The following is a 72,089-nucleotide window of genomic DNA, read 5'->3' on the forward strand; positions in this document are numbered from 1 at the left end:
GCAGCTCGCCGCAGTAGCAGCGCAGGCCTCTAGTAAATTCGGCATGTCTTCTGCCACGGCTCTGAGGTAGAATTCAAACGAAGAATTTAGCTAGAAACATCCTGTTTCCTCGGTCTGCATGTGAGGAACGAGCATAATGCCATTTCACATACATACTTTGGACTGCCGATCGTTCTGCACGGCTAGGTGTGTGTGTGTTGTGCCGGCGCTAGATCTTCGGAGGTCGATGCAGGACCTAAGACAGCGTAAATGCTAGGAGTAGCTCGCTTACATTACGGGCAGATCGAGGTAATAGTTTAGTGCGAAGCGAAAGCCAGCTGGTGGAGCGGGTGCAGTACGTAGCATCGCCTGCAGCTATGTGCGTGACAGCGATGCTTGCCGTACACAACCCTGAGTGAAGACCGTGATCTATGTTAGAACGGATGCACTCTTCGTAGCACCTCATCGAGAGTCGCGGCTAGCTGATATCATAGAGGATAAGATTCATTCACGCGTAGCAAGCGGAATCGTGAGCGGAATGTGGCCGCGTTCGACGTGCGTATAGCCATGAGCCTGTATATCGACGTCCGCCGTATCTTTACGAGAATCGAATGGATACGTCGGACGTACCTTTAGACACTTCGTTTTTCTAAACATCTCTTGAGAACATATGCTGAACGTCACCTGCCATTTCTCGGCATGAACACCGAACACTGCCGGCTTTTGTAGCATGAGCTAAACTGGCCGCACTCTCGCTGGCTTCGCGTGGTTTTGGGGCGACCGTATTGCGCTTGCTCGAGGAGCGAGTGACATCACTGCTTGCAGCTGGCGATCTTCGCCGTCGCCGCCGCCGCGTCCGCTCGTTGCAGCTGCGAGGTACTGCGAGGAGCCGGGTGAGTCGGGTGACGTCACTCCATCGGCGAGGAGGATGGCGCTGCGAGGAGGCGGTGAGAGCGCAGCCTAGCTCGGAGTTCTCCATGGAGAGCGATGTTAAAGTTAAAGTCAGGCCGCTGCCAAGCGGCGTAAGAGATTGGAAAATCTCAACTTGTTCGGACGCCGAGGTTGTCGCCTGGCAGTTGGCCGTTGAACGTAGGAAAAACGAACAGAAAAAAGGCTAAGCCTGCGGCGGAGACACCGGAGCAAAGAGAGGAACGCCTAGCCAAGAGACGTCGTCAGGAAGCGGAGCGGCGTGTCCTGGCCTCGTAGCGGGTCGAAGATGATATGAGCCGGGAGAACGTGAAGAAACACCAACAGAAGAACGCCTTGCAAGCGGTGACACCACTGCAACAACAACAACAATAATAATAACAATAAATTGGTTCAGAGGAAAGGAAAGGCGCAGTATCTCGCACGCTCTGAGGACACCTGACCCGCGCTGTGGGGGGAAGGTGGGTGTCACATCGCAGAGTGCGTTGTGGAGAAAGCCGAGGGAGAAAAATAGTGTACGCCGGTCAAATGTGGACGGAAAGGCAGAGCGGGCTGGACCCACGAAAGGCGCTGCGGGGACGCAAGGAGAGAGGGGCTTGAGCTCGAGAGGGCACTGTAGCTTGTCCCACAAAACGGCGTCGCACTTCCCAGCAAAACGGGAGTTTGGCGCTCCCGAGGGTGCCGAGGCTCGAGTTTTGGCGTGTTGTCTTTCGGAGACGCTCTGCGCGCGAGGCGACGATAGAAATGGCCAGCACCGTGCATATCTGTATGTTTTCTTTTTGGCATAGCTGGCCAGGGCGGCGAGCAGCTTCACTTATGTGTGATGTTGTGTTTTGTTTTTATTTTCGATATGAGGTGTTTAATTTGGGAGAAAGTGGCGGGAAAATTGATCATTGGTTGTGGTGTTGCGAGGGGGTTGTCATTGGCTAAACAGACAAATTTGGCGGGAATTACTTGAGATCGAGGTGCGGGAGTGAGAGAGCGGGTCTTTTGGTGGACGGCAGCCGTGAAGACCAGTCGTGTACGTGTGACTGGTGGTGGCCCAGGGCCGTAGATCAGAGAAGAGGTTACTGGAGTAGAGAGGAACTTCTTGGCGGTGGCCGGTAGTAGGATTGGCGCAGTGTAATTTGAATGTAATGTAAAGTGTGTTAGTTCTGCTTATTTTACTTTGATTTAATAAATGCTTAGTCAACTATGGAAAAGCATCGAACGGAGGTAACTCTTTGACGGACGACATGCGCTCGAACCTGCAGCCGTCAGTCGCAAAGTAACTCCACCAGGGTCCGGCACGAGGTCCTCCTCTCGCACCCATCACAGTCCGCCGAGAGGGAAGCTCTTCCGCCGACTCAACCATCAGTCGAGGTGGAGGGCGTTCGCGTTTGTATGTTTTTAACTGTGGGAGAGAAAGTGGAAAGAGAGAAAGAAGAGCCATAGTGCAGGGCTATGGGATATTTTGAACCACCTGGGGATCTTTAACATGCACTGACATCGCATATCGCACGGACGTCTCTCCGTTTCGCCTCCAACGAAACGCAGCCGCCGGCAGACCGTAAAAACTGGTGCATATGAGCAGCAAAGCGAGAGTGAGAGTAAGAATGCGAAGAGAGCAGCGAAAACGCCCAGAGAGGAACGGGTTGCCAAACAGTGATGCCAGACTGCCGAGCGTAATAGACGAAGCATAACCGCTGAGATGGGGCCGATGTAAGAGTTCAGTCATCGGACCAACAGAAAAGGATCTGACTGTCATTGCTAAACATAGATGAGCACAACAAGGTCATCCAGATAAATGTACCTCTCGCTACGTACATCCTGGCATAGCTGTGCTAAGCCACTACCAATGTTGTTGTTTTTCTTTCATAATGGGTCATATATAATGCTTCCATATTGTTACGAGATGAAGTCTTTTCCTCCATTTCCTCGCGGAAGGGACAAGGAGATGACAAAGAAGTGGGACTGTTTCCGTGGTGCTGTTTGCTGCTATGCCAGTTGCAGCTGTGCTGTAGCTATACTATAAATACATTGAATTTTCACGTAAAATCTTGGTGGAGGTGCGGCCGTCCCGGCGTCCGCACGCAGCGGTCACCTGATTTCCTACCCGAATATATCTCAGGATACCGTCCTCGCACCAACGGGGGCCTTGCCATCGATCATTCTCACCCACCCGCACGATTCTGATTACTTTACTGGTATGGACGTGAAAAAATGTATACCCAAGTACGCATGTGTCAGCACATATGATCGCCCACACTCATGCTAGCCAATGTTGGTTTTTACCTCGAAGGCACGGCGCTAACGAGACTCATGAAGACCAATTGACAAGCTTGACAACTTACAGCTCTGCGAACTTCTTGGAAAACCCGAAAGCTTTCCGCAAGGAGAACCCTTGAGACCCGTGCCCAGACGGCCTACGTTCAGATGTGCTCGCCCTATTGCCACAAAGTTGATCACAAAATTTCGGAGTCCTAAAAAGTTGGCCACGCAGACGATGCATTCAATTTACTTGTCTACAAAGACTGCCACACATTTGATAACATCACAAAAGAATGCCGTCGTTTTGAAGACGCAAAAAGCCGTCCCATAGCACCGTCATGCCGTCTTTCTTGCTCCGACATCTTCGTGTCAATATTTACTACCCCAGCACCAGCCAACATCGACCGAAAATGTGACCCGTTTCGTCCGCCGCGAGCTCGAGGCCATCTCTCCCGCTTCCTTGCCGCCACATTTTGCCGCCGGCCACCACGCGGACGTTTCCCTATAATTCAGGCCGTTTGCCGCCAAGAGCTCGCCAACTTGGGTCTTAACCCATCAGCCCGCCCACTGTCTCCAATGTTGCCCCTCGTCGACGTAATCTAGACGACTGACGCACATCTGATAATAGACCTATTTGTTTTGATTGCTCCTGCGTCGGCCATATCACTCGTTATTGCCGAAACCGATGGTTTCAGCCAGGTCCCGTCTTCCACCCTCTTCTACCTGCGATGACCACTCCCGTCCCTTCTCGCCGCGTCACGACCCTTCCCGCGTCAACCGATCGGCCTCCCCCCATCACCGTCAGTGCCGTCGCCCACGCCGTCACTTGTCATCTCCAAGTCCCTATGACCGCTCCCCGACGGAAAACTAGGTGCTGCAGCGTCTAGAGGGGATGCCCGCAGTAGGGGCCACGATCTCAAATCCTTGTAGCTAGCTCTTCGCGCGCGCCTTAATTTGCTCATTGTACTCGTCGATGGAGTAGCCGCTCGAGCCCTGATAGATACCGATGCGCATGTTTCTGTAATGAGCTCTGAACTTCGCTGCCCTTAACGATAAGTGTTGGCCCCTACAGGTTGTGCGTGTCGCAGATGGCGCAACGTCAAAGGTCTTTATGGCTTGTGCTCTGCCCGGCCGCCATTCTACCGTCTTGTTCAAAATTCTACAGCATTGCCCTCACGACGTTATTCTTGGGCTCGACTTTGTGACCATAGACTGCTACAAGCGTCGTTGAACTTAACCTTCCCTCTCCTTTCGACCCGCCCTCTCCTGTTGTGCACCGTCTTTGTGTAGATTTTGTCCGCCTGCCACCTGAAGCCGCAACTTACGTCACGTTCTGCTTTGTACCTGCCAGCCTCTAATCCGCGGGCGCACGACTTCCCGTCTATCCCTGGCCTGCGTGCCGGGGGCGGGGAAGAGGACGCCCTTTTCCGATGGAAATAAAAGTTGTCCAACCAACCAACCAATGTACCGCTTATTCCCGATGGGCACTATATCGTTACACCAACCTTTCATGCACCCCTCACACTAAGTGTTGCCCTTGCTCATACCGTCGTCACTATGTATGTTCGCGAGCTAAACATGTCCCTGTTCTGAACTTTGCGTCGCAAGTCCAACCCTAGCTCCACCTCGCTCGATCGACACTCTGTGTCCTATAAATTAATGCGATCTCTTGGCTGTGAGTACCTGTTTACCGCCCTCTTCTAACTGCTCTCTCTCTCTCTCTCTCTCTCTTTCTATCTCTCTCTGAAGTTTCCAGTCTTCAAGACTACGCCAAAATGATCGCCACGGATCTTTCTCCTCCACAAGCTCGCGCACTTTGCCGTCTGCTGACACCTTATTTCAGACTGTTTTTTTTTTCTTTTTAATGGACGCCCTTTGACTAGAACCGCTCTTTGCGTAGCATCGCATACACACCGGCTACGCCGCTCCTATTCCTCGCCCTCCTTATAGCGTATCCGCGGTACTGAACACCAGATAATCCAAAAGGAGGTTGACAAGATGCTCCCTCAAAATATTACTGAACCCTCGATGAGCCCGTGGACGTCCCAAGTCGTTCTGGTAAAAAAGAACGACGGCATGCAGCTGGCGCTTCTGCGTCGATTATCGCCATATGAACAATAAAAAAGACGTGTACCCTCTTCCCAGAATCGATGATGCCCTTGACTGCCTTCACGGAGGTAAATACTTTTCTTCCATCGATCTACAATCCGGGTATTGGCAGATCGCTGTTGATGAGCAGGACCGTGAAAAAACAAATTGTCACACCTGACAGCTTGTACCAGTTTAAAGTCAAGCCGCTCGGACTCTGCTCCAGTGATCTTTGAACGAAGGATGGACTCCCTTCTTTGCGCATTTATACTTCGTCTCACAAGATATCAACAGCACTGCGAAAGGCAGAAGTGCCTCTCGCCCCTGTGCACTATAATAGAGAATTGTGCTCTTACTGTCACCGCCGCCAATTTGTGGGACACGAGGTGCATAGGCGCACAATTGCCTATTGTAGTGCGCGTGATCGTGATTGGACCAGGGTGCCTCTGCCTTTCGCAGTGCTGCAAACATCTTGTGAGACAAAGTATAAGTGGACAACCTGTCTGTGCTACCTCGACTACATCGTCGTTTTCTCGCCGACCTTTTCTTCACACCAGTACAGGGGCTTTATTCTCACCGTGTTCCGTACAGCCGGCCTCCAGCTCAATTCATCAAAATGCTAGTTTGGTTGCCGCCAACTCGCCATTCTTGGGCATATGGATGATGCCGCCGGAGTGCGACCTGATCCAGACAAAATTCAAGTGGCTAAAGACTTTCCGTGGCCCCAGTCTTCAAAGGATGTGCGCAGCTTTGTTGGCCTCCTCTCTTACTTTCGCCGCTTTTTGCCCGCATCGCTCGTCTTCTAACCGACCTTCTTAAGACCGACACCTCTTTCACATGAGGTCCTGCCCAGCAAAGGTGCGTTTTCAACGCTTATAAGCTTACTGACGTCTCTCTCTGCCTTGGTTGTGTCTTTAATCAAGCCTAAATTATTACGCAATGTCCTGCGATTTGCAATGAATCTTTGGCACGAGCTGTTACCAAATGTTCGAAATCGTCACACACATTTACAGCACAGAGGGCTGCTGGCTATACCGATTTTATGTAAGAAGTAGTTTGTGTACGACACATTCAAGTGAATTCGGTGCAGGCAGTTACGATGGCATCTGCTTAAATTTTTTGGAATTCGAAAGGCGTTAGTCTGCGCCTTAGGACCATAGACACCAAAATTTGGTGGCATTTTTCTTCTCGTTAATGATGTGTAAGTCATTCTGTATATCAATCCTTACGCAGTTTTTGTTTACGACCGCTAATTAATTTATAATTGAATTTTCTTTTCTCGCAAGTTTCAGTTTCAGCAGACGAGAGATGGCTGTGACGTCACAATCATGTCTTGATATGCGGCATGAAAAAAACAGCGATATAATTGCTCATTCTTCACTTGCAGTGATTCCTGTTCTTGAGGCAGGCTGGCTTTATCATTGTGGTGAATTCAAATGGCACAACTATTATTATTTTCATCCCTCGCGTGACCTAGACTTGACGGTGACGTCATAGCCATCTCTCGACTGTTGAAATCGAAACAGGTGAGAAAAGAAATTCGATTATAAATTATTCAGCAGTCGTAGGCGAATGTGACATGGTGATCCGTGCACAGTAATGTCCTAGGCACCATTACAAATAATAAAACACGAACCCAGAAATTAGGTGTCTAACACGTCCACGGTCCTTGATGTGATGGGTCTTCGGCTGCACGAGCTACAAAGAACTAGAGACCCTTTGAAACTCATCTGTGTGTGATTATGTGTGTGTGAAAGTGTGTCACAATTTTTTTCTTTTTTCATTCATTTTTCCCGTCCCCTTCCCCTCTTTGTCACCTCATCAGGAGATGCTAGGTTCAGCACCAGACAGACGCATCTGCTACCATTAACATTGTGTGTGTGTGTGTGTGTGTGTGTGTGTGTGTGTGTGTGTGTGTGTGTGTGTGTGTGTGTGTGTGTGTGTGTGTGTGTGTGTGTGTGTGTGTGTGTGTGCGCGCGTGTGTGTGTGTGTGTGTGTGCGTGTGTGTGTGTGTACGTGTGTGTGTGTGTGTGTGTGTGTGTGTGTGTGTGTGTGTGTGTGTGTGTGTGTGTGTGTGTGTGTGTGTGTGTGTGTGTGTGTGTGTGTGTGTGTGTGTGTGTGTGTGTGTGTGTGTGTGTGTGTGTGTGTGTGTGTGTGTGTGTGTGTGTGTGTGTGTGTGTGTGTGTGTGTGTGTGTGTCGCACCTGACGGCTTGTACCGGCTTAACGCGGTATATATTTATATATACCGCATGCCCCAGCTAATTACTTGAACCAAGGGTTAAAATATCAAATATCTAAGGTAGGCCAGGGAAACCAGTTGCATACAACTGTCAGCCGCCTTGCGCACCACAGGCAGTTTTTGTTTTGCAATTACTTTCTTAGCGAATTATATCAATTTTTCCAATTTTCTAAATAGTGACTTCAGGCCATAAATGTAAATTGGGAAGTTGAAAAGCACCTTCAGAAACCCCCATTCCAATCATTGCGATAAAAAAAAGCGTCACACGTTTTTTTTTTTGTTTTTGTTTTTTTCAGGCTCAAAAGAAAGCCCGTGAAATATAAATAAAACCACGTGACAAGCGCATTCGCGCGCCACGGTTGTGTTGCTTTCAGTCGTGGTTTAAGTGAACGAAATCAGCTGCGGCCGTGTCTCTTCGGCCCCTTATAGCGGCAGGCCGATATGACTGCGGTGGTTTCTTCGCCCGCGTCAGCCTGCCGGCGCACGTGACGGTGCAAGTAGCAAGCAGCGAGAGCGGAGAGCTCGCTCCAACTCTCCGTAAAATATACAAGCGTGCCCTCGACCTCCCGGTCAACACCTCCAATGAGCGCCTATTTGGCCTGGGGATGGTGAACACCTTTAATAAACTGCGAGAGGCACACTTGATGAACCAATACACAAGACTGTCTAAAACGCTGTCGGGTCGCCGTCTCCTTGCCCTTACCACACATCCACCACTCAATACATTCGGAAGAACGCGTTAATATCCCAACAGAGTGGAGATATGCTTTGCACGTGCGCCCTCTTCCGGCCAACATGACACGAGATGACCATAGTGGCAGAAGTCTCGTGCGGACGGAAGCCTTGGCTCGCCATTACGGACACAAACATGGAGTCTTCTACGTGGACACTTCCGGCCCGCACGATGGTGGTTGGTACACGGCCGCAGTCGTTCATCAAAACACTGTAATAAATGGACTCACTTTCCGTGCACACAACATAACACACGCGGAAGAGGTTGCCATCGCGCTAGCCGCCGCAGATCAGGACTCACGGGTCATCATGACCGGCTCGAGGGGCACCTGCCGCAATATCGAGCAGAGGTACAGCCTTTATCAAAAATGTAGAACCCAGGGGGTCTGCTTCTGAGCCGCGTAGTGGCGCTGATTTATCATTAGTGGAGGTCCTTCACACTGGACAGGGTAGGACAAAAGGTCTTCTTGTCATCAAGAAATTCGGGACACTGGAAATTCATTACGAGGCGCACGAAGTGGTTCAGAAGCAGATCCCCTGGGTTCTAAACTTTTGACAAAGACTGTACATACCCTACTTCGCCAGCAAAATTTTACAAAACAGCGATTATCTCGGTGCCCCTGCGCATCGAACGATTATCTGGACTCCGGCTCACACTGGCCTCGAGGGAAACGAAACGGCCGATGCCGCCGCCCGCGCGCTCACTTGAGCACCACAAAACGCGCTAGTCACATGATTTTATTTGCATTTCATGGGCTTTTTTGAGCATGGAAAGAAGTATGGACGTGAGACTTTCTTGCTCGCAATTAATGGAATGAGGGTTTCTGCAGGTGCTCTCCAACTTTCCAATTCACATTTGCGGTCTAAAGTCAATATTAACTAAATTAGAAAAATCATAATTAGCTAATTAAGTAATTTTAAAATACAAAATTGCCTGTGGTGTGCAAGGCAGCTTGGTTTCCCTGGTCTACCTCTAATATATTATTTTTTTACCCTTAGTGCGAGTTAGCTGGGAAGTGGTCGAAGTAAAGGAATATAGATTTTTTGGTTCCTAAACGTAAGGCAAGATTAAGTGCAAACAGTATTAATTGTCACAGCTAGGTGGCATGCACCGCAACCTCCCGATTCAAAGGATTCTGCTCTATCCGTAGCTCCATATGCCCGTGCGAACACTTTTTGCGTCCCTGTCGTGCCCTGTAAAAGGGGCGCGAGAGTGGGTTGATTATGAGCAACATCATTCTGTATTGCTTCGGGTACTGTCTCCACACTTTTAAACAATGTCGGTAACTACTTCGCGCTAGTGGCGCAAGCGCTTGTGTATCAAACTACAAGAGGCATGCGAGAAACCGAAACCAAACATTGCGGCCTCTTCACTATCAGGTTTAGCAGGCAGCAGTTGTGGCAACCCTGTATTGTGGAGACGCCATAATTAGGCACCCTACCATAATGTTGGGTGGTTCGAATCTAAAAGCACACAGCTCAGATTTCACCGACACCGTGTCATGATTCGCCGTAGGCCCTCTCTCTCTTTTTCTTTCCCTCTCTCCGATGTTGCGTTGTGCGTGCCATGGTGGCCAGTAAAGCTACCGCCGACTCCGCTGTGCGCTGAAAGTGGGCCGCTGGGGCCCTATGGGAGTGTCCTCTCTTTATACAGGGTCTTGAATATTTGGGGGCCGGGTTTTAAAAATTTTCTATGCAAAATCTACCATCCCATTCGAGCTGAAATAACGTTCACAAAGTAGCAAAATATGAAGGAAAAACTGCTCTCGGCGAGAATCGAAAAGCTGTTTTGACATGGTGCGTCATCTGTCGGGCAGCGAGGCAAGCGTGCCCGGCCGTTCTCGAGGGAGGGAGAGCGCGGAAGACCGGTCGTGGGCCGGGATGGCGCTTGCCTCACTGCTCACCCCACCCCTCCCAACATCCCACTTCCCCATCCCCCGGACAGTGCCGCCGCGACATTAGGCCGGCATAACCTGTGTCCGGTTCCCCCCCCCCCCCCCCCCCCCAAAGTTCCCAACCAACCAACCAACTGCTCGTCAGATGACGCACCATGTCAAAGCAGCTTTCGACTCTCTTCTGCGATAATTGTACACGCCGCCGAGAGCAGTTTTTTCTCGATTTCGAAAAATCTAGGCAAGTAACGATCTTGAATCACTTATCAGATAACGTAGACCATATTTCGCTACTTTGTGAATGTTATTTCAGCTCGAATGGGACAGTAGATTTTGCATAGGAATTATTTAAATCCCGGCCCCCAAATATTCAAAACCCTGTATATATGTTACTCTTTGGCCTGCGGACCACCACCAAGGCGAAGACCGCGACATCGCCTACGCTAGCCGCCTTCTCTACGACGCCGAATGCAATTATTCTATTACTGAGCGCGAGTGTATGGGCTGTCGCTAAATTCCGACCTTATTCCCGGCTGTCTTGGTCACTGGACACTGCGCCTTCAAGAATATGCTTACAACGAGGTGTACAAGTCGGGGGCGCCTTCGTCAAGACGCCGGCTGTCTGTCTTGCTACCTTGTCGAGCCACGTGATCGTGGTGACACAAAGCCATCCCCTGCATATTCGCCCTCTCCAATCTCGTCAACATCGGAGCCGAACAGCTCAATGACCCATCTTCAACCCCCATCTTTGAAGGCTGACATCTAGATCGGGTTCTTCTCTACAGCTTTTTGTTGCGCAAGATGGTGTCCTCTACCGCCATAGCCTACCCTCCCCTTCTGTTGGCGATTCCTATAGTGAACTAGAATATAGCGATTCCCAATGCAGCTCCGCTGGGCCACCTCGGTGTTTCACACTAACGACCGGATGCGGCGTCGTTTTTTGTTTAGCTTGCGACACGTGTCAGTGTAAGAAAAACCATCGACCTGGAGCCGTTTTATCGCGTTGTGCTTGACCAACACGGCTCGACCTTGGCCCGTTCCCGGCATCACGTTCAGGGCCCGTATTCCGAGTTTGCGTCGTTATCGTGAGTGTCCTGTCTCCCCGACCTCGAGTCTGATTGGTGGAAACACACGAAAATGATGTTTCACCCTCTTCCGGTTCCGCAGTGGCAACACACAGTTCCGAGGTTTCAACCAATCAGATGACTCGTTGTCACGTCAGATAGCGACACTTCGATAACGACGCAAACTCGGAATACGGGCCCAGATCACAAATGAATTGCAGTGGCAACCGATTATGAGACACTCTACGCCATCACACAAGCTTTACCCACGAGCTGCACTACGGATGTCGCCGATTTTCTTTTACACAGCGTCATTTTTCATCACGGCACTCCCCGCCAATTAATCACAAACCGCGGTCGCTACTTTTTGTCCCGAGCTATTGAAGATATTCTGCGTTCATGTTCTACAAAGCGAACGCGTATCATCCCCAAACCAACGGCCTTACCGAGCACTTCAACCGAACACTAACGGACATGCTATCCATATGTGTATCACCTAGACTGGGACCTCGCGTTGCCATATGTGACCTTCGCCTACAATTCTTCGAAGCACGACACGACAGGCTGGTCCCGAACACCTACGCACGTCACGCCATTGCTCAAGCCACTGAAGCGTGCCAAGTAGCCTGTCGACGGCTCCTCGCCTCTCAGACTTCCCAGAAAGTCTGCCTACGATAAGTGCCAATGCCATGTATCTTATGATATTGGTCTCTTGGCAAAACTTTTGCCCCCCTGCAGTGGCCATCATGTGGTGCGCCATGCCACTAATGTGACGTATATGACTTGCCCCTCCAGCACCCGCATTCTCCTCCTCTCGCCCCGTACTGACATTGTACATGTTTCCCGCCTTAAGCCATACGAACTCACGCCTTCTTTGCCTTTTTAACTCCTGAATGGCGCTCACATCGCCGGGGGTCATGCTTCGAGAAGATGAAGTCTTTTCCTCCTTTGCTTCGAGGAAGGGACAAGGAGATGACGACGAAGTGGGACTGTTTCCGTGGTGCTGTTCGCTGCTATGCCATTTGCGGCTATAAATACCTTGAGTCTTCACGTAACAATATTAAGAGGATGCAGCCTACTTTTACCGTACAAGTGATTTCATAATTTCTGATAGCATGCAGAAATTATAAAATTATTAATTGCACAATTGCAGGCACAAGTCCATGTTTTGAATCAATTTGTGCCAGTGGCAAATGAAATACGAAAAATCATGTTGCTGCCAAAATTACCAAAAATTTAATCAATGGCTCTTCAATGAAAATAAACCAGTGTTAACTAGGCAGAAAATGACTACTTGCCATGCTGGCCTATTATGAAGAAAATATTATGAAGTTTTGCATAACATGGTTACTGTTACAATATAAACTGCAACCAATACTGTGCTATGTTTTAGTAATTAAGATATTGCATTTCTTCAATGGTTTTTGATGTTTGTTCATAGCTTGCTCCACTTAGTCATCTCAAGGTCAATGAAGCTAGAGCTTACATGCACCAGTCTGCACAAACTTTGCAGAAATAAAAGTTCCGCTTCTTCATTTGATAGCCATTTCAAATTGTTATAGCAAATTCTAAAGGTAGCAGCATTCAGCAGCCCTTAACACTAAAAGCATTCTTTTGCAGGTTGCACCTCAGTACCATCTATGGCGTACAATTTTCCTGGTTTGGTGCTTCTGTCCGTACAAGTGGAATGGTTGCAAGCTGATTCGGGAGAGCCTCTACACAAGTAGGAATATGCGGATCTTGAGAATTATTGCTTATGTTTTCTACGAAGGAGCAAGGATGCTGACAGTTCAGTAATGACACATAGAAAACAAGCAGCCAGGAAGTTGATTGCCAAGAGGACATCAGAAGTTTTGGTTTTTCCAGCAGCCAAAAATAAAAGACTCGCACTCAAGCGCATTGTATGTATAATTTGCATGGACGTCTCTGGACATCAAAGGCAGTAAAACTGCTTGACAGGTAGCAGTACAGGGTGTCTAGAAACTTGTTGACACCTTGCTACTTACAAAGCTTCATTTCATTGTGCTTAGTGCAGTAAAAGCATATAACAGCAAAACAAATAAGAGATACAGTGATACAACAACACAGGAATAACTTAAAAACAATGTTACAAATGGCCACAAAAACAGTGTAAAGACAAGTGTATAAGAGATACAGGGATAATCCACTAAGTAATAGGATTGCTAAACTGTAAAGTACATACGTGCATAATTTAATCATTTTGAGCATATAAGATCAACCAATAATACATTTCTGCAGTAAACCATTGAGTTGGCCCAGTAAACCATTAATTTACCCCACTCAGCTAAATTATTCATGCTTCAACATTTTGAGTATTTCACCATTAAGTGTTTTTACAGAATAGTCTGCAGTGAATGCTGCTCGACAGCTTGAAATTTCCAGGTTTGAATTCCTGACTATATCTTTTTCATGGTACTTGGCACCTGATGATTTAAAGGGCATATACACTAATATGTATGTTACAGGCTTGCCACAGTTCACCACAAGACATAAAAACATAAAATATAGTCATCATTTGAGAGCTCCAGTAAAATGAGCTGAATGAATGACTAAAGTAATCGCACTTAAAGCTTCCACAAAATAAAGGAAGTATGTGCTCAGTAATGCTGTGCTGTTTTCCTCATGCTTTTGTGTCACATTGCTCGCAATGGCTGCGAAAATAAAAACGCAGATAAACAAGATTATATTAAAACCATAGAAACACTGCTCTCTCTCACGGGTTTATTTTTCTTGGGCCAGTAAACGGGAAAAGCCACAATATGTACGTGCTCCATACAGAGCTTCCTTGAAGTGGAAATGCAGTATGGCATGGAGTAGACACTGTCAGGATGCACTACTGTAAGGAAGTTTAATGGTATGTTGTTTTTTTTTAGCAGCTTGCACGAGATGTACACGATTAGAAAGTGCTAATGTTTAAAACCAAAAAGAAATGCCTCATGTGGATGAATGCCAGAGTAAAAAATACCCTCCAAATTCACAGTACTGCACCACTTTCCTCATGATCTCTACAACTTAACAGTGCAGTGATCGTTCAGCATCGTTCATTGCTGCAATAGACAGCAACACAGCTCAGAGCTGGAGAGTACATAGTGGAGACAAACACCTGCATGACATACATTACACCTCTGTGACAAAAGTTCACAAGTCATGCAGAAAACATGGCATTCTTGACAGCTGTCTGCGCGTGCAACACACAATGCATGAGATGCTTCTAACGACTGATGGAGAAATAAAAATGGCTTCACAGTAACATGAGTGAATAAGTATCACTTTCCAGGTGTGGGATCTGCTGCATTTCAAATAAATCCCGCTGCTGCTGCTGTGTTTGTGGCCGAGGTGGCTGCAGGTGCTGTGGGTGCATCTGTGACGGCTGTAGCTGCAGCTGCTGCAAGTGCAGCTGCTGCAGCTGTGCCTGTTGCTGTAACTCTGGCCGCTCCACTGCAAGCTGCTGCGGTCGTGGTGGCTGCAGCTGTGGCCGCTGCGCAGTGGTGTCCACCTGGGTCGGTGCAGCCACCAGAGGAGGAGGATGGGTAGCTGCTATGGGGGCAGGGGCTGTTGCAGGAGCCTTTGCAGTCTGGTGGCGAGGCCTCCTGGCCTGTGGCACAAGGGTGGAACGGTCAAGCTTGGCTGGCATGGGGATTATAACAGGTGGCTTATGTACTGTCACTGCACGTGCCGGAGGGTGCTGCGCTGCGGTAGGGGCATCAGTTAAACGCCTGCGTTTCCCAGGACCTGACATTACAGCTTTGTGTGCACTTTTAAGGTGAACCTTTAGGTATGACCTGGACACAAATCCTTTGTTGCATAGTGGACAGAAGAGCTTGAAGTCCTTTGTGTGACTTGTGACCACATGACGCTTGAGACTGTTCCAGACGCGGAAAGTTTTCCCGCAATAGCTGCAGCGCATAGGCCGCTCACGAGTGTGCATGCGTATGTGCATTGACAGGGTCAGCCTGCTGTTGAACTTCTTATCACAATAAGGGCAAGTAGTAGTGGGGCCGTTTCCGTGCACACACACACGATGGGCCACCAGGCTGGAGCCATACTTGTAAAAGACGTTGCAAAGTTCACAGTAATACTCCCAACTGCGGTTGCCACTGTAAGGTCGTGGTCGGGGTGTCCTTTGCTTGTCATGAGACAGGCGATGGAGATTAAGAGACCGTGTCAGGGCAAAACGCTTGTGGCAAGTGGGGCACTCGTACGGCAGGTCTTTGGAATGTGCCTGCATGTGCTGCTCATAGTGGCCTTGGGTCTCATACATGTTGCCACATTCGGTACATGTGAAACCAAGACCACGGTCATGATGCTCCTTGTGAATCTGCACAAGGTAAAAACAGCAGAGACAACACAAAATAAGAGAAGACACAAAAGGACAACTTAGTGCACTTCCCTTGTTTCAATGACAGACACATTACTTAATTTACAATGGAGTGCATTATGTCACAATATTAGCCGCATAGCCGCAACACATAGGAACACAAATGTTCCTATATGTTGCCCTGTGAAAAAAAATGGAGAAAAGAAATATGTGTGCCCGTTTATTTAGGCATGCAATCAGCTATTGCATTCTGTTGGTGAATTCCAATCGCAGAGCAGGAGCACTTCCAGAGCAACGTTTTCTGCTCCTTTCAGAGCAATTGTCTTCCAAACGCAGATCCGGAACACGGATCGTGTCTTCCAAACGCAGAACGGGAGCGATTGCCGAGCAAGGGTCGCTCCACGGAGCAGTCAAAACTGCTCCGCCGAAATCGGGGAAACCAACTGGAAGTTTGCGGGACGTGACTTTCCGAGCGACGCTTGCGCATGCGCTAGCTAGCGCATCCATTTCCGGTGGCTCGCCGCGTTGGCTTCTGGTCTCTGCAACGCGCCGCTCCATAGCAGACGATCAGTATTTGCCGCCGCCATGGATGGTGATTCGCGTCGCACTCTTGCGCTCACTTTGCTTGAGGACAGCAAGTCGGAGAGCAGCAGTTCCGAATAATCTGTCGAAGAATCAAGCTCAGACAGCGACTGTGACATGGTCACCTGCAAGTTCACTTTTCAGCACTTGTTTCACATACCGGAACGACGACCAAAAGTTGTAGGATTTGTCGAAGGAGTGGTCCACAACTACACAGAAGAAGAGGTAAGCCAAATGCCGCAGAATGATGCCGCGCAGATTTAAAAAAATGGCATGCATAATTGCATCATTTCTGCGTGTGATATTACAGTTCCGAAGGCACTTCAGGTTGCCGCGAGCTGTTGTTTACTGGCTGGTCGACGGTTTTGCCGCTTCCGACAGAGGGAAGAAAGGCTGCAGGCTTGCAAAGCAGACGACGCGAGCGCACGAAAAGCGCGGGCAAGTGCAAGGAATGATGGGTACTTCCTCCGTCTCCGTTTGCTTGCGAGCGCCACCTACTTGCTCCGGCCGGAGCAAGAGTATTCGAAACGCAGAGTCTGGGAGCGTGCTCTCCGCCGGATTGAGGCGTCCTGTCGTGGAGCTTGCGCGCTGCTCCAGTTCTGCGATTGGAATTCGCCATGTTATTCTCATTGCACAGGCAGAGCTGATGTAAAGGACAGGAAATGGTAGAAAGGAAAACACCATGCTAGGATTCTATTGGGCAAAGCCTGCTGATCTGCTTGGAATTGAAATCAAAGAGGCAATGTGGTGGAAGGAGGGGACAGCACAAAAAGCTACTATCATTAATGGAATGCAGATGCGGAACTATAGGCCTTAGGTACGGATAACAGAGATGGTTCACAAGGGGCTCCAATTATTGTTCTAATAATGATAATATTACTTACAACTTGCTTTTTTTTTTGCCTTGGTTCTAGTCCATCTCATGAGTGAAAAAAGTAGCCCTTTTATTACTAATCCTCTGGTCAGGATGTGTATATATGAGATGTGAGGGGTCAAACTGACTTTATTTTTCCATAAAGATGTCGATACCAAATTCTTTAACCAATTTCTACCAGCAGCAAAAAGTCAAAGTAGCATATAGTAGCAATATATTTACGACCACAATAGTTAATCTGCAAAACAGAGACTTCCCTTTGTGATGTCGCTAACCAGTATTTTGCCAGCCACAGCTGTCAAAATTTTGTAACCTTCTGATAGCTCCTGCTACGCCCACCCCACTTGCCTGGTAGATGCTCGGTCACACAATTATATGGCAAGTTACTGGACCTATGCACAGTACACCTGCCTGAGCTCACTTCTTCTTCTTCTTAATTTCAGCTAGAATGTCCTCAGCTAGCACATGTTCATGAATATATGTTGCACTCTCTTAATGCTACACCTACTTCGTTGTCCTTGGTCACCTTTCAAGCTAGCCTTAGAGCAATGTCCCCAATTGCGAGAACTCAAAATGCACTGCTCATAGAATTTTCCCTTGACGTATATCTGCAAGCAAACTTAACTCATTATTTGAGTGTCTGCAAAATACACTCCAGTCCCCATTATTGTTCAGAAAATTTATCACTCACAATCCAAGTCAGCAGTGACCACCTGGCCGAGATGAATGTATGGTGCTCCACACATTTGTCTAAAGCGCTCGAATCATCATCATCATCATCAGCCTGATTATACCCACTGCAGGGCGAAGGCCTCTCCCATATCTCTCCACTTAACCCGGTTCTGTGCTAGCTGCATCCACTTGACCCCTGCGAACTTCTTAATCTCATCCGCCCACCTAACTTTCTGCCGCCCCCTGCTACGCTTTCCTTCCCTTGGAATCCAGTTTGTTACCCTCAGCGACCATCGGTTATCCTCTCTTCGCACTACATGTCCTGCCCATGTCCATTTCTTCTTCTTAATTTCCACAAGAATGTCGTTAACTTCGCTCGAATGGCACGCTTCAATGTTTATGACGATTGCTAACCCCCTCTAAGCTGATACCCTCTAAGATGAGCAAATTAGCCCAGACAAAAGTCCCAACACTTGAATACTTTAGCAATCCCTCACCTGTTCCTAAATGACACCAAAGCACACCACAGTGCACTGTGACAAGATTTTTTTGTCTACTACCTGATAGCCTACCATAACTTCATTTGTTTACCTGATGACAGGAACTGCAGTTGCTGCCACAATACTTTCCAAGCCTGCTATAATACTCTGTTCACTCAGGTCCTCAATCAATCACTATGTCATTTTCCAAGTTACATATCAGGGCAATGTCATCAGCAAAGTGGTGGATCCTGAGGCATTTCCTCTTATCTCTATTTTCAGTTCCTTCAAATCCAACATTCTGAGCATTTCCTCTAGGCATAGGTAACAGTAAAGCAATCATGTCTCCTTGCATGAAATCTTTCATGATTTCATTTTTCTCATTTCTATTATGAAGAAATGACGGCCACTGTGGAGCCACAGATATTTAATAATGTATTTATATATTTTTTTCTTAATGTCTTGATGATGCAAAGCCTACAAATACCAAAAGTGGCAACTGCTGCTTCCACAGAACCAAAGTGCCATTTCATGACCAAGAGAAGCCATGCACAACGGCCTGTAATCTGACAGGTGTGTGCATGGCAGGTGGTGGAGATGGTACACGGGACTCAGCGGGCAAATATATGTTGGCCTACATCGCCAGACTACTGCTCTTTAATGACATAGATGTTATGTTTACTGAAAATGGAACTTTTACAGGCTACAAAAAGACAAAAAGAAAAAAAAAAAATGAATGCATGTATACTCGCTGCTACATTTTTTCACAAAAGCACAACTGGAAAGTTAGGCTGCTAACTGGAGAGGCCTGCAAGCCTCCCAATGTTCAGACCCTCAATACACTTGCTAATGACGCATTTTACCAGGTGTCCCAACTAAACGTAAACAGCCTTATAGAACATGAAGTGCCCTAGCCCAGTGAAGTCAATGAAGGCTATTGAGAATAACATGCCGTACCCTGCAGTACTTTTCTTCTTGACTGCTCACTATTCAGGAAGAAATAAACAGCCAACATTTTAATCATTGGCTTGAGGAACAATGTGTTAAATGAGAAGTTGTACATAATTTTGTTTGCTCCTATATTAGTTAACTTGCAATTAGTGTAACATGAAAATGCTAAAAATTGGGCTAATTTATTCATGACTGAGCACTAGGAGGAAAGCAAAGATTTGTACAAAAATACATTGTAACACAGATAAATTTTATCACTTATAAAAGCACTATACCTTCACTCAAGCATGCAGTCGTAGCCTCCCTCGCATGTGCTCTTAGCCACACTACCATTTGCTAGTATGTTCTTTTCGTGCGAGATACGTTTATAGTGCAAAAGCATTCATCTAGCTATGCCTCCCCTCAAGGTCGTCTTGTGTGTGACCGGCACTCAGCCGGCGGAGTCTCGCCTAGCAATAGACAGTAAGCAAATGTGATGCCAGCTGCCTCACTGGTTGCCTTAGCAACTATGATGACAGCCGTCGTTGAAATTACCAAAGTAGCGAGTGGAACAATGGCACGCACAACAGATAACAATGTGACAGGTTCCCCTCCCTAATGCTTCTTGGGTGCCAATTGCTTGTACAGCACCACTAACGGACCTTCGTGTGGCGCATAATTTCCTCTTTGATATCAACACTGTAATGCATTGTGATGTAATACCTCTAATTGTATGCCGTGAAATAGACATTCAATACTTTGCCAAACTCTGTGTCAGTCTCTCAATGCTAAACCACAAAGAAAAAATCCACCAAGCGGAGTTTATGGATCTTGAAGATGTGACCAAGCGACATGAAGAACTGAAGAGAAAATGGGAGAGAGAGAAGATTGCATGAGAGGCTGTAATACCAGAAGAATCGGCTACGAGATCCAGATGGTGGCTGAGAGCAATCAAAAGTGTGCTAAACGTGCTGTCCAACTGAATTGTTGAACCACTTTCGCACAACCATTGGTTTAACAATGCTTCCACCTGCCTAATTTTTATGTGTCTGGTTAGCTACCTGCACAGCTGCTAGCATCCTCATTCCCTCCATCTGCCAGACTGACCACACCTGGTACGCATGACACTTTAGAAAGGTAAATGAAATTCAAAACAAATGTTTACGCAGAGGTAATAACAGGCAAGATTCGTAAGTAGGAATGTTGTATATGTTATTGTCACTGCTGCTGCCGCGTGGATGCTTACAAGTGACATAACGAAAAGAATGCACAGTGACAACCTTCCTTGTGCACATTAGATCAAAACATTGAACGAGTCCTGCCGTAGTGGTGCAGCAGTTAGAGCGTTCAGCTACTGTGCTCAAGGATGCAGGATCGAAACCCGGCCCATGGTGGCCACTTTTCGATGGAGGCGAAAAGCAAGGTGCCTGTGTGCTGTGCGATGTCAGTGCATGTTAAAGAACCGCAGATGGTCGAAATATCTAGAGCCCTCTACTATGGCGTCTCTCATAGCCTGTCGCTTTGGGACATTAAACCCCAATGGACCCAACAAAATACCCACTGCACAACAAATACCAACAATAGACCCACTGCACAGCACACACATATTCCTGAACTGGAATAATCTCGGAGCAGTACAAATTTTTTTACCACAATAAGCTAACAGCTACAACGCCAAGGGCAAATTTCATAAATGTCCTACACGGACATGAAAGAGACATGCCAAGTACTTTGTCTAACGGCCAAATGGTCGTGCATGAGACATAAGCAGGATCGTTTTCGTTATTCCCAGGGGCACCTGATTACTTGCCCAGGTTAAGGTACATCTTAGCAAACAGGCCCATAACATAGCAACACTGCACATAGTTATGCAAACTTCTTCCTCTCAAGAACCTTACTGCAATTTGAGCAAACAATGAATCTGAAAAACTTGAAAATGTCACTTGCTTTTTTCTTAACTCACCTTGTACGTTTCCTCAGCTGTGAAGGTGCGCTTGCAGCTCTCACAGCGATAGAACTGAGCCTGGTGTACACAGCGCACGTGCTTGGTCAACTCAAATCGGAATGTGAAGCCTTTGTTGCATTCGCTGCATGTGTGCGGATACTTTCCAGTATGGGTAACTTCATGCTGTCGAAAGCTCTTGCTGCTGTATGTCACATAAGAGCACTGGCTGCAGTGCAACTTTTTCACTAGAGTCATAGCCGCATAGTCATCTTCAGTGAGCATGCTGGCATGCATGAGCACCATGTGTTGTTGAAATCGCTTCTTCTCCAGAAACTTTTTCGGGCAGTGGCTACAAAAAAAAAAAAAAAAATTGTAAAATAAAGCATAAGCCAAATAATTACATTGCAAATTACATCAGCTTAATTCTATGTTGCAGCATCTAGTCAAAATAAGGAAGAGCATGCCAACAAGTGAAACATGCATATAACTTTTACGCCGACTTCTGTCTTATTTACTAGCAAACAAAACCAGTTTTACAAGGCATTATAAGAAATTATAAATCTAACCATTTCATTTTTTTAACACAGCTGAACGATCAAATCATTACAATGCATTCACAACTTGTCTAGCAAAGAAAACTGCTTTTACAGCTGCAAAACTTGTAAGTAACGAAATCGTAGTTGAATCCATGACGCTAAGCACGATGCCACAAAATTGCATGCCACAATCCATTTTTGGTGCCATAGAATGCGTTTTGTACCCTGAATGCTAATAATCAAAAACACTTATAAAAAAGCTGCTTCACACAAGAAGTATCTGCAATTTTTATGCACTGAATGTCATTTCCTGGGAACCATTTACGTGATGCTGCCATAGCGAAATTGTCTCAAAATCATCCTTGCTTGAAAACAGATAAATCTATCACCTACTCCTATACACACTTCATGTGTCTGCTAATTTCTCATGTGTCTGCTAATCATCTTCTCTTTGTTAAAATATTCATATCTAAAATTAAAAAAAAACAATGGTTCAAGTAGACTTAATTTATTTCAGGGCTCACAGCCCACTGCAAAGTGCGAAGTGAGTCGACGTCTATCTGAGATGCAACGAGCACTATCGTAGTTACAGAACACCACTATTCATTTCCCAAAACCTGCAAAACTTAATTTACATGTAAAACAAAACTTCCATTCTACTGGAACTCTATCACCTACACAACTTAATCTGCGACTGTTGAAGTCTATTGCTTGATAAAAATGCGCTTCTAAACACAACAAAAGTCCCCAAATATTAACATCGCAACATAAAACCTACCAAGGTTGTATGTCACTTCAGTATCAGCTGTACCTGACGGTTCCTCCCAAAATTAATGCATCAGCCTTCATGGAAGACATAAACTACACTCTTGTAAATTGCAATATTTGTTGTAGGTGGCATTACAATAATCCATATAAGCAGACATCCTGCCGTAGTGGCTGAGCGGTTAGAGTGCTCATCCGCTGATCCTGAAGACGAGCTCAATAATGGCCGCGATCCTGAAGACGAGTTCAATCATGGCCGCGGCAGTCACATTTCGATGGAGGTGAAACGCAAGGAATTCATGTACTGTGCAATGTCATTGTACACAAAATAACAGCTTGAGGGGCAAGTTGGTGCTGCATAATACCGAGAAATGTGGCGCAACAAACACACATGCCTGTGCGTTAATGTGCGCCTGTGTTGTGTTTTTCAACTCATGTGATTGTTTGTTGCGCCACATTTCTGGGTCAGTGTACACTTTGACTGTTTTTGCCGTATGGGTACTGCAGCCGCATTCCGTCCCGCGGCACTTTTGCCGTACAGGGACTGCGCTAAGCGCATAGCATTTAAAAATATTCAACACTGGAGGTAATTTTTTTTCGGAATATTTGACAGTCAAAGGGTTACAGAACTGAAATTACTTGAGCCCTCCACTACGACATCCCTCATAGCTGATGTCGCTTTGGGACTCTAAACATCATATACCATACTATACATACAAGCAATCGAAGGCACCACAGTAACTTGCCACTTATACATCAAGACTTGGTATTTCATGACAAGATTCAACAGCACAAAAACGAGAAAAGAAAGATATGGCAAGCACTGTGGTGTCTATGGTGTCCACTCTTTCACTTGTCTTTGCTGCCTGTACAACTGAATCACATCCTGCCCATAATTTGTAGTTCAATATCTTAAGAGCCTTTAAAGGTAAGATGTTGCTTGCACACCAGAACTTTTTTCTGGAACTTAAAAGGGAAACATACTGTGCTTCTGCCCATCCATAAAGTGTAATAGACAGCCATCACAAATGTGCATACCTATTTTTTTTTCATTCCATTAAAACTTTAGCATGACTCTTTTACATGTCTTTTGTAAAAAAAAAAGTTATATGCAATTCTGGTTAACAGCTGTGAACAGCCTGGCATAGTTAGACATTAAAACCTACTCTTGAAACACATATGATGAGGACACACTCAATCATATCTGTACCTATGCTATTAATGCAAGCAACGAACCTGCAGCCATACTGGAAGTCTCTTGTATGCACACGCTTGACATGCTTTAGCTTGTAGTTATTGGTAGTGAATTCTTTCGGACAATGGGGGCACTTGTACATCCGTGTTGTGTTATGGATCTTTCGATGCTTTCGTAGATTGCTGGCTGTCGTATACTTTTCTTGGCAAATGTCACACTTGAATGACCGGACCTGTATAAAAAGAAAAACAAGATTTTCTATGTACAATGCAATAAGTGGGCTGAACGTTTTGCATTAAAGTGCTTTAAATGTTCCCACACTTATAAAAACTGCAATGAAACAGGCATGAAAATGTTTTGCTTTTTCTCTTTCCTTGCTGAGAAACCAACAATCACAAGCCTGGAGAGGGGTGGTCAGTTGTTTGAAGGGCTACACACTTCTTAAATATAAAACACAGGGGCTGGTGACGATAGCCTTCTGTTCTACTCATGAAAAACAGGGCAACTGTTTTCAATAAAATGTTACAAAATCAGAAAATCTGACACCATTACCCTCTTCACTTTACCAGTGATGATGCCCATTGCAGACAATACCAAATGTTATTCAAGTGCACAATTCACAGTGCGAAGGAAGATAAAAGGCAGCAATAGCCAACTATCCTGTTAACTGGCTGATAAAGTTCCTTTCTTGACTAATGCATAAACAAAGTGCATATTTATTGATTCTCATAAGGTTCAGAGGGTAGGAGTGCTGAAACACTATGTGTTATTCACAAATATGCCTAGGATAACTCACTATCAACTAAATTTTATGCGGTACTATACGCTTCAATTTCTGCACATCATGGCGTTGGTAACATGTTGCAACAGTGGAGCAAAACAATGCTGCCTTTCCCCCACGTGTACTGCACAACGCTGTCACCTACTGTATGTTTTGTCAGCCATGCAGTCACATGCACACAGGACAGCAAAGGCAGGTTTAAAAAGCCTACTTCTTCATGCAATGCCATCTGTAATTCAAGACTGGTAGTGCAACTTTAGAACCAAAATAATTTATGCATTGCTTGCTTCTGACCGCCTCCTTGTATATGAAAAGGCCTTTCACGACCTTTAAAAAATATCTGTATTAACAGCCTTGAATTATCTAAAAGTCAGATGTTCATTTTTCGAATGATATTCCTCATTGTTCAGAGGTTCTTGGGCCCCTGTCAAGCTGTTTCTAGCAGCTTTTGCCCTTGAACCTCTCAAAGATGTATTTTTGTTCAGGAAAAATAGAGGAAATTAGAAATTGAAACTGTCATTTACCCCAATGCGACTTGCTCACATTAAATGCAGTGCTAATACCACTTGTACCTCTGGAAGCAAAGAGAAGGTTTATCTGTCGCCATTTCGAGGGTGCCAGTTCAGTGCTACAGAGTTGATGAATTTGCGATCTTCCTGCCTTTGTTTCCTCAGCAGTAGTCACAAATACATAAGACAGCATCTATCCTGTTTTGTTTTTGTTTTTAGGTTAAGCTGCATGTACAATGAAAGCCAGAAGGTTGACAACACACCCAGCTCTTTTTATAGCCCACACAAGCACGCTTCAACCACTGGGTATCAGTGGATCAAAGTCAGCAACAGCTAGAGGGATGTTTGACCTGCCTCAGGTTAGCCTGTTTCAGTTGACAAAGTGGCATTGCAAAAAAGAAAAGGTATGCGCAGTTGTATATGCATCTTTGACAGCTGCATATAATGGATTATAATGAATTATAATTTCATCTTACATACAAAACCCTTATATAATTAACATTAGTGCAATGGAACTTGTCTTTTGTCTGTAATAGTTTTGCCTATTTTGCCACTCATCAAACACATCTTCTCCAAAAAGTGGACTTCACACTTGAATTGCAGTATATATCAGCGAGTAACAGGTTTGTTTACACATAAAAGGGGAAGGGGGGGAGGAGCCTCTGCAACACAGGGTCAGCTAAAGAGTGCAAGCAAATATGTATTGATTTCTGATTGTGTTCATACAACCATTTTTGCACTACCTAAAAAGAATACTCATAATATTGACTCATCTAACGCATAGTTTGCACCGACATCACAGCAGTTGTCATGGTGGAAAATCAGGAGCAATGTGAAAGTGCGTTGCTATAAACCACTGATAGAAACCTGTTCTGGCTTGCACTGCCAAAGCTATGCGTGGTTCATCGTCATAGCGCATATGGTGTCAGGCGCAAGCTGACTGTCCTCTTGCCTTACATGTACCGGTAAACGTATGTACCGCTGTGCATTAAGCAATAACACCCCATATATTTGATAGAAAGCAACTAAAAGCCAGAAATCAAACAATATCTTCTGTTCAGCCTTTTGAAGCAGAAGCAAATGATTCACAATTTGACAATCTTTTATGGTAGCTGTACTTCCAGCCCTAAAAGGCAATTGATTTCTTTTGGATTACTTATAAAGTACATATACATGACCCTTTTTGCAGCAGCCATATTTTGAGAGAGGCAAACCGCAGGCACACCTGTGTGTAATGTCTATGCACATTAAACAGCACCAGGTGGTCTGTGGTCTAAATTAATCAGCAGCCCTCCACTATGTCATCTCTCATATCCCATACAAAATTTTGGGACTTTAAGCCACAGACAACTGATTAATGGTTTATGTTGCAATACAATAATGAAATGCCACAAAACCAGGGGATTAGTTGTTCTGCTAAATCTTCCAAGTTTAATAACATACAGCAAATACAATGCTGCTGCTGGCAATCATGATGATAAGAAGCTGCTACCAACAATTGCGATGCCAGCTGCAGGTACAAAAATGCAGAACTAACGATCAAATATCTGCAAATAAAGCACGATCCAACAAATCCACAGACAAGATACACCACGTAAATGATGCCTTATGTACACAGCCCGGCACAGAAAAGCCCTGTTCTGCTGAGAAATAATGGCACATTCTTCGTGGGCCTGATTATATGCATTCCAATAAGACAACTTTTCATCCCATTAGTAGTGCAGACTGTTGGGCAAGTTGGTGAAACGACATGTTCAAGAAAACTTGTGAAAAACACGATGGGACACAAGGAAGAATTTTCTTTTTCTAATTGTAGATGACATCACCCTAAGTCTGCACAAAATTGATCTGTTTACACAAATGCACATTAAATAATACAACTTATACGTGGATATCAAAACGATAGAAGCACTTCAAGACAACAGTACCAACCTTGTTGTGTGACTGCACATGGACGCGGAGAGTTGACAGGGACTTGAGCTCCTTGTCACAGATGTTACAGAGGTAAGTCTGCTCACTCGAGTTTTCCCCTGTTTTAATCTGCATGTGTTTGCGCAAATGTGTCTGAAGCATGTCGCGATCTGTGAACACTTTGCGGCAAGTTTCACAGGGAAAGACTTGCTGATCTGGATGAACTTCCATATAATGTGCTGCTAATGCTTCTTCACTGTCACACCCAAGATCACATTTTGCACACTTATGTTCCTTCTGGCTGGCACTGTTCCCACCTTCGCCTTGTTTACCCAATGTCCCATCTTCTGTTGCATTGCCGCTGCTTTGTTGTTTAAGCAGTATTTCATTTTTATGGAACTGTGTGTAATGTTTTCGAAGCCCTCGATAACTCAAGTAGAGCTGGGAACAGCATTCACATCGATAATCCTTATGAGTCTCCTCATGCTTAGCCAGATCCTCAGGTGTTGCAAACCCTTTTCTGCACTTCTCACAGCAATTGGGCATGCCTTTGCAGTGAGCAGCCTGATGTCGCTCCAGAGTGAATGCAGTAGCAAATAGCTTGTCACATACGTCACATCTATGAGGATGTTCACTTTTTGGCTTGTGAGTCCAAGAATGCTTCTTGTATTTTAATCGCGAGCTGAACGTTTGGCCACATTCCTCACATGTGTATGTTTCATCTGATTTTGCTTTGTTGCTTGCTTTTAAGGCTTGCCTCTCTCTAGACTGCTGTTTCAGTGCCTTTATGTTGAGAGGTGCAACTTTAGGAGGTGTAGTTTCTGTTGCTGAGCTCGAAACCTTTGCAACGGCAAATGATTTTTTTAATGAGGCTGTAGTTCTCCGGGAAGGCATTGCTGATTTTTTTGCAGGGGTTGACAATTTTTTGGCGGGTAAGGATTTTCGCAAAGTCGTTGCTTTCCTCCCAGCAGTAGATGCTCTTCTGATTGGAGCAGATGTTCTTCTGGTCCGTTTGATTTTTGGGGCTTTTTCATACGATTTATCTGAGCCGCTCCAATCAGAGTCCGCACTGTCACGGTTAAAATCATCGTCTGAACTACTACTGCTGCTTACGTAACGAACGGTGGCTGCATTGCGTGTCCGACTCGACCTTCGTGCGGTGTCGGGCAACGGCGCAATGGACAATGCTTTTAACCTTATTTTCATTGGATTCTTTTGCTTCCGGCGATCGCTGGAAAGCTCGTTCGCCGGTGTAGCACTTGATTGAAGTTCAGCTGGTTCACTCGGCTCCTCCACATCAAGTTCCTGAGGTGGGTTTTCATCATATACCTCTTTTGTTTCCTCCTCCTCCTCCGTCACCGCAGTAGGGCCATCATTCAAGTCGTCCGGCAACGCCGCCGATTTCAGTGTGCATAATGGTTCGCCGTCGATAGATGGTGACCGCACGAATACTTTGTCATTGACAGCTGTCGATGCGTCACTTTCGCTGCTCGCCGCACCTTCATTTGCAGCTCTGTACTTCGAGCAAGTTTTTGCGAAATCTCCAAAAATAATGCGAACATATCCAGCTGCTGGGACACCAGCGGGGAAAATAAGCTTTGTACAAAAAGGCTCAACATCGATGTTTATGAATACGCGGGTTTCCATGACCGCTCTTGCGCAGTACAAAGAGATGCTGTAAGCCAGATGATGGCGCTAGGGAACCGCGCGCTTTGCGCTGGCTTCTCACATCGTATCAAACCAGTGCGGTCTACAAACGCTGCGAAAATGGTCACTTCTGAACCGATCATGCAGGCGACTCAGCCAGTACTGTCGCATGCACTAAGAAACACATCCGTCCTAAGAGCCATCAGTGATCGTTTTTCATCACCATTGTTTTCCCAGCGAAGAACTGCAGAGTTGATGTCAATCGGCGACGTCAAATTCTACCTTGCCATGCTTACAGAAGCGACAGCACAATTCCGGTAGTCGCTGGGGAAAAAAAATCTGGCCACAGGTCAAAGTATGGCATTCCAAACGATTATAAAGGCAGCACTGTTTATGCCCACGTTCACACCGCGATCGGCATATTCACAAACAGCCACAAGCTTCGCCAAGCTGCCAAGCTTCCCGCAGTGGTCGTGGTGCCGCTGGTGGTAAGCGCATCCTAGCAACGCTGTGTTGAGCATTTAGTGAAAATTTGTTCCTGTTGTCTCCTTCAGATGGCGACACCACCATGCAGAAGGCTCAGCCCGGAAAGTGGGGAGATGTTGAGTTTTTGTGGCGGGAAAGAGGCCCCTAGACACCGCTCTCGGGTGCCTGCAAGGAACAGTCTGGCTATATCCATGCAGTGCCAGTAATGGCATGCGTGACGTACCTAGGCGTCTCCCCTAATCAACGTGACGAAAACTAACATCCTGCACTGCATAAGGCACGACATCGAACGTTGGGGCCCCAACCGGGAAGTTATGATATTGGGTGACTTTAATGGCCACATTGAAGAACTCGATGGCTACTCCGACCATAACGGGACTCTCCTGCTTGATCTGGCCCGGGAGATATCGCTCGAAATAGTAAACCTACGAGCCGATTGTGAGGGAACAGTTACATGGTGTGCCCGAGGCCAGAGTTCATCCATTGACTATGGGTTCGTGTTGCGGAAACTCTGCTGCGCACTCCAGAGCATTCACATCGATGAGGAAGGCCAACACAGCTTGGAGAGTGATCACAATCGTCTCATGCTGCGGTTCAAAGCATCGCCGCGGCACCGACAACCTAAACGACGTGAAGGCCCAACACAGTTTCTCCATACTACAGCCTGAACGATTTTGAGCTTAGCCCCCACCGAGAAGAGGCAGCCTCGTATGAAGAGCACATCAATGAACTTCGCCGTATCATGCAGAAGCACGTGAAGGTGACCAATGCGCGTCGAGGAGTCTGTAGAAAAAATTAATGCGATGGGGAGGTTAGAGTAGCGCTGTGTGCCCGTCGTCTTGCCAACCGACAACACCGTCGGGCGGTTAAAAATCCTGACGGCGTAGATGTCCAGGGTAGTTGGCAAGAATATTTGCTTCGAAAGCGGGAAATGCAGGCCATTACGCAGCGGAAAATAGCCGAAGCCAACCATAAGACGCTCCAGGACATCAAGAGCGCTGGGAAGGGAGCGGCGTCCAAAATGGATGTATGTGGCACGACAAGATGGCAGGCCGGCACAGGCAGAAATCCGCGACGAGTCAAGTGGGGCAAAGACGGCTCTCCATCATGCCTTGACCGAGCATATACGCAAGGTATACGCGGCACCACCAGCACCTGAGGAGCCGCGCATGAGTTCCCCAACCTGTGAGCAGCCAAGGAGGGCTACTAGGGAAGAAGAAATTTGGTCAGTGTCGTTGGGAGTCATGGATAGAGGAATCGCCAGGATTAGCGCGCGCACAGCTCAAGGGCTGGATGGCATCCCTGCGGGGCTCGTGAAAAGCCTGGGCAATGAGGCGCGGGCACAGCTTGCCGGTATCTCCACAGATATGCTGGCAGGCAGCCATCTGCCAGAAGACGCGCCATGGCAGAGTGATCCTGCTGCCAAAGAAGGGCGGTGATGCCGGCCTCTTACGCGAGTATCGGCCTCTCACTATCACCAGCGTGTTGTACAAGGTGTTCGCGCAAGTCCTGAAGGTTTGGATGACCGGGTGGGCCGAAGAGGGCAACCACTTGACTGAGTTGCAGAATAGGTTCCGACGTGGCCGCCGCCTTGAAGACAATCTGTATGTCTTAAGCCAATGCATAGAGATCGCGCGAAAAGAGGCAAGAGGGCTGGTGAGCTGTTTCCTGGACGTAGCGAAGGCTTATGACAGCGTCCCCCAGGAACTACTGCTGCAACATCTGCATACAGTTGGAATGCCCAAAACCTGGACAGAGATGCTCCGACGTCTCTATGCCAACAACACGGTGATAGCCACCCTCAATGGCATCTGGTCGGGCGAGGTGGTAGTGGGTAGGGGTCTGAAACAGGGCTGCCTACTCTCACCCTTGTTATATATGCTATACACGGCGAGTGTTGAGCAGCGGCTACTGGCGTCGGGTATTGGCTTCATAGTGGAGCGGATGAACGAAGGCATCAAGGAACGGCAAGTGTTGCCAGCGTTGGTGCTCGCCGATGACATTTTGCTGCTGGCAGGTGACGCGGAAGACCTGCAAGCCCTCATTACTGACTGTGCTGAAGCGCTAGCGCCTCTTGGGTTGCAGTTCAATGCCAAAAAATCGGCCGTACTTGCTTTTTCTAGACCTGAGCCCCCCTGCCCCCAGATGTTGCAAAAGGTGTGCCGTGTCCTCAAGCTACATATTACCGCTACCTCGGTGTGACCTTCGGGATTGAGTCTGACTATACTGCTGGTCATGAGTTACATTTAAGAAGATCATCCCAGCGGGCTGGCAAGATTCTTCGCAGGAGATGCTTGTGGGGCTTTAACCGATTTCTCATGGTGCGGGAGCTGTGGAAGGCGATGCACGTCCCTGCCCTGTCCTTTGCCAATGCGGTGGTATGTTCTACAGCACCAACCCGCGAATGGCTGGAACGCAGTCAACGCACTGTTGGAAGGCATGGCTCCAGGATGCCATGGGAACTTGCAAACGAGGCAATTCAAGGCGACCTTGGTTGGTCCAGTTTTGAGGCGCGAGAGGCGCGAAGCAAGACATCGTATGATGGCAGGCTGAGACTCATGCAGCCACACCGATTAGCGCGACAAGTGTTCAATTACGTGCACCGTAATGGGGTCCGCACCAAATGGACGAAGCGACTGCAGCAACTCTGCAGGAAGTACGGCTTTTTTTCTCAGCCCGTACAAGAGGAGACGGAGCGAAGGTGGGCGAGAGCTGTTGAGGCTCAGGTGCTTTTTTTTTATTGCGCAAGTTCGCCCTTCGGCATAAGGGTTTTAATATAGTGATACAGGCCTGTGGTAGGAATGAATGCCAACAGTTCTCGGCGGTGTGGGCCATGTGTCCATACCCCTGTGTCGGGCGGTCTGGTAGGGTGGTAAGAGTGGCTTCTAAGGTGTGCTTTGCGAGCCACGCGAAGACCAGGACAAGTTGTTAGGAAGTGGTCTAGTGTGGCCTCCATAGCAGGGGCTGGGCAGAAAGGGCAGTTCATGGGAGCAGTCTGGCTGGTCCAGGAAGATTTTACAGCAGGCGTTAACGCAGCACCCACGCAGATTCTTCTCAGCGCCACCTCCTCACGGCGAGTTAAATCCAGCCTGGATCCAGCCCGGATCCACACTTAACGAATGAGGAACATTATTGATATTGTTACGAGGCATGTCGAGATGTTAGGAGGCGATGGTACGTCGTAGCCGCAACAGTTCACCGTCAGGGACACACTCACAGGAGAACCAGACGTAGCTGCAGCGTCGTCTTTCTCCACTAGCCCAGCACTTCGTCATCGTCTCTTTCACTGCGTACCGTAACAATCCCCCCCCCCCCCCCCCCCCGCGGAAGAAGCACAGTCCCGGTGCGTAGACTACACAGGTGAGCGCGAAATATAAGGTTTGAGACGGGCGACATGCACGACTTCTGGATGATGGTTTGCAGGAGAGTGGCGGTTCACAGGGATAATCTCGTACGTCACGTCGGTAAGTTGCCGCAAGACCTGGTAAGGGCCCACGTAGCGGGGCAGAAGTTTCTCGCACATGCCTACACGTCGAGCAGGGAGCCAGAGGAGTACGAGGGAGCCAGAAGGGTAGTAGACGTCACGGTGCTGGAGATCGTAACGGTGCTTTTGAGAATGCTGGGACGCACGAAGCCTGTCTCGAGCAATATGACGGGCGGCATCAGCGCGGGCGATGGCATCAGAAGCGTAACTGCAGGAGGAATCGTCAAGAGGCAGTAAGGTGTCGAAGGGAAGTAGAGGGTCGCGGCCGAAGAGTAGATAAAAGGGAGAGTATCCGGCGGTATCATGCCGTGAGGAGTTATAAGTGAATGTTATGAAAGGTAAAGAGATGTCCCAGTCACGGTGATGGTCAGAAACATACATTGACATCATATCAGTCAGGGTAAAATTAAGGCGCTCAGTAAGACCGTTCGTTTGTGGATGGTAGGCCGTTGTGAAGTTGTGGCGCGTAGCGCATGAGCGCAGAAGGTCATTAACAACTTTAGAAAGGAAGCAGCGACCGCGATCGGTGAGCAGTTGACGAGGAGCACCATGAAGCAAGATGACGTCATGCAAAAGAAAGTCTGCAACGTCGGAGGCACAGCTGGTGGGGATAGCTCTGGTTACGGCATACCGGGTGGCGTAATCGGTCGCTACGGCAATCCATTTGTTCCCTGAAGTGGATGTGGGAAATGGCCCAAGCAGGTCGAGACCAACTCGAGAAAAGGGCTCAGTTGGAACTGCGAGTGGTTGCAGGGGCCCACTAGGGTGAAGAGACGGGGTCTTCCTGCGCTGGCACAGCTCACAGGCGGCGACGTAGCGACGAACAGAGCGGTAGAGGCCAGGCCAGTAGAATCGCCGTCGAACATTGTCGTATGTACGGGACATTCCTAGGTGCCCTGCTGCAAGAGCATCATGAAGGTGCGCAAGAACAGCAGAGCGTAGATGTGTCGGGACAACAAGCAAAAGGTCTACACCATCTGGGCGCATATTGTGTCGATATAATGTGTTATTAAGCAGCACAAACATACTGATGGGCGGATCGGTGCTGTCGTTGCGCAGGTGATCAATAATGGGGCGCAGGGAAGGATCACGACTCTGTTCGAGGCCGATGTGGAGAAAGTTCGAAATGGACAAAACGCAGTCGTCAGCAGTATTGTCAAGAAATTCAGGAGGGTCAACGGGGTGGCGGGACAAGCAGTCGGCGTCTTCATGTAGGCGGCCTGACTTGTACACAACAGTAAACGTGTATTCTTGTAATCGCAAGGACCAGCAACCTAAGCGGCCAGTAGGGTCCTTAAGTGATGACAACCAACACAAGGCATGATGGTCCGTCACTACGCTGAAGGGCCGCCCAAACAAATAAGGGCGGAATTTGGTCAACGCCCAAACAAGTGCAAGGCATTCGCTCTCCGTAATGGAATAATTGCGCTCGGACTGAGATAGAAGGCGGCTGGCATAGGCAATCACACGAGAGTGGCCGTGCTGGTACTGGGCAAGGATGGCGCCAATACCATGTCCGCTAGCGTCGGTGCGCAGTTCTGTAGGCGCAGACGGGTCGAAGTGCGCCAGTACAGGAGGAGCGGTGAGCGCGGAAATGAGCGTTGTGAAGGCCTGAGCTTGTTCACGGCTCCACGAGAAATTCACGTTTTTCTGCAAAAGGGAGGTAAGGGGACGTGCTAGGTCAGTGAAGTTCCGATTGAAGCGACGGAAGTAGGAGCAGAGCCCGAGAAAACTTCGCACATCACTTGTATTACGTGGTGTAGGGAACTCGCGGACTGCACGAACTTTATCAGGGTCGGGCTGCACACCATTTTTGTCAACCAAATGTCGCAGGATTTTGATCTGGCGGCGGCCGAAGCTGCATTTTTTTGCGTTGAGTTGAAGACCGGCGCGGCGAAAGACTGCCAGTATCGTAGAAAGCCGTTCAAGGTGACTTGTGAACGTGGGAGAGAAAACGACAACGTCATCTAAGTAGCATAAGCACGTTGTCCACTTGAAGCCACGGAGAAGCGAGTCCATCATGCGCTCGAAGGTCGCAGGAGCGTTACAGAGGCCAAATGGCATGACCTTGAATTGGTATAGTCCGTCAGGGGTGACAAATGGGGTTTTCTATCGATCCCGTTCGTCGACAGCTATTTGCCAGTAGCCGGAACGCATGTCGATCGAGGAAAAATAGCTGGCACCATGCAAGCAGTCGAGGGCGTCGTCAATTCTCGGGAGCGGATAAACGTCTTTTTTAGTGATCTGATTGAGGTGGCGGTAATCTACACAGAATCTCCAAGCTTGGTCTTTCTTTTTGACTAAAACGACAGGAGACGCCCAGGGACTGCAGGAAGGCTCAATAATATTATTTGTCAACATCTTGTCGACCTCCTTCTGTATCACGTGGCGCTCAGCAAGAGAGACTCGATAAGGCCTTCTGTGAATAGGGCTGGCATCACCAGTATTGATGCGATGGGTAACGACAGATGTCTGGGCCAAAGGTCGATCGCCTAAATCAAAAATGTCGCTGTAGGAAAACAAAAAGGTCGGAGAGAGCACTGGCTTGCTGAGGTGTCAAATCCGGTGCTATCATGGGAGTAAAAAGGGTCGAATGAGAAGCTGATACGGGGGGTTCAGACAGAGGCACAGGCTTGAGGGCAGAAACTTCGCAGTCAGCCAACGGAAGCAAGTCAGCGAGTGCAATGCCATGGGGCAAAACTTGGACAGAGCGGCTAAAGTTAAGGACGGGAAGATAGGTTCTGTTATCCGTTGTCGTGACGCTGGGGCTAAGTCGACCCGGCCTTCACTTGGTAGCGTGCAGAGACTCGGGGTTGATGAAGGATTGAATCTTCGAAGTTGGTAAAATATATACAAGCAGGTTTAATGGCACTTTGAGAAAACTTATTTACATGATTATTTACATGAAAAAGAAGGGTATATTAACAAAATGGCAAGCGTAAAGAGTTCATAGCGAGAAGCGTCTGGATGAGCCGTTTACCCAGGGCTCAGAGCGTCATTTCGTGCTCTGCAATGTCCTTAAAACCCCCTATGTCCAGCCCCTCTCTGAAGATGCTGACCAACCAGTTCAAGGGCACACCCCTCAGATATTGGCATCCAATCGAACACATCACTGCACTGATGGTCTGATGCACTGACTGGTCCGGCATTGTTTCGTTGGGCGTGGTCACTTGTTGGCGGGAAGAGCTTGGGAACGGCGAGGAGGTACATTTCTATTCTTCAGCAAAGATCCGGTAGGCTGGTTCCGGTAAGTGGGTTTCCTTCTCAGAAACCCAAGTGCACGTGCGCGCCACATACTGCTCCCAGCATTGTCCCTTTCCAGCAATTGCAAATCTTTCCTGCATTCCCGGGAAATCCTCTAATGGCCGTAATCACCTTGCTCCTTTCTTGTCCTGTACGTCAGCGGACGTGTCACTCTGTCATCTCCTTTGGACGGTAGGCATTCCTCACTGGACAACAGCGCTTCTCGACGAGAAGGGCGAACAATTCAACGAAAGCACTTCCAGCTATTTCCCGCAGGGGGACATTTCTTGGTATTTTTCTAGACGTTCCCTTGACAGGGCCAATTTGGCATTTGCAGGGTCTCAACATAGCAAAACAGGCTTACAAAAAAAGGATTCATGGAAACAGGCTCACTTAGAGCCATTGTACCAACAGCACATATCCACAACACTTATCCATGCCCACAGGCGAACAATAGAGCGCGCAAGTGCGGATGATGCACGGTCGTAACAGCCTCCTCCCCCGCCAGAAGAGCCTCGGAGGGCAACAGTCGCAGCTGCTGCATGAAGAGACGACTTAATGGCCTGCACATGAACGCTTGAAGCTCGCTGTTGCTTGTCGCGTTGTCTTGATTGTCGTAGGCCAAATTGCTTGAGCTGTCTGAAACTCAACCACATGTCCAAGCAAGCACTCGGCTCCCGTCTGAAGAGACCAGGTTAAAAGAAAACTGCCATCGTTGTTCGAGAAACGCCCACACTCAAGACGCTCAGGACCCACGTATGCATAGAAAACCAAACGTGCTGCTTTACATAGTCACACATATACAAGCGCACGAGAAAAAAAAACCTGATTATCAATTTGGATACATGGTGAGGAACACCTCGGACCGCTTAGAAACAGCGGCTACGCGCGTCCGCATTCCCATTTAACTTCCCCTTTTTGTATCTTATTTCAAAATTGTACTGCTGTAAAATCAAGCTCCACCTAAGAAGGCGACTGTTCTTCGATGTCGCAGTTTGCAGCCAAGCCAGGGGACAATGGTCCGTCTCTACGGTGAATTTGGCCCCTCCAAGATAGCACTGCAATTTTTGAATGGCCCACACAATGCAAGCGCACTCTTTCTCTGACGCGCAATAAGCCCTCTCTCTAGAACTCAGTTTTCTGCTCAGGTAGAGCACGAGGTGCTCATTACCGTCGTCATCTCTCTGGCAGAGAACAGCACCTAGCCGTCGATCACTGGCATCACACTGGACCGTGAATTCTCGGTCATAGTCTGGAGCTCGCAATACCGGACGGCTAATCAGCACAGCCTTCAGGTTTACGAAGGAGGCTTCCTTTTGTTCGCCCCAGACTACATTTGTCGGTTCTGTCTTGCGGAGAGCGTCGGTCAGAGGGCTCGCCAAAGCTGAATAGTTAGGGATGTAGTGATTGTAGTATCCAGTCAGACCCAGGAATGCTCGAATTTCCGTCTTCGTGCTCGGCCGCGGGTAGTCTGCTACCGCAGAAATCGTAATCTCGCTGGGTTTCCTGAAACCTTGACCTACATTGTGACCCAAGTAGTCCACGGTCGCCCTTGCCAGGCAGGTATCCCATTCGCGCTTGTTTTCATAGCACAGTCCCCTCAGGACGCGTTTGAGAACAGAATGCCATCTTTCTACGCTGTTGCTCTGCGGATGGTGGATCGAGCTATGCACTACCTTAATGCCACATCGCTCGAGAAATGAGGGGGTGAGGACACTTGTGAAAATGCTACCCTGATCACTTTGGACCTCGGAAGGGAATCCAACTCGTGCAAACACTGACAGCAGCGAATCCACTAAACTCTCGGACGTCACCTCGCGCAGCGGAACAGCTTCTGGAAACTTTGTGGCTGGGCATAACATAGTGAGGATATAACGGTACCCTGACTCTGTCACAGGAAATGGCCCAACTACATCTATTACTAACCGGTGAAACGGCTCGGTAATGATTGGTACTAACACCATCGGAGCTTTCCACTTATCTTGCGCCTTTCCAACCCGCTGGCACGTGTCGCATGACCGTACAAAATTTTCCGTGTCCTTAAAACATCCAGGCCAATAGTATTCTTGCAACAGTCTCTGCTTTGTTTTCCTTATTCCAAGGTGACATGACCACGAGCTGCCATAGGAAAGTCGCAGTAAGTCTTCGCGGTACTTTTGGGGAACGACTAATCGGTCCCGCTCTACTCCGCGCTTATCCTTGAATAAGCGATACAGCACTCCCTTTCTCATCTCGAAAGAAATATTCTTTGCTGTCTTAGTGGCGCGGTGGCGCTGCCTTATCTCCTGTATCTTGGGATCATTGGCTTGCTCCGTAGCTAAGTCCTCTCGGGTTCCACTTAAAAGTCTCGTGAGATTACTAGACACTGGCGGCAAGAGGTTACTCTCAAGAACGTCCTCATTCCGCGTCTCATCAAGCTCACTTTCAAGTTGACTTATCTGAGATGTCTCGCTCTCAAAGTTTTCTGACCCGCTATCTTCCGCATCGACCACTGTTTTAACTGCCGTTTCCTCCGCTGTGGATTTTTCTGGAATGAGCAGTGTAGCTAGTTCTCGCGCCTTTGAACGTGTTAAGGCCTGCACAACTCTGTCTCCGAAAATCAGAAGGCAAGCCTTGACCTTCTCGTAGTTGTCCGCGTCCTCCTTGCTTAGCCGCGCGACAACCTCCGCTGCCTCGCAGGGCAGAACCGTCAATAATCTCTGAGACCAGGTGTCTCGCTGGAAGGACAGTTTTTCGCAGGTTCGCTCAAAGTTAGCCAAATACAGACCGATATCCCCTGATATCACATATGGCTGCATGTACTTTGACATCTTCAAATCTGCCTCCTTGTTGAGAAGAGGTACCGCTAGCTGGGGACAATTGCCCGACCTCTTGCTTAACTCTAGTTCTAATTTCCGGAGCTCAATTTCTAGCTCCAGCCTTTTTGCTTCTCTTTCAATTTCACGCTCACGCCTCTTTTCCTCTTTTTCCCGCTCTTTCTTTTTTTGTCCGATGAGGTTCCATGCTTCACTGAGCTCCTCATCATCGGTTCCCAAATCAGTGATTGCCTTTAAAATCAAGGGTTTTCGTGCCAAACCACTTGTATCAATTCCCAATTCCTCACACAGTAGCAACAGTTCCGGTTTCCGCAGCTTTTGTAGGTCCATGATCGCTCCGAGTGTCGGCTACTTCCAAAACAACTGTGCAAACTACCAAACCTAAAGGCGTTTCCACACTCTTTACCAGTTCTAAAATCTAACCCTGTTCTAGAACCTGGTCCACATCAGAAGAAAAGCCAAGCACTCACCCACACATGCGATCGATGTTCCGAGCTGCTTTCTTGTTGACCGATTGTTGCTCCTGCTTGTTGCTTGAGATGCCACCTCCGATCACCGGATGTTGTGGCTTGTAGCTTCAGATGCCACCTCCGATCACCAGATGTTGTGGCTTGTAGATTCAGATCCACCTCCAATCACCAGATGTTGTGGCTTGTAGATTCAGATCCCAACGCTGGTCACCAGTTGTCGTGACGCGGGGGCTAAGTCGACCCGGCCTTCACTTCGTAGCGTGCAGAGACTCCGGGTTCATGAAGGATTGAATCTTCGAAGTTGGTAAAATATATACAAGCAGGTTTAATGGCACTTTGAGAAAACTTATTTACATGATTATTTACATGAAAAAGAAGGGTATATTAACAAAATGGCAAGCGTAAAGAGTTCATAGCGAGAAGCGTCTGGATGAGCCGTTTACCCAGGGCTCAGAGCGTCATTTCGTGCTCTGCAATGTCCTTAAAACCCCCTATGTCCAGCCCCTCTCTGAAGATGCTGGCCAACCAGTTCCAGGGCACGCCCCTCAGATATTGGCATCCAATCGAACACATCACTGCACTGATGGTCTGATGCACTGACTGGTCCGGCATTGTTTCGTTGGGCGTGGTCACTTGTTGGCGGGAAGAGCTTGGGAACGGCGAGGAGGTACATTTCTATTCTTCAGCAAAGATCCGGTAGGCTGGTTCCGGTAAGTGGATTTCCTTCTCAGAAACCCAAGTGCACGTGCGCGCCACATACTGCTCCCAGCATTGCCCCTTTCCAGCAATTGCAAATCTTTCCTGCATTCCCGGGAAATCCTCTAATGGCCGTAATCACATTGCTCCTTTCTTGTCCTGTACGTCAGCGGACGTGTCACTCTGTCGTCTCCTTTGGACAGTAGGCATTCCTCACTGGACAATAGCGCTTCTCGACGAGAAGGGCGAACAATTGAACGAAAGCACTTCCAGCTATTTCCCGCAGGGGGACATTTCTTGGTATTTTTCTAGACGTTCCCTTGACAGGGCCAATTTGGCATTTGCAGGGTCTCAACATAGCAAAACAGGCTTACAAAAAAAGGATTCATGGAAACAGGCTCACTTAGAGCCATTGTACCAACAGCACATATCCACAGCACTTATCCATGCCCACAGGCGAACAATAGAGCGCGCAAGTGCGGATGATGCACGGTCGTAACACCGTGACGGTCAGGACAGTGTGAGGGAGTATGACGTTACGGTGGAGAACAACATCGGTGATTGGACAAGTGACGTATGTACCATCAGGAATAGCAGGAAACGGGGCCAAAGGAACATACATGGCAGCTTCGGGCGGTAGGCGAACAAACTGTACGGAGCAGAGGCGTGGCTTGATATCTGTGCGGTCGGAGCAGAAAGGCAGGTCTAAGCGAAGGAGGCCACTTGAACAATCAATCAGGGCAGGTGCGCCGTTAAAAAGTCGATGCCGAGGATCACATCGTGAGTGGAGCGGTCGATTACAGTGAAGAGCACAGGGGTAGTTCGACCACAAATGCTCACGCACGCAGTGCAAAGTCCCACGACGGCAGCGACGCCTCCATCGGCGACACAAACGGCTGATGAAGAGGCGGGTGTGACAACTTTTTTGAGTCGGCGGCGAAACGAAGAGCTGAGGACGGAATTTGGGCACCAGTGTCAATGAGGGCGGTAACAGGCACACCATCTACACAGATATAGAAGATTGCGGCGATGAGCGAGGGTCAGCAGAGGATTTTCGGGCCGGATCGTCAATGCAGCTTCACCTCCGGGCGCTGCATTGATCAGTTTTCCGGGAGCGGGCCAGAGGAGTGAGGGGACGAGGAACGGTGAGGTAGGTGCGAGCGGGAACGGCGGGTCTAGGGAGACGGCGACCAGCTGGTCATGTGCGGGGATGGCGGGTTAAAGTCACGAGAGGGCGTATCACGGAGAGAGGTTGGGTGTGGTCCATAGGTGGTGCTGCGGTCATGATAGTAGCGAGGTCGAGGTGGCGGAACCCAACGGCTGCGGCAATTGCGAGAAATGTGGCCGGCACGTGAGCAGTTGAAGCAGATGGGTCGGTTGTCCAAGGTCCGCCATTCTTCTGGGTTGCGGTAGCGTCGGGTAGATTCGGGGTATCGCGTCGGTAAGGGCGCAGTCGGAGCCGCAGCAGCTACCACCGGAACGGTGGGCTGGACAGATGACTGTGCGGTCAGCTGACCAGAGCTGAGGCTTACGCTCGCATTAAGGCCCACATTCGCGAATTCTTGGCGAACGACAGCTTGGATCAGTGCTATAGTAGCAACCGCCGGCTGAGGTGTGAATGCGACGGGGGCCATTGCCTCCAGCTCTCTGCGAACGATCCTGGTCAAGTTTGGCTCATAGGACGGCTGCTGCAGTGTTGGTAGATCTTCGCACGAAGACGTAGCAACTGTGTTTGGCAAGCGGTCGAAGCGGGGAGCAATTACGACGATGTTTAGCTTGCTCAAACCGCCGGCATACCTCGAGGACGGAGTCGACCGTCGTACAATCTTTGCAAAATAGAAGGTTAAAAGCGTCGTCAGCAATGCCCTTAAGATGTGGCCCACCTTGTCACACTCGGGCATGGCACTGTTCACTTTACGGCATAGAGCTAGTACGTCTTGTATGTACGACAGATATGATTCGGTCGACGACTGTGCTCGCGATGCCAGATCCTTTTTAGCGCCGAGCTTGCGTCCGATCGGCTTGCCAAAGAGATCCCGAAGCTTCTCTTTGCACATGTCCCAGGATGTTAGATCTTCTTCGTGCATCTCGAGCCAGACGCGCGCCGTACCAGCCAGGTAGAAAATGACATTTGCAAGCATCAACGTTGCGTCCCATCGGTTGTGCTTACTGACTCGCTCGTACATAGCGAGCCAGTCTTCGACGTCGATGTCATCGGTGCCGCAAAAGGTTCCCGGATCACGAGGCTGCGCAACGACGACAGTGGGCGCTGGTTGTGCCGCTGTAGAGGTAGCTGCGTCGGACTGCATAGTGATAGCACCAAGTTGGCGGCCACTAAGGAGATCCAGCTTGTGGTATTGGTGTCTTACCCAGCAGCTCCACCGAGATGTTACGAGGCACGTCGAGATGTTAGGAGGTGATGGTACGTCGTAGCCGCAACAGTTCACCGTCAGGGACACACTCACAGGAGAACCAGACGTAGCTGCAGCTTCGTCTTTCTCCACTAGCCCAGCACTTCGTCATCGTCTCTTTCACTGCGTACCGTAACAATATTTTACTAAGGGTGGATCCGGACTGGAATTTACTGTTGAAGAACCAGTTGACAATCGAGAACAGTATTTAGATTTATTGATTCAGTTCGGTGAGGATCACATTTGTTGGGAATACTACCAGATATCGGTGAAGCCCTTGCTAAGCTCCAATTCGGGGCATTCCGAATTAGTGAAGAATGGGATGATCAACGCATGCTTATTAAATGCGTTGAAAAAATCTTGGTACCACGGCATGGGGCAAGAGTTTTGAAAGACAATTGACAAGAATTGCAAAGGCCGGTTATCGGGAGTCGGTTATTAATGAGGCCAGTTGCCGGGTACTGAAGAGCCTTAAAGGAATGCACAGACAGAAATCCCTGCCCAGCATGGGTGAGAAGAAGAGGAAGGTTGCGGTGGTACCGTATGTGCACAGAATTTCACATGGCCTCAAAAATGTAGGCAAGAGGTATAGTGTTAGTAATTTTATGTTCGTTCGTTGCCAATCTTCGGAGGGGCTGAAGCCTCTCCAAATGTGGTCATTCGGCAGTGAAGAAGCAGTAGACGATGATCAGATGATGGTCAAAAGGAGAATTATATTTACAGAAGAAAAATAGTATACATGGGCAAACTGTAAATTACAGTAACAAGAGTCACACAGACAACTGTAACTTAAAACAAAATAGACTCTCACACAGAGAAGTCACTCTACAAGCCCTTACTTTTCTACCGAGCATTTCGGTTAAAGCCTAGGGACTGTAAATACGTGCTAAGCACGGAGCCTCAATCTTGACTGCCAAACATGGTCCGAAGACCGCTTTTTGATGACAAACATCAACAAAGACCCGAGGGCGGTCACCTTCGGTGAACCGCCCCGAAAATAAAGCAGCCAATCAAATTATTGAAAAACATGCCACAACCCCCGTGAGTTGGGAATAATCTTGGACCCAGGTCCTTAATTACGCCAAATAAAAATACAACATTCAAAACACATACTCTCTCCACTCGTCGGTCCCCAAACCCTCTCACACGGCGCCTGTCTTTCCCTCTCCTCCCCGGCGTGTTTGCGACGCGCCTTTGCAGCTGACGCCTTTATGAAAGAAACGCCGCGGGGGATCTGGAGACTAGGCCACCCAGCCGTCCCGTTCGAAGAAAAAGGGGGGGGGGGTGGCGCTGTCCCAGAGCAGTGTACAGTCGCCGTTGCTCGCATCCGATGTCTGGCGACACAGCGGGAGGCCGCTGGGCTGATTCCCTTCTTGGGAGGGCCAAGGGTCGCGCCTATTGTCGCCTTCTGCAGGACATTTAGTGAGCGCTTGTGGCAGTGCAAAAAGCTTCATTAACGGCGTCTCCCTGCACCCATGCTTGGCGCCACGGCGGGACATCGCTGGACGAGCTGGCCGTAAAGTGGTTCGCCGAAGCATGCCGCTGTTGTTCCCGGCTGATAAGGATGCGTCTGCCGTTCGCTTCTTGGCGAAGCCTTGGGGCGAAGGGACGAAACAAACCAAGCCTCGCGCGCGCCCGCGCCCAAGAGGAGGGGAGAAAAGGAGAAAAAAACAACAGCGCTCGCTCCTTGGCCTCGGCGCGTGGGGGGTTCGACCGCCAGCTCGACTCCACGTGCGAGTCGCTTTTCACTGCGGCCTTACACGTCCCTCCTAAGAGGGTAAATGAGCTTGGAATCCGGTCATTTACACACACACAAAAAAACACACAGGCCGCCACATTCTTCTTCAGGCGACCATTTCGCCAGGCTACAGCGCACCTAAATCCGTCCCCACCGAGGAAATCCGTGCACTCGAAGTCGGGAAATAAAACCAATACAAAACAACGGCACTGAAAACACGAAATTTCTTCATGACAGCATGCCAAATCTTGCATTGCGCACAGCACTGTGCCCTATAATTTGCTATACATGAGGCACATGTAAAGACATACAAAAAAAATGCACTACAAGAGCGCGTGTTGGCTACGCAGAGTTCGCCATAGTCCGAGTTTCAGCACAAATCACCCACCCGCGGCGCACAGTTGTAGCACGCGTCACCGTTCACATCACAAAACACGGCGGGTGGCGGGAACATTCACGCCACTGAGGGGCCATGGCTCAATCATCTCGTTACTCTTTTCCCCACCCGGAGTTGGGGATGCGAGATAGCGCATCTGCATTACCATGGCAGGCGCCTTTACGATGTGTAACTACCACATTGTAGCGCTGTAATGCCAGCGCCCGCGTCTGCCGTTCGCTTCTTGGCGACGCCTCGGGGCGAAGGGACGAAACAAACCAAGCCTCGCGCGCGCCCGCGCCCAAGAAGAGGGGAGAAAAGGAGAAAAAAACAACAGCACTTGCTCCTTGGCCTCGGCGCGTGGGGGGGTTCGACCGCCAGCTCGACTCTACGTGCGAGTCGCTTTTCACTGCGGCCTTACAGTGTTGATGTCGCATTGACCGCCCCACTCAAGATGAAGAGGATTTACCCGGCTATTCAAAGGGAAAGAGAATCGAAGAAGCAAGAATGTGGGGTGAAACATAGAGACCCATTTGTTGGATGCAAGACTGGTGTTGTGTACAGGCTTCCGCTCTCTTGTGGAGCCTGTTATAAAGGACAAACAGGACGCTGTATTAACAAGAGACTACTGGAACATCGGAACAACTTGGAAAGTGGCAAGGACAAAACATTTCTAGTCTCACATTGCCATTCATGTGAAACAATGAAGAAAGAGAAGAAGTGTACTCCTATAGGTTTGACCAGGTTAGTATTTTGTATCGCCACAAAGAAAAGATGACGAAAGAGATAGTTGAATCATATTTTATTTCAACAGACAATAAGTGTGTCAGCAAGACTTCTCTTGCTCTTTCAAGCAAAGAGATGTATTTTTTGAGTGACCTTTTGTGCAGCAATTGAACCCAGGGGTCGTTTCACGCGATTGTTTCGTTTTCGTCATATTTGTTTTTATCTGGGCCTTGGAGTAAAGGCTTACGTATAGTTGTGAGTCAGCGCTTGTACTGTGGCTTCCTTTTATCTTGTCCTTTGTCTTCTTGTTCGCGCTGTTTAAATTAATAATAAAGCCGCCAAGCCAGCGCTACCGAGGCGGCCGCGACCTGCATGTAACAACTGGCGGCAGCGGTGTGATACCCAGGCGCAAGCCAAAATCTAACAGTACACAGAGTCAAACCGCTCTACGGTGGGCGGTCTCTAAGCGGACAGTGGAATGTGCATTGAAGCACATTAGCGCTCCACCGGTCCAGACTGTCTGCCAGCTCGTCTGGTTAAATGCTTTGGGGATGAAGCAAAAGAACCGTTAGCAAACATCCTCACATACATCATCCAAGAAGAAGCACCGATCCCGGACGACTGCTGCTTCTTTGATGTGGAGAAGGCATACGATAATGTCCCTCAGGCGTCCCTGCTGAGCTGTTTGGCCAGTCTCGATGTGCCAGGAGAGCTCCTATCCACGATCGCGCGGGTATATGCGAACAATACCCGCGGGTTAACCCGCCGGACCGTCCACTTCGGAGATGCAGTGTCTGCGCCGCCTTCCGTCACCAAGGGTCTCCACCAAGGCTGCCCTATGTCACCACTGCTATACTTGCTTTTATGTGTCCAGGATGGAGCGGACACTAATAGAATCATGTCTTGGCTTCCGATTGCGGTTCACCACCAGCGGAATCGACGAAAATCGCCGTCTACCGGGGCTGGCCATCGCAGATGACTTGGTCATCATGGCAGAATCGCCAGCGGAAATGCAGGCCATGCTGAACATTTGAACTCGGAAATTGTCTCCCTTTAAATTCAGTGCAAAAAAGACGGCCGTCGTACGCTTTGCAGGGCACGCCAAAGAGGAAGCAGAGCTGAGGCTTGGTGAAGAGAGGCTGACAGTGCCTCGAGGTAGAATCTGCAGCCTCCAGGAAGAATCGGTGCGAAAGGCAGCCACGCGCGCCCAAGCAATACTCTGCCGACGCTGCCTATGGGGCTGTAACAGATTCGTCATGGTGCGAGACCTGTGGAAGCTCGTTCACGTCCCCGGGCTCACGTTTGCAAACGCGGTGGTCTGCTTTTCGGCGACAACTCGGCGGCAACGTGAAGTGGGGCGAGTAGCACTGGGCTGCCACTGTAAGGTTGCTAACGAGAAAGTACAGGGGGACCTAGGGTAGTCCAGTTTCGAGTCCTGGGAGGCGGCGAGCAAGCTGGGATACCGCGGTCGCCTCATTTTTATGGTACCGGAGGCACGCCGAGTGTTGGAATATTTCTGCGCCACATGCATTAGAACGAGCTGGACGGGCCATAGTGGCAGAAACGGCTGGAAAGTGCTGCCGAAGTGCGGGTTGTGGAGGCTGAACGCCTACAGTGGTGCGCAAGCATGGAGGGCAAGGCCACCCTGACTCTCTACCGGAGTCACAAGCGGAACACAGCTCAGGACCATCGATACGACAACAGCGTCGGCAGTGCTGTGCTCTTTGAAGCAAGGGCAGAAGCCCTTAAAACGCTCGCCCACCATAGCCGGTACGACGAGACCATTACATGTCATGTCGGCTGCGCGGTGCCGAATCCGAGACGATGGAGCACGTAGTGCTAGCTGTTCACGGCCGCCTCGATCGGCGCCGCGGGGCGGAGCAAGCCAAGCCGCGCGCGCGCCGATCGAGGCGGCCGTGCCGCCGTGCTGCGGTGCGCATGCCTCAGAACTATTCTAGTTCACTGAATCACTATACTCAAAACATTGCTCCCAGAGGACGCTACACTCGCGCAAACGCTCGATTTTGATCCGCCGGACTGTCCCCTGGGGGGTGATGCTACATGCCAACGAAAAAAAGCCCATTGATCGTCTGACAATTGTTTTTCTTTTTCTTTACGGAAATAAAGTTTTCACCGTGGTTTTTATTACTACCTCACACCAAATCGGTCTAGAAGCGGGGCCTCCGCTTTACACATGATCAATTACATCATGGCGTCGCCGAAAAAACATACAATAAAAAAGCGCGCTCCGCGCTTTCTTTTCGGCCGTCCATCCGCGCGCGCGTTTCTCGATCCTCTCTATCCGTTCCACTGTTTCCTAGTGACCGTGAGTGACGCTCCTGAACGTCAGGAGCTCATTTTGCGACCTTACCGACATACATGAGGAAGGAGGATGCGAAGATTTTAAAAAGTTGGAGAGATCTCTGGCGGCTGGCAACGTAAAGTATAGCTGTGCGGACTTAACGAGAGTTTGATGCGTCACCCAAAGGTAAGTTCCTTTCACAGTGACGGCGCTTCTAGCAGGGACTCCGGAACCGGGGAAAGCAAGGGGGGGGGGGACTGAACGACTGAACTGAACTGATAGTAACGAGTATTTTGAAAGTATGAAGTGCGTTAGTGTTTTATACCGCTGTCACACGGGCATTTCGAAGGCCCTCGAACCGACTTGCTATCGACTCGAAGGCCTTCGAAAGCTGCCACACGGGCGTTTTCAATGGCCATTGAGTCGATAGTCTATCGAGTCAACGGAACAGCTCAGAACTCTATCGAGATCTCGAAGGCCTTCGAACGTCGCGCAAAGTTGCTAGCGTTGACCCGAGGAGCGTCTCGCACACACGTGCTCAGGGCGTTTACGATACAAAAACATGAACAAGCGTTATTATTTTATATCTTTAATTTACGCGGTAAAATATTAATACCCATGTAATAATCTTTAAATAGTATCGCTCTTTTTTTAGGCATATTATTTATGTACTCTTCTCTACTACTATAGCATGCGCCGCCGAGGAAAAAAAAACAATGAAAAGCACAGTCGTATGAACGCCAACGCGTTAAAAAAAAGAAAGTTTTTCTTGAATAACAACTAAACCACCTGCAGTTACTAAAAAATGGTAACAGTTAAATTTTATTTTGCATTTATAGAGAGATTTTAGTTCTTTAAGCAAAACCGAAAGCAACGATAGTGACGCCAAAATTTGGCGCCAAACACCAGAACTATTTCAATAGCCTTCGAGTTTTGCTGTGTAGCAGCGGCACAACTCCTTCTAGTTCGATCGCGAATGAAAATCTCGAAGGCTATCAACTCAATCGCCTTTGAAAATGACCGTGTGACTGGGGTATTAGAAGGCTGTATTTGCCAGACATGGCAGTAATTGAATTACAGTAATGAAATTACTGTAATTTAATTACTTTTCTCGGTATTTTGTAATGTAATGAATTACTTTTTCGGTTTGGTAATTTAGTAATGTAATGAATTGCCTATTGACAATAATTTCGCAGCAAAAGTAATTAACTCCTTTCGAAATTACTTTTCCTAAAGTGCGTTATTGCTCTTTCAATAGACAACAAAGTAGAGTGAAAGTGCATTATTGCTCCTTCAATAGACAACAAAGTAGAGTGAAAGTGCGTTATTGCTCCTTCAATAGACAACAAAGTAGAGTGAAAGTGCGTTATTGCTCCTTCAATAGACAACAAAGTAGAGTGAAAGTGCGTTATTGCTCCTTCAATAGACAACAAAGTAGAGTGAAAGTGCGTTATTGCTCCTTCAATAGACAACAAAGTAGAGTGAAAGTGCGTTATTGCTCCTTCAATAGACAACAAAGTAGAGTGAAAGTGCGTTATTGCTCCTTCAATAGACAACAAAGTAGACTGAAAGTGCGTTATTGCTCCTTCAATAGACAACAAAGTAGAGTGCCGCGAAAGCAGAAATGACGTGCGGCAAACCAATGCCAACGTAACGGATCGGCAAAAGGAGACAAAATTCAGCGTGCGTCTGAGACCTGTGCAGCAGGATGTGCGGTTGCCCCATGGCGACCATTCTCCAAGCAGCAAGATATAAGGCGCCAAGGCCCAGGGAATACCGAAGGGGTTCCAGAAGACCGGAGTTGAAAACTAGTCCTTAGCGCAGTGGCACTCCCTGTTGCGTCAGCTAAGGCACAGTGGTGCCTGGTTACACTCGTTACCACGGGAAAAGGGAGGACTTGGGGGGGTAGACAGGCTGAAGGGTCCATGACGTGAGCATTACCAATTACTGAGTGCAAGGTGCCGACATCGATTCTTGGGACTGCGGAAGCAATGAATAACCTAGATTCTTCGGGCCTCTTCAAATGGCGAAGACAGCCACGGGCCAGCAAGACGCTGGATTCGCCGTTCATTTCACGACCGTTCGGCCATGCTTCTGCTTTTGTTGTTGTTGCTATTGCTCTTTTTTTTTTGCCGTTGTCTTATTTTTGTAATGGCAAGCGCTGTAGGAAAGAGGGAAGGAATACCTTTCTGAGACGAAATTTCGCGGGAAGATGAAAGAATGTGTGTGCTTCACGTCTGGAGAACAAGTTATAGTTTACTAGCTTTATGTTTTGCATGGATGAAAACTAGAAAGTAAAGTAAAAGTAATTTAATTACTCAGCAGAAGTAATCGTATGGAATTTCATTACTTTTTGGGAGCAGTAATGAGTAATGAAATTTAATTACTTCTCTGCGATTTTCAGCAAAGTAATTCGTAATGTAATTTAGTTCCTTTTCAAAAGTAATTTTGCCATGTATGGTATTTGCGAACAATTCATGGCCTCATTCTTCTTTAGGTGTAAAACATGCTTCAATTGCGTAAAACTAAATTTACAAAGTGTAAATTTGGGGATAAATTTAATTAAAATTTAGGATAAAATTATAAAATAACAATATAACAAAATTAAATGAAAAGTAAAATTAAAATTACCTTAAAATAACAAATATGACCTGACAAAATTTGCCCCCCCCCACTCAAAAAAAGTTCCGGAGTCCTTGGCTTCTAGCCAGTAATATATGTATGTGTATATGCAGGCAAGCATCACTCTATTTTACTTGTGCCATTTAACTGCAGCACGACAGCAGAACGCTAGAATTAAGGCGAGCTGTGTAATGCTGTAATGCGAACTTTATACAGTACATAAGAGAAATAATTTCGCTTTTCGTTTGTAGCAAGGATTGCGCAAAATTTATTCGCGCGCGAAAGAGAGTGAAATGTGTGTGTGTGTGTGTGTGTGTGTGTGTGTGTGTGTGTGTGTGTGTGTGTGTGTGTGTGTGTGTGTGTGTGTGTGTGTGTGTGTGTGTGTGTGTGTGTGTGTGTGTGTGTGTGTGTGTGTGTGTGTGTGTGTGTGTGTGTGTGTGTGTGTGTGTGTGTGTGTGTGTGCGCGTGTGTGTGTGTGTGTGTGTGTGTGTGTGTGTGCGTGCGTACGTGCGCGCGCGCGCGCGCGACGGGAGTCATTTATACGAACCATGATAAATGCTTGCCTCTTTACATCTTCTCCATGACTTATCATATGACCGAAAAATTCTTATGGAGATGCCTTTCCGGGTAGAGAAAGAAGTAAAAGTCTGCATCCTCGGCGAAGAATACTGGAAGAGTGACAACGAGGTATGTGCAAGATTTTGAAATTGATGATGGTTATACCTAGCTGATTTTCTTTTTTTTTATTCAACTAGCATTAGGAATTTAACCTTATATATGTATATATATATATATATATATATATATATATATATATATATATATATATATATATATATATATATATATATATATATATATATATATATATATATATATATATATATATATATATACGAGGCATTTTTCGGTATTTCGGAAGTACTCGGTAGTTCTTTGTTGAAGCGCGAAAAGATTAAAAATAGCTGACGGCAGCTTAATGATGGTAATTGAATTTACTATATCAATATATATGTAGTAAAAGCGGTATTATGCACATATTCATCGGCGGCAAAAATTTGCAGAATACGAGAAAATAATATTTTCTGTAAAGGGCCACATATACGGGTACGTCCAACTTTTATCTGTTTGACACCAGTTATATACATTGGTCTTCGATTCCATGACGCGTTCTGAAAATTTTCGTTCCCGATAGTACAGCAGAGCTTGGTGCGAGGGAATCGACCGCGTCAACATTTCATGACCATAAACAGTTAAGAAAGACTCAACACAAACCTCTGGGGCTGCAGTATCTGAGCCAGCAGTTCCTACAGGGCCTTCAGAATCGCATAGAAAAATTGTGAAAGGTTGGAAAAAGTGGAGTTCAATTCTCTATCATTGTCATTACGAGGAAGTTCTCTCCGAAATGAATGATTCTTTTACTATGCTTTCAGAAGGCTAGCCAGTTCTGTGCCAGAGAGTTCTAGCTTGTATGTACGAAGTTCACCAGTAAAGAGATGTTCATCTTTTAAGCCTCTCCCTAAACGAAGGCACCTGCACGACAAATTACACCATTAGAATCATACGCTTAGAAAGGCACAGTTGTACCCTACCTCTCATTTCACAAAATAATGAAGCAGTTTTTTTTTTTTTAACTGAAGGATATAGGACGGTGCCTTAGCAGCCTGTGATTCATTGATAATGGTACCTTGCAAAGTAGTTCAGGGGACGAATTCAGACAGGCAAGGTAGAACAATAGGACTAAAATTTTAATGGAGAAAATAAAAGTATACATTTAACAGGGTAGGATAGCAAACAGTAGTGTATGATCGGTAGCAAGGACCTGGAAGTGGTTAGGAAATACGTCTTCTTAGTATAGGTATAGTAACCGGCTGTCTCTTCGATAGCAGTCAAATAACTAGAAAAATAAAATTGACTTGGAGTACATTTGCCGATATAAGGAAGTATAACATGGAGAAAATTGAGCATGCTGTAAAGGACGGGGGAAGCCTTAAAGCGGTAAAGAAGAAATTGGGCATATGCAAAAACCAGATGTATGCGATAAGGGACAAGGCGGGCAACGTCATCACGAATATGGATAAGATAGTCAAAGTAGCCGAGGAGTTCTATACAAATCTCCACAGTAGCCAAAGTAGTCAGGACCGTAATGAGATTGGCGGTAGGGAAAAATATTCAGACGTTCCACCAGTGACGAAGGACGAGGTCAAGAAAGCATTAGAAACTATGAAAAGGGGGAAATCAGCTGGAGAGGATCAGATAACTACGGATTTGCTGAAGGACGGGGGGGATATCGTGTTAGAAAAACTGGCCACCTTGTATACGCAGTGCCTGGTGTCATCGACGGTACCGGAACCATGGAAGAATGCAAACATTATCCTCATTCATAAGAAAGGGGACTCTAAGGACCTTAAAAATTACAGACCAATCAGCTTACTGTCTGTTACGTATAAGGTATTTACTAAGGTAATCGCTAATAGAATCAGGACAACCTTAGACTTCAATCAAGCAAAAGATAAAGCAGGGTTTCGGAAACGGTACTCTACTATCGATCATATCCATACCATCAATCAGGTGATAGAAAAATGCTCGGAATATAACCAGCCCTTATACATAGCATTCATTGATTACGAAAAAGCATTTGACTCAGTTGAAACCTCGGCGGTGATGCAGGCATTGCGAAATCAGGGGGTAGACGAGCCGTACGTGAAAGTGCTGGAAGATATATACAGTGGCTGCACAGCAACCATAGTTCTGCATAAAGAAAGTAACAAAATTCCCATAAAGAAAGGTGTTAGGCAAGGAGACACAATCTCCCCAGTACTATTCACAGCTTGCTTAGAGGAAGTATTCAGAGACTTGGAATGGGAGCAGTTAGGGATAAGGGTAGATGGAGAATACCTCAGTAATCGGCGATTTGCTGATGACATTGCCTTGCTAAGCAACTCGGGAGATGGACTACATTAGGTTTACATTAGGTAGTGAAGTACTGGAAGTAGTAGGCGAATATGTCTACTTAAAACAGGTAGTAACCGCAGATCCGGACCATGAAAAGGAAATAACAAGAAGAATAAGATTGGGATGGAGCGCATTTGGCAAGCACTCGCAGAGTATGTCTAGCAGCTTACCGGTATCGCTAAAGAGGAAAGTATATAACAGTTGCATCTTACTTGTACTCACCTATGGCGCTGAAACGTGAGGGCTAACCAAGAGAGTTCTACTTAAGTTGAGGACAACCCAGAGGGCTATGGAACGAAAAATGGTAGGGGTAACATTAAGAGATAGGAAGCGTGCAGAGTGGGTCAGAGAAATAACTCAAGTTACCGACATTCTAGTGGAAATTAAGAAGAAGAAATGGACATGGGCAGGACATGTAGTGCGAAGAGAGGATAACCGATGATCGCTTAGGGTAACAAACTGGATTCCAAGGGAAGGAAAGCGTAGCAGGGGGCGGCAGAAAGTTGGGTGGGCGGATGAGATTAAGAAGTTCGCAGGGGTCAAGTGGATGCAGCTAGCACAGAACCGGGTTAAGTGGAGAAATATGGGAGAGGCCTTCGCCCTGCAGTGGGTATAGTCAGGCTGATGATGATGATGATGATGACATTTGGCAGGTATTAGCTCTCAGGTTATGAATAGCAGCTGCCCATTAGTATCCCCCAAGAAGTAAATAGTACATGTGACAGGCTGACAGGCTGACAGCTGTATCTTTTCGGTACTCGCCTATTGGACAGCAATGAGGAGGCTAATAAAAATGTTTCAACATTACTTTTAGACAATGCAGGCAGCTTTGATATAAAAAACGATAGGTTTAACACTAAGAGACAGTAAGTGAGCAGAGAGAGTGGTCAGGAATAAACGTGAGTTATTAATATTCTAGTTGAAACCAAGAAGAAATGGACATGATAAGGCATTTAATATTCAGGCAAGCTAGCCAATGGTCGCTATAGGGTAACTGACTGCATTTCAAGAGAAGGCAAACGTCACAGAGGGAGACAAAAAGGTGGACGGATGAGATCAGGAAGTTTGTGAGGACTAGGCGGGTGCAGCTGGCACAATACACGGTTAATTAGCTGATTTATATAGCAGAGGCCTTTGCCCTGCCGTGGGAGCGGTCAACCTGTTGGCAATAGTTTGCATTGAAAAGCACTCATAATACTTCCAAAAAGAAGAGAGTTTACCATGTTATGCCATTAATGCTATGCACGTCGTGAACGTTGTTCGCGAAAGAACGGTTGTCCGCGCGGGGAATACTTAGACTACCACCCACGCTCTTTCGGACACTCGGGTGGTCTAATTTATGACCTCCTGGCCCCTTCGAGGAGGACGCCGCTCGACTTCCTGGGTCGCGTCAGGCGCTCGCCGTTCCTGGAAGGCCCCGCTCAACGCCGGAGCCTCGAGTGGGGAGAGGGGTCTTCGGGGCGAGGACGGGGGGAGCAGGGACAATGAAGAAGGCTGGAGTTGGACACAGTGGCGAGGAGTCGCTAAACGAACTTGGTGCGAAACGGACGCATTTGAAAGTGCTCCCTCTTATATTACCCAGTAAATTCAGTTGTTGTTCGTTCATTCGTTTGCTTTTCTTCCTAACGACAACATATTAACGAAACGATTAGACATATCACACAATGCATACACCTGAGTCACACGCACTGTATGCCCTGTGCGGATCATTCTTTCTTTAGGCTGGTTTTTACAGACAGTGCAGGCTATATATCTGGAAATTACGGCATGTTTCTCATGCATTTTTTATGGCATGCATAGTTCATCGCTGTCTTTTAATTTCTGCACATGGCTTCATTTTTTTGTTCCTCTTCGTAATGAAATTGCGTTCATTCCAATGTAAATAATGTACATAATAAATAAACTTGAATTCTCAATGGCTTCGAAGTCTTCTCTGCATATCATGCCTTCTTCAAGAAAAGGAGTGTATCGATTGCCTTTACTTGCATAGAAAAGTTGATGCATGGTGTGAAAGCTACAGGTACTGTATGTTCTGCTAAATTTATGAAGGGTATGGGGTTATGCTTTCAATTCTGAGGAGGAGGAGGAAGATGAGGAGGAAAGGCAGGAGGTTAACCGGTAAAGAAACTGGTTTGCTACCCTGCACTGGGGGAGAGGGGTTCAATTCTGAGATTGTATATTAACTATATCGAGCAGAAGTCTTCACCATTTAGGGTATAGTTTATAGAAAAATCCTCAGTTGGTTCCAGCTAGAGCCAGTTAGGTCCAGAATAACCCCATGAGCTTAACTAGCTGGTGAAGATTTTTGTCCGGTTAAAAAAAAATTTGAATTGTTTAAATTAGAACGGTATGATCGAATGAGAGCAGGCATAACAAAAATGCAGCTTTGATGAATGTTGCTGCGAGAGACATGGTAAACATTACTGGTATAATTAGCTTATTTTCTTTATTTATTTTTCTTAACGGCGGTTTAATTATTATTGTGAATTAAGTGGCAGCCAAACATTTTTCTCCCCCCAGGATATGGTATTGAAGACTGCATGAAACACCTGAGCTGCAGCTAGAAGAAAATATGATGGGCAGGATCAACAGCATAATAACGGACAACGGGTATTAGGTATAGGGCCGTATACATATGTACGAAATGAAATAAATTCAGATCTCGGGAGTAAAATGGATATACATGTCTCAGCTGGTGAATTCAATGACGACCCCATCATGAAGGGTCTGTGCATGATCGAGGTAAGTGGCGTCGAAACGCCACTTGGATTAAATAGCTAAAATGTGGGACTTTATTAGCTTCGTACAATTAAGTTGCGAAATATGCAGCTATAGATCGATAAGCCTATAATTTTGATCATCGATGTAGCTCCGCAAATGCGCGGTTCGAATGGTCACAATTAAAGGTATCGTTCAAGAACAGTATCTCTAAGCTCACATCGAGCGCACATAGTAAGTTTGTATAATCATCACTCACATTTCTGTTGCCGCAGCTGTATTATAGTGTGAAACTGAACGAGATTCGCGCGCTCTTTCGGCGAAGATTTGCAAAAAAAAAAAAAAAAAAAAAAGTGAATAAATAGCTGGAAAGACTGCTTATGCTAGCATAAGGAACTTTAAGTGCCCGCTGCTGGCTTGCCACAACGAGTGCAGGGTACACAAGCGGCCGTTATGGCTCAAAAGTTGAAGCAGGCGACTTACCTCGGCGACGCTTTCCACGCAGCCGCCGCGCCGGAGCAAAGCGTTTTTTAGAGCGCAGCTCTTTGGCACCCGTTCCTGGGTTTCGCGTCGGCGTTGCGAAATCAGAGGAATGCAGCGTGCAGGGTAGGTCGGAGTTGGTGTACGTAAGGTGTGGGTGCATATTCTGCAAATTATTTGCCAATTCAAAGAAATGTACCTATCGCGGCGTGACTTGAAGCTGGGCTACGTAGATAGCTGCGTCCTCCTAGGAGTTTTTAAACACGAACCCTTAGTGTAAAACATATCCTATCCCCACAAAATGTACGGGATACCACTTTCTTATTCCCCCGCGCCTTCGTTCAACCCCAGGTGAAAATCCTAACTGATCCAACTGGATTCCCACTTGACACCAGTTGGATCTCAGTTGAGTTTCAGTCGGAACCAACTGGAATCAACTCGCTTTTCTCCACGATTAAGGGACAACACCGTGAAACCATAAGACGGTTTTGAAACGTTTGTTTACATGAATTCATGTGGGGCGCCGTTCATCTGGGCGTAGAAGTAGCCACTAGTGGCGCGCACTTGCGTCGCTCCGGAGTTAGACCAAATCGGTTAGACATGCACGGAATCTATAGAGGCTATTCACTATCAGATTTAGCGGGCGTCAGATGTGGCAACCCCGATTGCGTCATCCGCCATTATTTTGGGTACGTCGAAATCACGTACTGTGTCTACATTCTCACACCCTTATCGAAACTATAGGGTGGTATTGAAACTAAAAGCACCAGAAAAAAAAAAAAAAAAAGCTTCAGTATTGCTTGCCTCTATCTCGCTGATTTCGATGCTAGTTTTTAAAACCAAATAAATATCACGACTACTTGCAGAGGCAGTAACCAAATCGTCACAGATCGGCCATGATCGGTCGCGTCCGAAGGCCGGTGTTTCGAGCCATTACGACAAGGCCCATCGCGTGTGACTTGTATGTTCATTCGTATCCGAGCCATCGCGGGAGTTAGCTAGCGTGTATTTCACGGTGTTTTGTTTAGCTGCTCAGATGCGCGGCCACTAGTGTGTCATAGTGCGTTTCCGGCGCATCAGAGTGAAATAGAACGACGCACGTATCATTGTACGAAGCGCGAATAGCAGTGCAGATAGGGCCACGAGAAACGACGGCTGTGGAAGCCAACGTTAAAAAACAAACAAACAAAAAAACTCGTTGTGGTTTACGTCTTCTATTTGTCCTTGTCATTTTTTTGACTGGTTCTCCACTTCAAATGTAATAAGCTGTGGCCGCAATCATTTGCGCACAATTAAACGCCGTGATTATAGATATTAGAGGAAGGCATGGTACTTTGGATGCATCCAGATACGCATTTTAAGGGCACTGCGATGTATCGGTAGGCGTTAAAGATGTGTACACTTTTATTTTCGAAAGCGATGCGATGGGAAACGACCGGGTCATTGCACTATATCCTATCGCTGCGTTTTGGCCAGCAGACTCGCTACTACGATCGCCTACGGAGATCCTGATCTGTGCGTAGATTGCAGCAAGACGCGATCGTGGCACAGGTCGGCCAGCACTTATAAAAAGCTTACCTTTCTGTGCACAGCAGTGAAACCAATGACAAAATAACAGTTGTTCACAAATACATCGTCGAGCTCTTCACTAATTGCAGAGATCGATGAATGCACAAACAATTTCTGTGGCTGCCGTGAGTGGTGGGTACAATGAAGCCATGTCCACAAACACGAAATGAACTTGACCGTAAAGATTACAGACGCGTCTTAACACTGCAGCCGATAGAGCCACTCCCGTCCTTGTGCAAGTGCCCAAAAGCTGAAATCCTCTCACAAAAGCTCATTTATCGGCGCTTAACGCTTGAATCACGTATTGAGAAATGCTTCCAATGGACTACAGCGATTAAAGCTTCGCACACACCCACAATGCACACCTGATGGCCCGACGCCCGACCGGCTCATGTTTCGCCGCCATGACATTGGGCGCCCCTGGCGATATGGTTGCCAACAGAGCCACAATGACGTCATGTGAATAAGCCCTGAGAGAAAAAATGATAAATGTAAAACCTGCGAAGCGAGGGGGACCCTCGACCATATACTTTGGGAATGCCCTAAGTCTCCGGGCGCTAAGGACAACATTAAAAGTAGAGAAGCCTGGGTAACCCTGCTGCGAAGCGACGTCCCCGCTGACCAGCAGAAAGCCGTCCGCCTGGCGGCTGAGGCCGCGAATAACCAATGTATATTCGCCAGTCCTTAGTCGCGGAGGTTCCAGCCCCCGTTCGTCAGGCCTGCGTGCCAGGAGCGGGGAGTAGGGGGCCTCCTAAATCGGTGGAAATTAAAGTTTTTAATCAATCCCTGTAGGCATTGGTGTAAGGTCCAAAATGTGATATGTCGCCTATAACACTTATGTATAGTCAAGGCATCCGCAGAAGTAAGAGGAACGCTGAGATCCACTGGTCCAACCTTGTGCGCAGCTGCTCCCACAGCAGTCGCCTAGACTAAGCTGTCCGCATGGTGCCAATAGCAGTTGTAGCCTTGAAGTAAGGACCCGCTCATGCCGTTCCCAAATGACGCACTGCCAAGTCACTCGCAATACTTGTAATCATGCATCCATTAATTGAAGAACGATCATTGCTGCATGCAACACAAGATGAGGGCTTTGTGATTACTGATTAAGACAAAATTATACATCGCGCGTTTCGCCCCTTGCTGTCCTTTCCTTCTCCTAACATCATTCACGCGATATGGAATTGCAAAGGGTTTGTTATTAGACGGTTTCTATTAGAGTATTAAACTTGAGCACCCAGCTAAATGTAGTGTGAGGCGGAGCAGGCCCATACGGGTCTCTAGAATTACAACGCACAGGCCAAAAACATCGCGGCTGGATAACGGCAAAACTTCGTTGTAATGTACTATTTGAAAATTCATCAAAATAACCGGGACGTGGACTGACGCGAGTTGCACAGAGCCGACCGCAGCTTGTTGGCGACGCTAAGGCTAGTGGACGGCCCGACCTGCACTCTACCATTCGTTTAGGAAGCAGCCGTTGCCGATGCTGCACCCGCTGGAACTGGCGTTGTACGCTTGCCGCACCGCTGCAGAACTGGTGCAAAGAGTGTAGCTGAATCGAACGGACCTTTATCAAAAGGACAACTATGTTCATTATGTGTAGGCAAAAGTCTAATTCCTACAAGGTGAGCGGTAACTCTTTTTTAATAGTCCTTTGTAGTACGTCCCAGAAATAAACCCCTTCCCAACAGTGCAAAAATACGTCATCTATTGTTCCGGCTTTTTTTACAGATGAGACAGTTGGATCACCATGGTAGGAAAAAGCCACTTTTTCTCTCGGAAACACTTTATACGCGATGCGCAAAGCGCGGAAAACGCCGCCTGTCGCCAAAGCCGCAAAGCGTAGACGGGCTCGGTCGGGCGCTGTTCATGTCAGCGTCTATGCGCGCGCGTCGTGGTTTCGTCTTTGGTCGCGGTTTAACAGATATAACGCCGCTGTCAACATTTAGCAATCTCCGGGAAGAATTGCTACATAGTTTTTCGAACACTCATAAAACCTTGCCAGGAACACGTTTGTACAAGTTTCCAGTTATGCTTCACGAAAACGACGGCGGCCATGAATCGCGGTTTTTCGACGCAGAAACCAAGCAATCGCACCGAATGACATTTGTTCAGGCTAATGTCATTTTTTCGACGCGCACTTCGCGCGTCGAAACTTTGCGCACTAAAGCAAGTGTCAAGAGCAACACATAAAATAGGCAGTATCTAGTGTACTGTCCGACGGTGCTTTTATAGAAACTTCGAGTATCGCCCTACGGCGCAGCCTACTACAGCCCCGTTGACTCCCGTACGTTTTCGCCAGATCGTTCCGGTCGAAAAATGCCCAAGCTTGGCGTCATCAAGAGAGCATACGGCAAATTCGTAACGCTTGCCACATCGGATACCGCGAGCTTACTCTAACGACGCTGCCCGCGAAAGCGGCCGACGATGGCGCTCTGGCCGTGTGCTAGGCCCCAGTCGTCGCTATGCCTAAACGCCTAAACGGTTTCGCATCAAAGCCGTAGCTGGAAGCGCTTTGGAAATAGTAAATTTCATATTTATAAAACTGCCTTATAGTATCAGTGCAATTGTCTCACAAATTGTCTTACAGTAGAAGGAAGGCGTAACTTCGGCGACGCCTTAGCAGCAGAGCTAGAGAATAAAATCGGATGAGCTGCGTCAAATCGGCGGCAGCTGCTAATGTGAGCAGAAATTTGTTTGTATTGCGTTTATCACTTCTTCAAAAATCTCGTTACATAACAGCGATCCTCAGTTAAGAATTTTTTTTTTACATTCCTTCGTCAAATTGAGCGCGTATTATTTAAGGTCAACAGACATGCTTTTCTGAAGGTGGCGAAAGAAATGCGCCGTGCCGGCGGCTCGGCGCCGAGGGACCGCGGCAGACGAAGCGACCTGTTCCGCCCGCGCCATAGAGTTCCTTACACTAACTAGAGGGAAAGCTGAGGGCGCTGCACTTCAGCCACCATGGGCGCGCTAAGAATCATGGGCCGGTGTGCTACTTGTTGCGGGACAGTCGGTTTTTCTCGGGTACGTGGAGTGGCGTTACTGCAATGTTTCTTTTTTGTTATCATCATCATCTGAAGGTGCGTACATAGACCGCGAAAGCCATAGTAGCGAAGGCGCAAAAGCAGACGTCGCCAATAAATGGTTTCTGTTTCCCGAAATGCCACTAAAAACGTCCTTAAGTGATTGCACTACCATAAATATTCTTATAACGTTTTTGTGTTTCAAATTTTGCCTATTAAGTGCGAAATATTGGTATTTGTGCTGCTCAAAAATAAGCCAATAGGAGAAAGAGCCATCGCTTATATTGGATAAATCTCACACTGACATGCTGTTTCTCTCTCTTGTTGTAATTTAGAGTCACAATATTCAATCTTAGGACATTATTTATGGTAGAACAACGTTTATCTTTGCATTAGTTTTGGCCAAAAGTTGTAGTTCTGCACTCGGTAGCTCACCGGCCCATGATGCTTTGAGCGCCCATGGTGGCTGAACTGGCCGTCTGGAAACTCCATGTAAACTCCCATAGACGGCAGCACAGCTTTCCCTCTAGGTAAGGTAAGAAACTCTATGGCCCGCGCTGATTGCGTTGGCTACGGGTTAGCTGGCAGCGATGGATGCCAGTTTTTTTTCTTTTTTAAAGATGCTATTTGGCATTTTTCACTGGGTGCAAAATTATAGGAGCACAGTATAGTATTTATTGCAGGTGGCACGTTTTTAGTTTATATTGAGTGTATCTTCTCACTAATTCTCTGCTGTCGAGATAACACCTTTCTCTGTTGATCGCATTTGGTAGAGTACCTCAAACTGATGATGAACTGATTTTTATGGCGCAAGGGCATCTTAGGCCAAAGAGCGATAAACAGAGTACCTAAAACTCATTCGATACCTACCTACATCGAATATCATTATATTTTCTCATGTAGCAGCAAACAAATATCATTTTGAACGAATGTCATTGGTTGGACTTGGCATTAATTTTGCTGTGTGGTGGAGCTGAGTGATAACTATGTTTTCAGTGTTTTCAGCTTGTAATTGCACCTTCCGTGAACACTTTTTGTTTAAACTTGGTCGCCTCCGCTAGCGGGGAAGATACAATATGCATTATATTTGTGAACGCTTAGCCAGGTGATATTTAGCGTGAATTGACATCGCTGAGCACACAGTGGCATTTAGCGTTTCGCTACCACCTAAACGCGGGAGGTGCGGTCGACTTCAGTCCCGATAACTCGATCCTCCTCAGTAGCCTGAGCCACTGCGCTGGGTTACTGAGCAAACATTTGCCATTATGCGTTTTGAAATTTGCCATGCAATTACTTTGAAGACCAGAGCCAGTGTTTCTGTTGTCTGGCAAGATTACGAAAACATAACATGTCGCTGCACTTGCTATTCAACAATAAAGCGCGCTGTAGTTGTGCAGTTTGGTGCTATGGTGATACAAATGAAATGAAGATGATACTACAATAATAACATAGAATGTAAAATGTAAATCCAATATGCTCTTGGCTAACCTGTGGTGCAGCTTTTCAGATATCGCCTGTGCTGATATCTCACTCTTCCATGAAATTATCTACCCGCTCTGCTTTTTTGACGACGGAATACGTGAAATCCATGCTGTACAGGCAGTGGTAAAGCGCAAGCATGAAAATTCTGAACTCTTGCGACAGGAGCCCATTATGCGCTATCTTTCTGAAGCTCAGAATGCTGGTTTGCAACTCGCTGGATTTTCCTGCGTTCGCACCGGTACGAAACCGCTCGCAGTTTCGACAACGCTGCCTAGTTTAATGTAGCAGTATATTGCATGTAAACGAAGCAAGCGTGTACTATTAGGCAAAGAAAGAACATTGGTTCATAGTTCAAGGAATGAACTAAATAGCGTGGCGTTGTAATGAAAGCGGGGCACTCAAAATGAACTCCACTTCGTGCGCAACCTTGTTGACGCTCATCTGCAGCAAACACTTGATGCATATGGAAGCGATGTAGTTCCAGGCGGCCGTGATAACCAACACATGTCCACTATTATACAGTACGATCCCCTTGCGCACGCTGTTAACGCGGAAATGCCCGCGAGACGCGCAGAAACGACAGATCGCACGCGCGCACCACGGCCGCGCTTGCCGCATGAGGCCCGCCTCGGGTTCCGACGGCCGCCGCTACGCGGCTTTCAGTGGCGCCCCTATAGGCGCTGCGCATGGCGTATAGACAATGTTTCAGTGTGCAGTTTGGAAAAGAATTTTTTTGTTCCCGGTGGGAGCTGCATTTTCTTCACCCTATTCATAACATTACTGCTATGGGCCTCCAGAGTATAATGTGCAAGCCTGGCAATATATCAATAAAAATACCCAGGGCGTGGCGCAGTTGGTTAAAGCGCTCGGCTCAGGGATCCGAGGGATGGAGGTTTGATACATGAAGACAGGATTTTTATTCTTATGATGAGGTCATCAGGGTGATCTACAGCTATTTCCCCTCCTCATACATCCGTCAGCGCACAGATCCGGTGCACAGATCCCATGCGCTGATCCCAAGCACACATCTAGCGCACAACTCTCGCGAACGGGATTTGGTTCCACGAGCCTGGCATTTGTTGTCACTCTCTTAGCAGCAGGCGCTTTGGAGTGAGCACGCGTTTCCATCTTAGCTTCAATAGCTGTACAATTAACTCCGCAGTTTACTGCATTACACCGCGTGTACAGCGCAGAAGCAAATAGATGCGAATATAGCAAGTCAGTATTCGCAGTTATAGTATGCCCTTCGTAAGCAGCGAAATCGAAGAAACCCAGGAGGCAGGAGCATAATGAACTCTTGCCTGAAATGCTCTTAAACCGCCATTCGTGAATTGATCTGTATCGGCAATGGGAAGCAATACGGCGTTAAAAGCCGTAGCAACTATTGAAATGCAGTTCTGTCGCAACTTTTATAAGAGGTAGCAGCAAACCGTCTATTTGGCGGGCTGATTGCTGCCTTTCTTTTCCCTGTTTTACTTTGCCTTTGATGTACTTTTTCGCTGTTGCCTTTCTTAGAACTCCACTTTACGACATGTGTTCTTGAGGCTCCTTTCGACCACTTTTTTTTTTTCTTCCATTTCTACAGCTTGTCTCCTCTGCTCCTTATCTCCCGTATTACATCTTTTTTACCCTTCTTTCTATTTGTTCACATGAATGGCTGTCGTTTCCGCTTCTCCCCTTACCTCGCTAGGAGCTTTCCGATTTTCCGTGCCTGCCTTTACTATTGCAAGCTTTATCGCCATTCGCCCTGATGTAATTTCTTTTTTAGTATGCGTTTATACTTCACACGTTTTCGCTTAACCTCTGCGCTACATATGCTCCGAATGGTTTCAATTTCCCAATCACCTGTTTCTCGTTTGGAGAGCCTTAGGTTTGCGAACTTCGGCATGTAAGTGCTACTGTCTGTGTTATGGCTCTTAGCTCAACTTGTGAGCCACATGCTCTACAGGGTTTCAATTTGACAAGGGTCTGTTCTTCGTTTGGATCGTCTTAGGTTTGCAAGCAATACTGCCAGCTGAATTGTTTGCAACGAGGTACGGTTTGCGTAGCTCCTAAATAAAAGCAAGTAAAATTCCAAATCTACTACTTGGGAGTAGTGATACTTCCGCTCCCCGAATGAAAAAAAAAAAAAAAAAGAAGCCGGGTATCTAATATTCCGCATTTAGTCTCGCGACCTCTCGCAGCAGTTAGGAATTTGAATGCGTTTTCATCTCAACCTCAGTAGCAGTAGAAAAACCGCGCACACTGCGCCAAAACAAATGGATGTGAATATATAGCACGGTAGAATTGAAGGACAGCATAAAATGCGCGCTCCAATAACATTATCCTTGGCAATCAGCGAACTCGAAGAAACCTATACAAACATAATGAATTCTGTCGTCAATAATTAGGAATGGTTCGCCAGAACTTGCGAGATTGCTTTTGATACAGCCATTCAAAAATACAAGCTAACACCTCAATTGAAACATCGCAAAGCTTTGTCGGAGGCCGTGTTTGGCTGCGGCACTCGGTGTATTGGAAAACGAAATAAAACTGGCATCTCTTGGCAGCGCGCGCTTCGCAAGGCACTAGACAGGCGCGCGACCCATGCATTCTTGTTTTTTTTTTTTTTTCTTTTTTTTTTCTTTTTTTTTTTTTTTTTGTGCTCGCGTACCGCCGTCTGCATTCAAGCCCGCGCCGCCGGCTCTCCCTCGCTGGCGACAGCAACCTGTGATGTGAAGTCATGTGAGAGAAGCGAACTCGCACTTACTGGTCAGTCCTTCGTGGGGCGGAGCTCCGTCGCCGACAGTCAACGAAACCGTAGAGCAAGAGTCTACGGCGCCGGCTGCCCGATTTCGGGGAGTACCGGCACTATTAAAGGGACACTAAAGACATCCAAAGATGCTATGAAAATCTAATAAACTACATTTGGTGACACTGTCGCCGCATATCCGGCAGCAGAAAATCTAATAATTGCTGAGATATTGCGATAAGAAGTTGAGGTTTTTTCTTGTTCCCGCAGGTCGAATTCAAACTGTGCCCTCCGACTACGTTGACTACGTAGTCGGAGTTGAGTGACGCACACTATGACGTAACCGGAGACTCCGTGATAGCTAGCGAGCCGGCGCGGCCCATCCCTCAAGGGTCGCATCCCTCAAGGGCCAACATGGCAACAGCGTACTCGCAGTGACGGCCACAGCCGAAATAAATAAAACGATGAAGAGAGTAATTTACCGAGCGATGGGCCCATAAAGGAAGAAAAAAAAAAAAAACATAGAGCGCTTGTAATGCACAATACTTTACATGTTTCTCAAGCTTTTGCGCTCCTTCTTGCACTGTGTATAAACCGAGCCCTCGGTCATCGCAACGCTTCCTGACATGTTTACATACAAATAAGATTTAGTTACCAGCAAAATAGTGTCCTCGCTGCTGCGCTTGTCTGTTTTGAAGCTTCGTCGCACTTCTTTCCTTCAAGGTTTGTGCTACAGCTCCGTGTTCAGCGAAAATTACGTCCTAGAGCATGACCGAAGTGCCGGCGCCACTAAATTTGCCAGCGCTGTGAAATTCCACATGTTAAAATGGATCCAGTGCACAATATAGTGCGCATAGGCATCCAGAACATTAGTTGCAAGACGTGAGAGCAGGCAGCATGCGCCGATGGTGAAGAAGTTGTAATTTTTAAACCGGCAACAGAAACATGTTACTGTAAATGGGGCCATGACATAAATACCAGAAATATTTCAAAGGTTCCCGTGGCGCGGCGTCGCGGAGCGGTTAGCGCCGAACGTTACGGAACAAGCAGTGGCGAGTTCGAATCTTACCGTTATCCGGCAGCTTTTTTTTTTTTTTTTTTCTAAAAATCGATTTTTTTTTTTTACCTTTTGTAATGTATTTCTGGTGCTTCGTTATGTTTAGCTTTTACTTTTTACCCGAGGCCCCTTTTTTCGCCGGGCGACGAGCGCAATATATCGACGCTCTCCTTGGTATGAGCGGCAAGTATTCCCCTTTTGTTTACGACGCCTGAAAATAGCTCGTTGAAGGTCTTGTGGACGCAGTATGTTAGTCAGATGTGCCATGATTTAGTGAACAATTGAATGATAATGCGTTTTTCCTTAGGTACTTAGCATGTATGCTTTTCGTGGCGTACGTAGCTGCAGTCGAGCGGTCAGGTCGCAGTCGAAGCGGCGACGGCGGCGATATGTTGGCGCAGAAGTGTGAACGAAGGAGCGTGTCGGCGGCAGCGGATTTCGCTCGCTCGCGCCTCCGAATGCTCAAATGGGAACCAGCAAGGCGCATCTGCTGCTCCAAGCTCGTAATTCAGGCGCTGCAGGTCCAAACAAACTATCCGAGTGCGCACGAAATGCCTGAGCCGAAACATAACCAAAATTGAAGTGGGCGCCTGTGGCGCCTCCAAGTATATTTTTGTATTTGCCTTGCAACGTTTACGTTGTCTTTTCGCCGTCGTTTACGTATGATAAAAGCGTGTTATTATATTAGAGACAAAACCTACGACCGCATTCAAACGGGCAACGTAATTCGCATTTGTCAGCCTCCGTGATCCCTAGCGCGTCACGTGATTTGTAGTTGCGCGTTTCGGCTGTGGCGGTGATACCTGTATTTCTGTTCTTCCTCTTTACTACCTTATAACAGCTCTGTTTTCAGTAAGAGTGGATTTTTTGTAATCAGGAATTGGCATTCTATCGATGCAAGCCCACTTCAGTTTTCTCTTTAGTGTCCCTTTAACTCCCCACCTCCCGTCAAATGCCGACACGACGGAGGCACAGAAGAGGGAGAAGCTGCATGGCTGTGAGAATGAGCGCTAGCCGCGTTTATACAAATGCGACGGTGGCGAATCGTACAAAGCCCATCACATCGTATTTCCTAGCGCATCTCGATTAGCCGATGCGTTGTCGTTTGCATGTGCTGCGTCAAGTTGGTGGCGTCGCTCAGAGTCGCACTTGTGAGTGAGGTCGCGTTCCCACGCTACCACGGCGCCTCCCGCTGAAGCAGACGTCTTGTCGGTCTTACGATACCTGCGTCGCGCATCCCACGACGGCAGCATTTCGTTTGTCCGTTGTTATTATTTTAGCGGCGTGGACTAATGCTCAGCCCTGCTGTACACCATGGCGTATACATACATCTACAGCGGCGCCGTCGGATACAGACAGCTTGCAACGAAGCGCTTTTGCGTGATATAGCGGAACTTCTTTAAAATGGACAGCCAACGGATGGATTTTAAAACTAGGTAAAACACGGTGCAGACTTCAACAGGCGTGTCCAGAGCGCTCGAACAATGCCCGTATGTTCGAAGAAAGCTAAGTGTTAAAACAGTAGTAATTTTAAAAAAATACCTTTACTTAGACCGGCAGCTCACCGCTTCAGCGCTCTGGGCAAGCATGCCGGGGTCAAGTGCTTGCCCGTCAATCGACGAAAGCGTCCTGCATCTTACGGCAGTGTTCCGGACGGCGTACGAGAAAGACGGCGTGCCGGCTTACCGGCTGCGATTAGACAGAGATGGCAAGTAATATCGGTGCACGTGTAGCCGAAATTCGCAGCCACAAAGCGCTGTGGTCTTACGTGGCACACTTGCGCCAACCGGAATGCTGCCGCCCAACTCTTCCATTTTCTGTTGGATAAGCTGAAAATGCGCTTGATTGCGCTGCCGTCTAGAATCGAGTGGCTGACCGAGGTTAGTCTCGCTTATCATTGCGTGAGATGCTGTTTCCTCACGAGAGAAGAGGACACCTCTAGCGCACGCCCCATCCGCCGACATCCTGTGTGCCGTCAGCGCGGGCCGTATTTCGCCGGAAGTGATCACTAGCGCGCCTTCTCATCATTCACAATACGATGCGCGCCGCTCTGTTTACATGCAGAGCAAGAGTCGACTTCCCCCTCTCGATCTGCCCCCGTCTGACGGATCAATGCGTTTTCGTGGCACATTATGTCGGAGTGCGATACGTCATAAAGTTAATACGATGCGCTCTTGTCGCATACATATCAACACGACTGGTATCTTCAGGCAGCATATCGTCCTGCGGTCGGGAGGAAACACAGCCCCCCCATACCACGGAGGAAGTAAGCAACTTAGGGGAGGCCCTTGCCTTTCCCAATGCATTGGAGAAAGTGTGGCGGAAGTGACGTCAAAATTTTTGGTTAGCCAAGTCGGGCCATTAGCAACGGCGACGCTGTTGCTATGAAAACTCGGGCCACTAGCAACAGCGTTGCTAAGGGCCCTAGGTACGTGAGCGTCGCGGAGAAAGAGAATGCGGAGGGTAAAGGAGGAAGAGAGATGTTGCAGCGTCCGGTCGCGGCGCGGTCGCGCCGGCTTCAAAAAAGTGACGTCAGGGCCTCTCCTAAGTTTATTCCTTCACACACACACACACACACACACACACACACACACACACACACACACACACACACACACACACACACACACACACACACACACACACACACACACACACACACACACACACACACACACACACACACACACACACACACACACACACACACACACACACACACACACACACACACACACACACACACACACACACACACACACACACACACACACACACACACACACACACACACACACACACACACACACACACACACACACACACACACACACACACACACACACACACACACACACACACACACACACACACACACACACACACACACACACACACACACACACACACACACACACACACACACACACACACACACACACACACACACACACACACACACACACACACACACACACACACACACACACACACACACACACACACACACACACACACACACACACACACACACACACACACACACACACACACACACACACACACACACACACACACACACACACACACACACACACACACACACACACACACACACACACACACACACACACACACACACACACACACACACACACACACACACACACACACACACACACACACACACACACACACACACACACACACACACACACACACACACACACACACACACACACACACACACACACACACACACACACACACACACACACACACACACACACACACACACACACACACACACACACACACACACACACACACACACACACACACACACACACACACACACACACACACACACACACACACACACACACACACACACACACACACACACACACACACACACACACACACACACACACACACACACACACACACACACACACACACACACACACACACACACACACACACACACACACACACACACACACACACACACACACACACACACACACACACACACACACACACACACACACACACACACACACACACACACACACACACACACACACACACACACACACACACACACACACACACACACACACACACACACACACACACACACACACACACACACACACACACACACACACACACACACACACACACACACACACACACACACACACACACACACACACACACACACACACACACACACACACACACACACACACACACACACACACACACACACACACGCACACACACACACACACACACACACACGCACACACACGCATACTTCCTACCAGCCTTTGTCGTCCGCATCTCTTCTCATACAAGGTGTTCAGTTTCCGCCTGAAGCACGTGGCCTCAGCGATCACTTTCCTTTCGCGGTGACACCGAGGTGCACACAAGGTCGTGCCAATTAGGCAGGAGACATGGCATAGGGATGTTTAATTTGTTTGTGGAGCGATAAAGCCAGTCTTCAAGATATTCGAGTAGCATTGACAGAGTCAGTTTGTCAGGTGGATGACTTTGTTCTAATGAAAGGTGAAAAAGACAGGTGTACGCTCCGCACGTCGGCTCTTCGGGCATTCAGTATTGCTGCGATCCTGCGTTTGCCAATTGACGTAGACACAAAAATAATGAATTAAACATGGCTGGCGCGTCTATGTGGCGACGAAAACAGGAAGGTTGAACATGTAGAAGCTAGGGTAGGGGACCAAGGGAGAAACCTGTAAGGGACCGGGCGCCCGTTGTATGGCGCCACCGTCGGATGGATGGATGGAATATGGATGGAATATAGGAGCGCCCCCTTTGAAACTGGGTGGTAGCAGTAGCTATCATGCTCATTTTTCTCCCTATATCTTAATTATTGATTTAGAATGGTTAACTAAACCATCATTCTATTTATTAAATTTTGTTCCTACATTACTAACATTATGTCACTTCTCTGCTTTTAGGCCGCCAATCTTCCAGTCGTTTTTTGCTAGCTTCCACCGCAGGTTTATTCACCCGGCTACTGTTATCTCTAAACCCCAGAGCTTCAGGAACAGTGATTGCGCCTGCACCAACTTCCGGATGGATACCATTACATACGAGTATAATATGGGCAATTGTTTCACTGGAGTTTCCACATACAGCACATGCGTCATCTCCATTGTTAAATTTCTTTTTGTAGCTGCGTGTTCTAAGGCACCCTGATCTAGCTTCAAAAAGTAGGGCACTGCCTCTTGAGTTATCAAAGAAATATTCCTTCCTGATCTGCATTTTCCACTTTCGGTATAATTCCACACTCTGTTTCTTTTCCATCGAATTTATCCAATTTTTACCTTCTGTGTTTTTCACCTGTTGCTTAATGCTCTTTATTTCTCCGTCCTTGTTACTAGCATACTTACTATTAGTTTCCTAGTTCTTTCCTCCATTGTGAGTCAACGCTTTTTAGGTACAGGTATTTAAATACTTTAGCTGCCCATCTGTTACTGTCCAATTTCCTCAGGCGTTCCTCATATAATATTTTACTCTGAGCTTCCTGCACTTCAAAAGATGCCCAGCCCATATCTCCCTGTACCGCCTCATTTGTCCACCGTCGCCTCGGTGGAACAGCGCCGCCCGCGGCGGAGTGCCGAAACAGCGGAATGCCGAGGCAGCTGAGCGGCGCAGTCGTTTCCGTTCTGCGAGGCGTTTTTGAGCCTGTCCCTATACCCGTCGTTTTGCGGTGTGGCTTTGAGAGCTTTGAGCTGCTTTGAGTAATCGCAAGGAGTATTTTTTGACCGGGAAATCTTGAAAAAGAAAAGGGCCGTTCTCGGCAGTTCGTGCGTGTTTTTTTTTTGTTTGTTTGTTTTTTGAAACCGCCCGGCGCATGGTATTTCTGTTATATACTCGAAAATGCCGCGCGCGTGATTTCACCATGCTATAGGAACTTCTTCGTTAGGCACTTGTTAAGGCAACTTCGAAGACAGGAATTGCGCCTGCACTGCGCGTCCATCTTATATTAGGTCTAGTCGAAACCCGCCTGAAGATCAAATACCGCCGAGCCGTGTAGCGGTGGCGCCGTAGTAGTGGTAGTTGTAATGGTCAGCGTTCATGTAAAATGAAAAAGATGCTGCACCTGTCTTTTTTGGTAATAGCTAGGCTCAAACGATTCAGAGTAGAATAATAGCAAATGACATTCCATTTTCAACCTTGCAACGAGAGCTGTAAAAGGAGAAAAATAAACAAGCAAGACAAAAGTAGGATCCTATTTATGGTTGGAATAGCAAACACACATATACTTCCAGGACTTCCTGCACAATTACGCTACAATAGCTCACTGAACCCGGCCTTGAGACTATCAAACTTAATGATAATATAGGCCAAATGAGTAATACCACCTCAGCATCATTTTTACATATACGACAATGCTCTTGTTGAACACGTCGGAGCTGCTACATATAATTGACTTAGAAAATATTATACTATACATGCCTTTCTCCCGACATGCTGCGGAGGTTGTGAAAAGAAAAAAAAATTAAATTTCCTGCTAGCGTTCTCTCAGCGCAGGAAGTTAAATGCGATTGACCGCACCTGCCTTGAATATCTGAAGGCAATAAATAGTCCAATACTGTCAAACTGTTAAATACAATCGAAAAAAAAAACACACAGTGTGATGTGTTATAATATAAGCCACCGACAACTAAGAGAGCGTTCTATTGTTAAATGAATCCCTCTGGTGGCTCGTTCGCTAAGGTGGTCTACTTTCTCAGCATACCACGAACTTGCGGGGCCGATACCTAGCTGACCTCGATACCTGATGAGTGTGAGGGGACACGACCATGTATGTAGTTTTCTATTTGCA

At 47.4% G+C, this 72,089-nt stretch overlaps 1 protein-coding gene and 1 pseudogene across 1 annotated transcript; one reads left to right on the top strand and one right to left on the bottom strand.

Moving 5' to 3' along the window:
- Positions 1 to 14,022: 14,022 nt before the first annotated feature.
- On the bottom strand, positions 14,023 to 28,812 carry LOC146206175 (uncharacterized). The gene is made up of 4 exons (XM_084590809.1): positions 26,712 to 28,812; positions 23,531 to 23,721; positions 21,012 to 21,342; positions 14,023 to 15,511 (listed from the first exon to the last, which is right to left on the bottom strand). Exons 1-4 carry the CDS (start codon positions 28,335 to 28,337, stop codon positions 14,435 to 14,437), a joined length of 3,225 nt encoding a protein of 1,074 aa, XP_084446935.1. The 5' UTR covers positions 28,338 to 28,812; the 3' UTR covers positions 14,023 to 14,434.
- LOC146206176 (uncharacterized) lies at positions 28,458 to 51,050 on the top strand (annotated as a pseudogene).
- The last annotated feature ends 21,039 nt before the right edge of the window (positions 51,051 to 72,089 follow it).

The sequence above is a fragment of the Amblyomma maculatum genome, chromosome 1 (genome assembly GCF_055883805.1).
Source record: "Amblyomma maculatum isolate TAMU_Amacu chromosome 1, ASM5588380v1, whole genome shotgun sequence".
Classification (NCBI taxonomy): Eukaryota; Metazoa; Arthropoda; class Arachnida; order Ixodida; family Ixodidae; genus Amblyomma; species Amblyomma maculatum.

What these genes read in the sequence shown, in the direction of transcription:
- LOC146206175 (XM_084590809.1), bottom strand. Translation starts at nt 28,337, where the DNA reads ATGGAAACCCGCGTATTCATAAACATCGATGTTGAGCCTTTTTGTACA. An exon ending in ATGTGCAGTCACACAACAAG is followed by an intron (nt 23,722 to 26,711) that starts GTTGGTACTGTT and finishes CTTTTTATACAG; the next exon opens with GTCCGGTCATTCAAGTGTGA. An exon ending in GACTTCCAGTATGGCTGCAG is followed by an intron (nt 21,343 to 23,530) that starts GTTCGTTGCTTG and finishes TTTTTTTTGTAG; the next exon opens with CCACTGCCCGAAAAAGTTTC.